General features: G+C 41.0%; 1 protein-coding gene across 1 annotated transcript; it reads right to left on the minus strand.

Annotated features, from left to right (window-relative positions):
* Nucleotides 1–25,115: 25,115 nt before the first annotated feature.
* Nucleotides 25,116–49,918, minus strand: P3H4 (prolyl 3-hydroxylase family member 4 (inactive)). Its single transcript, XM_083377203.1, has 8 exons — nucleotides 49,269–49,918; nucleotides 33,308–33,457; nucleotides 30,980–31,151; nucleotides 29,881–30,009; nucleotides 29,044–29,189; nucleotides 27,913–27,996; nucleotides 27,384–27,528; nucleotides 25,116–26,955 (listed from the first exon to the last, which is right to left on the minus strand). Exons 1-8 carry the CDS (start codon nucleotides 49,860–49,862, stop codon nucleotides 26,942–26,944), a joined length of 1,434 nt encoding a protein of 477 aa, XP_083233329.1. The 5' UTR covers nucleotides 49,863–49,918; the 3' UTR covers nucleotides 25,116–26,941.
* Nucleotides 49,919–71,153: the final 21,235 nt, after the last annotated feature.

The following is a 71,153-nucleotide window of genomic DNA, read 5'->3' on the forward strand; positions in this document are numbered from 1 at the left end:
CTAATCAAATGGATGAGATCTTTCCATGAGCAAATTAAGCTCATTGTGTGAATGCATTAATTTAGATCACCCAGGTAAAGACAACCTGCAACTTCTCTTCAAACAGAAGCCGGGAATCCAGTAACCCTTAAATCACAGCCTGGTTGCATCTGGAGTAATGCTACTCCATCCATAATTAACAATAGAAATCACCGGGTCCAGGAAGCCCTGACACCCAAAGCCACTCTTGTTTTGCTAGAGCTGACCCGAAACCTGCTTATCCCTGTCGAGATCCCTATGGTCTCCAGATGCTGAAATAGAATCTCCACAGCATCACTTGGCCAGCCAAGGGCAGGAGATATTCAACTGAGTGTTATCAGCCTGCAGATGGTGTCTCACCCCATGCCATTGAATGATTTCTCTCAGCAGCTTTATGTAGATGTGAGGGAGTGGGAGAAAGTTGAGTCCTGAGCTATCCCAGAGAGGTTATAGGGTAAAATTTCCCCTTCCCTTTAATACTGACTGGATCCAGCCCTGGATAAAAAAGGACAGCTAACATAATATTGTGCTCCCAACTCCCAAATCCCCCAAACCAATCCATGGTTGATGGTATTAAAAGCCACTGACAAATCAACCAAAGCAAGGATGAATGTACTTTCCCTACCCTGCTTCCTCCAGAAGTCATCCAAAAGTATAACCAATGCTGTTGGTTTAAAACCTAACTGGAAGTGTCCAGAAAATCCACTACATCCAAGGCTCTCTGAAGGCAACCATTTTTTCCAGTTACCTTCCCTAAAAAGGAGAGACTGGAAACAGGGGGGAAGTTGTCTAAAATGATCAGGCCCAGAGATGACTTCCTATGAAAGGGACACACACTGCCGCCTTCGTAAGAACTGCTAGAACTGCTCTGTCTCTCATCACCCTGATTCTAGTGTCAGAGAAGGCAGATCAAAGTCTTCTAACGCCTGTCTATGGAGATTCTCAGTCATGCAAAGGTGCTTTTTCAAGAAGCAAGTGGACTTTCTTGTTTTTCTTTGAAGATGCTTCGCTTCTCATCGAAGAAGCTTCTTCAGCTCTGACTGGATGGTGGGGCATGGAGGTCAGAGCTAAAGAAGCCTCTTGGATGAGAAGCGAAACGTCTTCAGAGTAAGACAGTAAAGTTCACTTGCCTGTTGAAAAAGCACCTTTGGGTCCTCTAAGACCATAAACATGAGGAACCCCTCTGCTAACCTGCCACAGGATCCAAGAGTTCGGTCTGGAAGTTCACAACATAGCAGGGAGGCTGGTTCAGAAGCAAAAAAGTCCCATCTGACCCCTAAAGGTCCCCTTTACACACAGGTCATCCTATCCAGTAATGGCCGCACCTATGAACACCACCAGAGTGCTGGATGACATGAGCCACTCGACTCCTCCTTGCCCTGGGATTAGAGATGATGCCAAATCCAAAATCCAGATAGTCGCGTCTCAGAGAGCAACCTCTCCCTCAGCACCCATCCTAGTCTAGGTAACTCCTGCCAGGTTTGCCCTCATGGAAGAGAGATGTTATTACAGGCAGGCTCTGACATTTAGTAGCAGCAGAGGAAAACACGGGCCTCCAAATAACGAGGCCTTGACCGAATGAACTTATATATTGCAACACGACAGACAGAATTAGCGTTAGAGTATCTATTACACGAAGATTGATTCTCGTGTTTCATCAATCTTATTCAAAATTTCTTCTGCAAAATATTTTTTCCTGCAGAAATATTATTCCTTGCAGGTCTGACACACTGCAGAACATGCTCTGGATGGAACATATCTCCAGGGCATGGGCTCTGTAGATGAAGGCACAGGTCAATCTTGCTGATAGGGATTGCATTATCCTCCCATTTCCCCACCCCACCCCCCTCATCCTGTACTAAAAGTACATCTGGGGCTGGCATCCAGGATCAGTATTACCAACCACTGCCACTCCCACTCCCTGAGGCTTTCTGCTTGATTGTTTCCGCCTGCTGTTGCTGTCTTTTCCGAAGAAGAGAATGTAGTGAGGAAGAGCTGTCTTCCTCCTCCTGTTCAGTGTTACAGTGATTACACTCAGAGATTCAGTCAGGTGAACAGGCAGCAACCACAAAATATGGAAGTGAGGGCAGTCTTAGCTGATGAGTTGTCCTACGGATAGCATCTTCCATGGCATCGGAAAGAATATTAAGCAAATCCTAGATATCCCTGTATGGGAAGACTAGTACTTTGGAGCAAGATGTGTTCAAGCTTGCCAAAGCTTGTCGCATGTGAAAAACATGGCAGATGGGCAGAATCTGTTGCTCATTCTATCTATCTCCATCTTGGGAATGCAGGTTGTAAAAGCAGCGTGCTGTTGGTGAACCTCCCATAAGAGCAGAAAGGCTGGACTTTAACGATTAACTTAGAAATCCCGATTCCCCAATTCTCTAGCAATATAAACCGGGCCAAAGTACAAGGAAAAAGCTGAGAGTACTGACAACGGGAGTGGGGGAAGCTAAATGATATATTTTAAAAACGTATTTTACAGTAAGATGGAGCGGCCACGATTTCAGCCCACCCTCTCAGCTTAGCTCTGAATAATCAAAGTGTCTGGTGTGGGAGGGACAGGAAGACACGCTTCTGCAGGGCTTGAATTCTTTTGATCAGATCCGGGAGCTGTGGCAGAAGAGTCGCCCAGCCTAATTATTACAATGCCTTCTCCCCAGCTAGCAGCGAGCGCCTTGAAGTTTCAAAGCGCTTTGAAGCTGTGCGAAACCCCCGTGCTCCCCGGAAGAAAGGGGAACGGCTCTCTGAAGATCCCACGCCGGGCAGCTTTTATCTTACAAAGGCGCGCACGGCCCAGCTGTCGCATCGGGCTCCTTGCTCGGTGCCATAATGAGCCGTGCTGCCATTATTTATGCATTTATTCCGAGCCCTTCTGCCATCGTCGGGAGAAGCGCTTTAGAAGAGTTCAAAGCCACGTGGGCAGGGCCGAGAAACCCGTCCGGAGCACCGCAATACATAGAGCATCCGGAGGGTGTGGAAGGCAGTTAGATGAGACGTTCGTGAAATATATTTGGAAGAACCTCCAAAAGAAGTATGCCGCTGGATCTCGGAGGGGGAGCTCGATATCATTTTGTTATGTCAGATGCTATTCAGGATGGGCCAGTCACAACCAAGCGCCTGATTCCTTTGGCATCAGAGAGGTGGCTGAGAAAACCAGGAATCCTTTGAATCAACAGAGGCCAAGTGCTGGGATGGCAAAATGGTTTTTATAGGCTTGCAATGATGGTCCTGTTTCGACATGCTCAAGAATTGAATTGAGACACTCTGCCCCTTTTCTCAGTTTGTTTTAGGAACCTGAAAGACCTGTAACAAAGCCTTGTGGCGAAATGGGTGGCAAACAACGATGATGCATACAAAGCCAGAATTGAGAAGACAGCAACAGACAGTAAATGCCGCCTATGCATAGAAGCTGAAGAAACAGTGGACCACCTGTAAGTTGCTGCAAGAAGGTCACACAAACTGACTACAAGCAATAGCGTGACAAAGTAGCAATAATGGTGCATTGGAAGATCTGCAAGAAATATCATTTGCCTGCAAGCAAGAACTGGTGGGACCATAAAATAGAAAAAGTCATAGAAAGCTTGTAAGCTTGTAAGCCGCCCTGAGTCTTCGGAGAAGGGCGGGATATAAATGGAATTTTTTTTAAAAATGAAAAAGTTAAAGTGCTCTGGGACTTTAGAATTCAAACAAACAAGCACCTGCCACATAACACCCTGGACTTAACTACCGTCGATAAGAAAGACAGAAGTTTGGATAGTGGACATGGCAGTGCCTGGAGACAGCAGGATAGAAGAGAAAGAACTGGATAAGATAACAAAATACAAAATACAAAGACCTACAAATAGAAATAGAACGACTATGGCAAAGGCGAGCAAGGGTAGCACCAATAGTAAAAGGTCCCTTGGGTGCAGTCCCAAAACAACAGGAGCACCACTTGAACATCATTGGCATTGGCAAATTTGCAGTCCCAAAACAACTGGAGCACCACTTGAACATCATTGGCATTGGCAAATTAATGAGAACAGCTTCCATCCTGCAACAATATCTCTAACTCCATCAAACATCCAGATTTACCTATCCCAGGTCCTTTGTAATGACTCGATAGGTAGACAAAAATGCCAAACCTAGTCTGAATATCTGGCTGACTGTACAATGATTAATGATAATAATACTAACAATAACAACTGTGGCAAAGGCAAGCAAAAGTAATACCAATAGTAATAGGTGCCAGGTGCAATCCCAAAACAACTAGAGCATCACTTGAACACCATTAAAGGTAAAGGTTCCCCCGTACATGCATGCTAGTTGTTTCCAACTCTAGGGGCCGGTGCTCATCTCCGTTTCAAAGCCAAAGAGCCAGCGCTTGTCCGAGGACGTCTCCATGGTCATGTGGCCGGCATGACTAGATGCCAAAGGCACACGGAATGCTGTTACCTTCCCACTGTAGTGGTCCCTATTTTTCTACTTGCATTTTTACATGTTTTCGAACTGCTAGGTTGTCAGAAGCTGGGACGAGTAACAGGCGCTCACTCTGTTACGCAGCACTCGGGATTCAACCCACCAAACTGCCGACCTTCTGATCGACAAGCTCAGCGTCCTAACCAACTGAGCCACCGCATCCCTGAACACCATTAGCATTGACAAATTCACCATCAGTCAATTGCAAAAGGTAGCTTTACTCAGAACAGCTTCCATCCTGAGATAATACCTGTAACACCATCAAGCATCCAGATCTGCCTATCCCAGGTCCTTACAACAAAATAATAACAATAATGCCACCAAAAACAGCTCATTTCTTTTTTGACTACCAAAAGATTTTGCCCTCCAGGAAGTGTTGCATACCAATCTCTTACATCCACTTTTTTTTGGTTACCAGATGGATTAAGATTACAAATATTGATCAATGGTTTGCAAATTACCTCTGCAAATTAATATACCCATACTATAAATATAAGGTTATGTTTCAATGGATTACAGCCCTGACAGGCAAAACCTTGCTGGAGAGGCCATGTTATAAAAATGGGTAGGGTCACAATGAGAAAAGTAAGTGTGGAAAGTGAAAAAAAAAGTATGGTACAGTATGGTACAAACTATTGTGCCAATAGTTTACAGCTCATAGGCTGTATTTTCCCATCTTTGGTGCCCACAAACCTAATCAGTTTTGCTACAGCTCTGCTGCAGGAGCTGAGTAGGTTCTCAATTTGTTTCCAAATAAAAACATTACATGGACCAAAAGCTTAAAAATGCAAAGAACAATAAAGAAAGCAGCTGAAAGAATGGTATGTTCATACTGAATGAAATAAGGATTGCCTGAATATTAAGGCTAAAGTTAGCTTGAGGAACAATGTCATCAGGAAATTGATAACCTACATGTGGGGAGCTCAACCATCTGCATTGTGCACATCAACCTTGGCCTTGAGCGCCTCTGCAACAGAGTATGCTGCTTCAGTGTGGGGCTCATCTGCACATGCAAAACAAGTTAATATTGCCGTCAATGAAGCAGTACGGTGACAGGATGTGCTAAACCAGTATACCAATTGAAAAAAATATGTCATCTTGCTGGCATTGCCTCATCTAAGATCAGGAGAGAAATAGCAGCAGATGCTGAGAGAACTAAGCAAGAGAATCATCCTCTACATCCTCTCAATGGACATAGGTCTCAAGCCCTCCGACTTAGATCTAGGAACATCTTAGTGGCAAGAACAAACATTCTTGAGGGTATACAAGACGAAAATTGAATTAAAAGATGGAGGAAGAAGACCTTCGAGTAAGGAATAACATTAAAGGAGGACATAACTAAAAATCGGACCTCTCTTATATTACATGGAGGACCTGAATAGTTGAGAGTTGGAGTGCCTAAATGTAAAACCAACGTGGAAGGTCTCAGTGGATAACAATACACTATATCAGGGGTTTCAAACTCAATTTACTTGAGGGCCGCATCAGCATTGCGGTTGCCCTCAGGGGGCCGGGTGGGTATGGCCAGGGTGGGTGTGGCCTACTGGGTGGGCGTGGCTAGAGTGCGTATGGCCTACTGGGTGGGCGTGGCCAGCTCTACATTGTTCGCATCAAGGGTACCTATGGGGGCCTGGGCAGGAGTGGGACAGATCTGAGGGTCTCTGGCAGAAGGAGGATCTCTGGGCCAGGGCCAAGGCAGTGGGGGCCGTTCCCTCACTGTTTTCAGGATGGCTTCGCGGGCCACATGAAACCACTTTGCGGGCCTGATCGGGCCCCCGGGCCTTGTGTTTTACATGTCTGCACTATATGAATGTGGAGAGACAGAGCCCAGCCTATCTGCTGGTATTTCAGCTACTACCAGAAAAATATACTAATAATGACTTATTTTTGGTGAATGACAAAGCCAAGAAGGTGGTTTTATTCTGGCAATTTCAAGTTTGATCTAGACATGGAGGAGGAGGAGGAGGAGGGGAAGGGGAAGGGGAAGGAGAAGAGTTGAGGGAAATAATTTTAAACATGGGTAAGCTGATAAAGGCAAAAGCTATTGAAATTCTTTCTAGCTTCACATTTTGGCTTTTGAGAAGAATACTGTCTGAAAATTTATATCCTTCTGATCAGAAAGCTGCAAATCAAAACATTCCAAATCAACAGCAGCTATCAGTTTGTCCTCAACAGCTATTATTTCCTTTATGATTAACTCTCATATTTTTGGGTTGACATTGAAAACTTGCAAACACGAGCTCTGACAAGCCGCCATGTGGATTCTTTTATGTCTGTCTTGAGTTAATATTGAAGAACTAAGGAAGAGAGCTTGGAGATGCCATGCTCCCTCCCTACCGTAGTAGAGCCCTGCCCCTCCCTGTTCCCATTCCTTAGTTTCAATGCTTGCAGCCAGAATACAAAAATGCCAGGTTCAGCAAAAGAAAAGTAAGGATAGGCAAGGGCGTTGGCCCTAGCAAGCCTGGGAGAGACCTGGCTTGGTTCTATATAGTATAGGCAGCAACTCAGGGGAAGCCCAAACAAGCTGGCACCGCCTTGCCCTAGAGCTTCTGGCACCAGAGTAGTTAGGCATCTTAAGCTTCCACCTTCAATTCCTTGATGTTCTGCTTGCCTGGTTCCCACCGGATTCCTTAGCCAGCTGGCTCTTGTGGCCATCTCACAAAATGCATTGCAGGACTTCCTTCTTGCGTGTATCAGAAAAGTGAGGACTACTAATACCGTACAATAGATCTTCCAATCTAACAGAGCCTGCTTTGCCATTTCAACTTCCTTTTTCAATATCTGATTAAAACACACATGCTGGGACTGTTTCACACACGGCAGGGTACAGGATTTCTGCTTTTCAGTGATTTGAGAGCTTTTCTTTTTTTACAAGCAGCCTGTATGGGGCATGCACTTTCGTTTTTATCTATTTCCTGTCATGAATTGGCAGGAAACCTTGTAGGTTTTTTTTCCCCCCAATTGCTACTGAGTGAAGGTTCAAAAAAGAAATGCTTCTGCTTCATGAACTTGTTCAGGGCTCAAGATGCCAATATCTTATTTAATAAGAAAGACAAGATAACATTTTATAGCAGAGATTGTATCCAGTTTTGGCTTGTTTCTGTGAGAAACTGGCAATCAGCAACCCATGTTCAGTGTTAGAATATATTAGTTACTCAACCTATTTTGGGCTTCTGAGCAGAAAACAATCTCTATATTGCTGGCAGATGACCTCATTAGACCCCCTTATAGTTATGATAAGGGCATGGGAATTTACAGAAGTGGAGTTCTTTCATCCCTAAAATGATAAACCTTGTCTGTCAAAACTCTCTCTGCTGTGCTGCTAAAGGTAATCAAAGCCTGCCCTTCCCTGCCTCTGTAGTTCCTTCCCAGCTGGCAAATTAATACACTGATTTATTGCTAATATCAGCCAGTTATTGTGGTCTTAGAAGGTCTGATGGGACTAGGAGTTCCATGAGGAGAATGGGGCAAGGAAAACTAACAGTGGAGGTACCCAGGCTGACTGGAGGAGCCCAACCAGGCCTGCTACTGTTCACCTATCTGATGACTGCATGTTATTTTGGACATTGGGAAGATACTAGGTATTGCACCAGTGCCCTAGTGTGGGCAAGGTGCCAGCAGTAATGACCCAGTTATTGTTGGTGAGATCCTGACCCCATGTTTGTTTGTATCCTAAAAGCAGAGGGGCTTAAGAAAGCATAGTCTAAAGCAGGGGTGTCAAACTCAATTTCATTGAGGGCCGCATCAGCATTGCGGTTGCCCTCAGGCGGCCGGGTGGGCATGGCCAGGGTGGGTGTGGCCTACTGGGTGCGCGTGGCTAGAGTGCGTATGGCCTACTGGGTGGGCGTGGCCAGCTCTACATCGTTCGCATCAAGGGTGCCTATGGGGTCCTGGGCAGGAGTGGGACAGATCTGAGGGTCTCTGGCAGGAGGGTCTCTGGGCCAGGGCCAAGACAGTGAGGGCCGTTCCCTCACTGTTTCCAGGATGGCTTCGCGGGCCACATGAAACCACTTTGCGGGCCGGATCGGGCCCCCGGGCCTTGTGTTTGACATGTCTGGTCTAAAGTGAGAGCATAAGTTGGAGTAGATGCCTTTCCTATAAGCAGTGTGAGGGGGTGGTTTCACTGAATGGTTGTCAGATTGTTTGCTGTGGGATTGGAAGGCATATGGGTGGTTTGTGTATGCACTGGAAGATTTAGGAAAAAGGAGGCCAACTAGTGGGTTGCCAGATTGTTGGCTTCCAGTTGATTGTTTGGCTGGAATTCTAAATAATTAATTTTTTAAAATGTATTTTGTTATTTGGGGTTATTACTTTTCAGTCTAATTCATTATATTTTTTGTCACTGTTATTGGTTATTCTGCTTCTCCCCATTGTAGGAGGTTAGACCATCGGGTTGGTGTGCATGCAGTTGGTGGGAGCTATATTGATGCTAGTTGTTATGGGCTCGATATGGCAGAGAGTACTTGGCAAGCTGTTTTAGGGGATGGAGGATTCACAAATTTGCTATTTGTTATATCACTACCTCTGGTTCAATTTCTTGTAACCTTGGGCCTCAAGCTTTTGATGGGAAATGCTGGCTTTATTTGTAACAAGGCTCTTCTCATCCATGATTTAGTGGCTGATGAGTAGAGAGACCTGACATGTATTATCAAAACTGCTTGAGTGGGTGCAATGATGTAATCCTTTTAAGACATTTGTCCATCTTGATTCTAAAGTCCTTTATCAGCCTTATTGGCAAGGTTGGAGTGCAGGATAGTGTTGCTCTATAATAATTTAATTTAATTTAATTTAATTTAATTTAATTTAATTTAATTTAATTTAATTTAATTTAATTTAATTTAATTTAATTTAATTTAATTTAATTTAATTTAATTTAATTATGGGACTTATATGCCGTCCTATCTCCCGAAGGACTCAGGGTGGCTAACAACAATAAAAACAATAATAAAAATAATGAATACAAATATTAAAAGAAATTAAATTTTACAAAGCCCCACTAAAACCTGTAAAAATTAAAACATGATTAAAACCCCAACATCAGTCCAGGTAGGCCAATTGGAAAAGGTATGTCTTTAGGTCGCGACAAAAGGACCGGAGATCTGGGGCCATCCGAAGTTCTTGGGGGAGCTGATTCCAAAGGGCAGCTGCCCCAACAAAGAAGGCCCTCCCCCTGGGGGTTGCCAGCCGACATTGTCTGGCCGACGGCACCCTGAGGAGACCCTCTCTGTGTGAGCACACAGGGCGATGGGAAGTCGTTCTTGGCAGCAGACGGTCCTGCAAATATCCCAGACATAAGCCATGTAGGGCTTTATAAGTAAGAACCAGCACCTTGAACCTCACCCGGAGGGCAACCAGCAACCAATGCAGCTCACGCAGGAGGGGTGTAATATGGGAGTATCGGGATGCTCCCATCACAACCCGCGCGGCTGCATTCTGCACCAGCTGAAGCCTCCAGGTGGCCTTCAAGGGCAGCCTCATGTAGAGCGTTGCAGTAATCTACATGGGAGGTAACGAGTGCATGAGTGACCGTACATAAGGCATCACAGTCCAGATAGGGGCACAACTGGCGCACTAGGCAAACCTGGGCAAATGCCCCCCTGGCCACGACCCCTATATGGTCTTCTAAATTGAGTCATGCATCCAGGAGGACGCCCAAGTTGTGCGCCCTATCAACGGGAGGCAACACCTCTCCCCCCATAACCAAAGATGGTAAATCTTGGACAACACGAGATGCCGATACGTAGAGCCACTCGGTCTTGGCCAGGTTGAGTTGGAGCCTGTTCTTCCCCATCCCGATCCGCACCGCTTCCAGGCAACAAGACATCACGTCGAGGGCATCACTGGGTTGGTTCAGAGTGGAGATGAAAATAATATTTTGCTTGTGACTTGAGATTCTTCTGCTGAGGTAGCATGGTGCAATTGTTTGTATATTAAGTTGGGCCATAGAGACAAGATTCAAGATTCTGCTGATATAACTGACCTACTGCTCAGTACAATCCCTAAGCTACTGGACCTGGTCTTGGGACTGGTATTGCTGTCTCTAGGCCATTGTCTTGGGCAATTGTAGGTTCCATCCCCTTGATCTAGGTGAGTTTAGTCTTTTATGGCATCCTTGGAAAAAAAGGGCTTTTCCCAGGTAAATTTGTGCCTAAATTATGCAGCTGGCCACCTGTTGGACCTCATTTTTAGCTCACAGGAGTTGTGCAATGATTTGGATATGGATGGTATAACACTTAGTCCTTTGTCATCATCAGATCACTGCTTTAGATAACCACGTGAATGACTGACAACTGAGACCTCTGTATTATTATTTGCCCTTAGGTATCTTATGGATCTGGATGGATTATCCGACAATAGAAAGCAACCCACGTTGATCAGATTGACCCTGAACAGTTTCCATCCCTGCTTCAGTCTTGGTTAGCCTCTTGGTTTATTTATTTATTTATTTATTTATTATTGCGACTTATATGCCACCCTATCTCCCGAAGGACTCAGGGCGGCTAACAACAATAACATACAATAAATACAGAAGTTAAGATAAAATTAAAATTAAAGGCCCCTGTACGATAAATTAAAATTAAAATAAATTAAAAAATTAGAGTTAAAAAATTAAAAACATAATTAAAATCCCTGTCAGTCCAGGTCAGCCAGGTGAAAAAGGAGTGTTTTGAGGCCGCGGCAAAAGGACTGGAGATCTTGGGCCATCCGAAGCTCAGGGGGGAGCTGGTTCCACAGGGCTGGCGCTCCCACAGAGAAGGCCCTCCCCCTGGGGGTCGCCAGCCAACATTGTCTAGCCGACGGTACCCTGAGGAGGCCTTCTCTGTGTGAGAGTACTGGGCGATGGGAATTCATTCCCGGCAGCAGATGGTCCTGCAAGTATCCCAGGCCTAAGCCATGTAGGCCTTTAAAGGTAAGTACCAGCACCTTAAATCTCACCCGGAGGGCAACCAGTAGCCAATGCAGCTCATGCAGGAGGGGTGTAATATGGGAGTATCGGGGTGCTCCCATCACTACCCGTGCAGCTGCACTCTGCACCAGCTGAAGCCTCCGGGTGGTCTTCAAGGGCAGCCCCATGTAGAGAGCATTGCAGTAATCTATACGGGAGGTAACGAGTGCGTGGGTGACTGTACGTAGGGCATCTCAGTCCAGAAAGGGGCGCAACTGGTGTACCAGGCAAATCTGGGCAAATGCCCCCCTAGCCACGACTCCAATATGATCTTCAAAACTGAATCGTGAATTCAGGAGGACACCTAGATTGCGTGCTCTATCAATGGGAGGTAAGATCTTTCCTCCTATAACCAAAGATGGAACCTCTTGGACTAAACGAGATGCTGGTACGTATAGCCACTCAGTCTTTGCCGGGTTGAGCCGGAGCCTGTTCTTTCCCATCCAAATCTGTACCGCTTCCAGGCAACGGGACATCACATCGAGGGCATCTCTGGGTTGGTTCAGGGTGGAGATGAAAAGCTGGGTATCATCAGCATATTGATGATACCTCACCCCGAAGCCACGGATGATCTCTCCCAGCGGCTTCATATAGATGTTGAACAGGAGAGGGGAGAGTACCAACCCCTGAGGCACCCCACAACTAAGGGGCCTAGGGGTTGACCTCTGCCCCCCTGCCAACACCGTCTGCGAACGGCCCGAGAGGTAGGAGAACCACCGCAGAACGGTGCCTCCCACTCCCAACCCCTCAAGACGACGCAGCAAGATACTGTGGTCGATGGTATCAAAAGCTGCTGAGAGATCTAAAAGGACCAGGACAGAGGAATAACCCCTATCTCGGGCCCGCCAGAGATCATTCACCAGCGCGACCAATGCCGTCTCCATGCTATACCCGGGCCTGAAACCCGATTGGTATGGATCCAGATACTCAGTTTCCTCCAGAACCAAAGGGAGCTGCCATGCCACCACGCTCTCAACGACCTTCGCAAGAAAGTGAAGGTTGGAGACAGGACAAAAGTTATTTAAAATAGCTGGATCCAATGCAGGTTTCTTAAGGAGGGGCCTTACCACCGCCTCTTTCAAGGCGGCAGGGAAGTACCCTTCACTCAGTGAGGCATTGATAACTGCTAGGAGCCAGCCTCGTGTAACCTCCCGAGACGCATAGACCAGCCAGGAGGGACACGGGTCCAACAAACACATGGCGGCACTTAATTTCCCCATGATCCTGTCCACTTCATCCGGAGTCACAGGATCAAACTCTTCCCAAATGTTCTCGGCCAAACTCGTTTTCTTCTCGTCAGATACTGCCCAGTCAGAGTCCAGACCAGCCCAAATCTGAGCAATTTTGTCCACCAGATATTTACTAAATTCCTCGGCCCATCCTTGTAAGGGGTCCTCTCCCGTCCCTTGATTTAAAAGGGAGCGGACCACCCTAAACAGGGCAGCCGGGCAGTTATCTGCGGACGCAATGAGGGTGGTGAAGTAAGCACGCTTTGCCACCTCCATTGCCACAAGATAAGATCTAGAAAAGGATCTTAAATGTGTTCGGTCAGACCGACTGGTTCTCCAAATGCTCTCTAGGCCCCTTCTCCGGCGTTTCATCTCCCGCAGGTCCTTGGAGAGCCAAGGAGCGAGCCGGGACCTGCGCCGGGTCAGAGATCGCAAAGGCACAACACGGTCGAGAGCCTCCGAAGCAGCCTGTTGCCAGGCATTAACTAAGGACTCGACTGGGCTGTGGGAGAGGGAGGTAGGAATCAATCCAAGCGCCGTCTGGAACCTATCTGGGTCCATCAGGTGCCTGGGGCAGAACCATCTGGTCAGTTCCGCCTCCTGACAGCGGGGGGTGACGTGATGGAGGCCCAACTGCAGGAGATAATGGTCTGTCCATGAAAGGGGTTGAGATGTTGGAGTAACACCCCCCCCAGACCATTAAGCCACTGCCCAGAGATAAAAATAAGATCAGGCGTGTTTCCCCCCTCGTGAGTCGGGTCCTGAATAATTTGGGTCAGGTCCATGGCCATCATGGAAGCCATGAACTCTCGGGCCACCTCCAACGCACCGCCCAGGGAAGGCAGATTAAAATCTCCCAGAACCATAAGTCTGGGAAATTCAACCGCCAATCCCGAGAGGGCGTCAAGTAGCCTGGGTAGAGCCGGAGCATCTCTGAAATTTAGAGGCAGGAACAATGGTTGAGGAAAACAAAAAGTGAACCTGGGTACAAACTTTGATTTAACTTCCATCATGGCAGGAAGGGGGAGATGAAATGGCCTTGTTTAAAATTACAAGTACCTTTTTAGGGCAGGTTGAACAGGTGGATTTCCTACCTGGCCACTGGAGTTATTTTACACAATATTTGACTGATACAGTCACTCATATTTGTCAAAATCCTGATTCCTTATGGGCTGGCTCCCATAAAGTGTCTTGCACGTTATTTGGTATTCTTTTGCTCCAGTGGACTCCAGTGAAGTAATGAGGGTACTTTTTAACACTGTTATCACATATGCCTTGGATTTCATACAACTTTGGCTCCTTTAGGAAACAACTAAAGGTTGGTTGGCTGCATCCAGAAGATTTGCCAATAGCTCTCTAGCTGGAGAGCATTCTGGCAGCATTCAGAGGGACTGTGACACACTCTCTCCTAAAGAGATACTTCCTAGAGTTAGCAATAATTATAATGTTGGCAAATGCCCTAAAGTAAATGATTACCCATTGTAGTCATTTCTGTTGGGATTCAAGGCTGGGCATCAGATAGAAGCGCCATTGATCATATTGGTAGATTATCTTTACAGGTTCTAGGTGGAAGTAGTGCAGTTATTTTGGTCCTGATTGACCTTTTAGCAGCCTTCAGTGTGATCAGCTATGGTGTCCTCCTGGATCCTCTGAATTAGTGGCAAGTGGCACTGCTTTATAGTGATTTTACTCTGCATAATTGAGGAGCAAAAGTTAGCTTCGTGTTCTTTGCATGTGAAGAATCTTAGAGATTAGTTTTATTTCAAATATTGTTAACTATCAACATGAAATCACTGAAGAAAGTCACCCATCACTTAGGAGTACAATATCACCAATATACTAATGATGTCAACCTTGTGACATTGCTAATGCCACAGAAGTCTTATCTCAGTGTCCAGAGCCTGGATGAAAAGAAAATGGCTTAAATGAAACACAAACAATATGATGTTGCTGCTTGTTCATAAAGAATCTTGTTCGGTTCCAATGTTAACTCTCAAAAGGGTGGCACTGCTCCTAGGGGAAAAGAACCATGATTCACGAATTCTCCTAAACCTGTTGCATGGGCAAGTAGAGATCATGGCCTAAAGGTTCCTTGCTCAATTTCAGCTGGTATGAAGGTTGCAGCCCTATCTAAACTGCAGGGATCTTGCAATAGTAACTGGTACCTTTAAGGACTAAACTGCTGGTATGTGTTCTACATGTCACAGGCTCAGAAGACCATACATACAGTAAGTTCTCGACTGATGCAAAATAAAATAGCCTGATTATTGGTGGATGATGCTTAACAAAAACATTATTACCTTTGCATTTTAGGCCCTGCATTGGTTGCCATTAGGTTTCTAGGTACATTTCAAAGCACTGCGGGTTTAACTTATAAAGTCTTATATGGCTTGACACAAGGTACCTGCAGGATAATTTTCACTTCTTGAATCAGCGTATCCAGGAGGATATTTTATTTATTCCCACCTCTGTCAGGTTATAGAGATTCCATTTCTCCATTTCTGCATCAGACTTACGGAAAATTCTCCTCATAAGGACCTGCACCCTTCCTCTCAATATTTAGGAAGCTGTTTAGGATGGAACTCTTCTAAAGAGCATCTGGTGACTAGTTGTGGGTTGTTGTTTTTTTGGTTTGCAGTATTTATATCATTGTATTTTCATTTTGCTTTGCATTTGTTTGTGTTATTTGTTGTTACTAGATACTGATTGCATTTTTTACTTTAATGATGCTTATCATGTATGCTTAACTTGCTCGTAGATTTTTGCTGGATTCTTATAAACTACTACAAGTCTTTATTGATTTGATGGTATAGAAATAGATCAAATAAATAAGAACAGAGGAAGTGGGACAGACAATAAACTTATAAAGATTTTTCAAGGAGTGCTCGCTGTTGAAGAAAAGAAGATACAGTAGATAGTAGGGTCTAATGGGACTTTTAAAAGTCTGTAAGATTCATCTTTTATTACCTCCTACTTTAGATGGTTGTAATGCTGGGAAAGGTGGGAGGAAAGAGAAGAAGAGGGTGATCAGCAGCAAGGTGGATGAACTCATTACAGTGATGGGAATGCACAGTTGCAAGATCTGAAATACCTAGTTAGCAATAGATCACAATCAAGAAGAAAATTTGCCTATTGTCCTTGGTTGCTAGAAGTCGAAAACAATTGCACAGCAAGAAATTGTGGCATATGTGTTTCGGGGGTAATCAGTACTGTAATAAATAATCAGTCCAGATGGCATTTTATAAATAGGGCAAAATCCATGGATGACTATTTTCCTTTAATAATAATTAACCTAGGACAGCGTATGCCCACAGAATTGAATCTAGAACGAGATCCCTGAAAACAAGAGAAAAGCATGAGCATGTTTAGAAGATTTATAAAAGTAAAATATTATCTCAAAATACAATCCAAGGAGTATGGAACATATTTAATTGGCACACAAGGTTGATGAGATGTATTGGATGAGTTGCCTATATCTTCAAATGTTGCTGAACAATGGATGCCAGAATTTCCCTCCATCGGCTATGCTGATGGGGATTGCTATTGTTGGAATTTCTCCATCTGACTATGCAGGTTCTAAGTAAGAGTAGTGCAGGCATACATAGAATTAGCTGGAAGCTTTAATACATCTCCTTCTGGGAGCTAAGGCTCACATTGCCACATTTTGATGCAGTTTTCCTGTGTCTATCAATAGTGTTTAGCCTTGATAATTATATGAAAGCAGAAATACCAGCCAACAAAGGGGACAACAAGGATTCTTAGCAGCATTCCTTCATTGAAAGCACTTGGGGACACTCAACATGCTATTAGAAAGCATGTCTAAAGGAAAACATTAGAAAAAAGGCAAAAACAATTTAAAATTCCTGGAAAGATTTATTGGTTTGCTTTTTGTAGCAATTCCTGGAAAAATTATGTTAATTTTTAATTAATTGCAAATGAGGTACAGCAACAGAGACCAACTTTTTTCCTTTCTTAATGAACTTCTAATTGTGAGAGCCTCCAATGATATTTTTTTTAAAATGCAGGAGCCACTTGATACATGGAATAAACGCTCCTTCAAGTGCTTGGGTTTTAGAGCAGTTAGAGGTTTAAAAAGCGGAATGCACCCATAAGAGGATATCTAGCCTTGTCAATAAAGTGCTTTTAAAATAGATATAGGAGCACAAACCCAGAAATATACCAGTTAAAAGCTTAGCTGCCATCTCGTGCAAAAAATAAACTTTCAAGTCATCTTCAAAGGCAATCTTGCATTATAGCACATGCCAGTAACCCACGTGGAATAACTGTGCCAAACACAAATAGCAATCTTCCCATTAAAGCACACAGGAACCTTATCCCTGTATTGAAGTTCCCAGATTCAATGGGATCATGCATACTGGTATTTCCAACCTCAACATACCTGAAAAGTGCTATTTTGGGGAGGGCAGCTAAATAAATACCACTTTAAGGTAAAGGTAAAGGTTCCCCCACACATACGTGCTAGTCGTTTCCGACTCTAGGGGCCGGTGCTCATCTCTGTTTCAAAGCCAAAGAGCCAGCGTTTGTCCGAGGACGTCTCCGTGGTCATGTGGCTGGCATGACTAGACGCCAAAGGCGCACGGAACGCTGTTGCCTTCCCACCGCAGTGGTCCCTATTTTTCTACTTGCATTTTTACGTGCTTTCAAACTGCTAGGTTGGCAGAAGCTGGGACGAGTAACAGGCGCTCACTCTGTTACGCGGCACTCGGGATTCGACCCGCCAAACTGCCGACCTTCTGATCGACAAGCTCAGCGTCCTAACCCACTGAGCCACCGCGTCCCTACCACTTTACAGAAGTTCTAAAACCATTAGAGCTGGCTCTGTTCTTTGAACTGCACAGAAGTTATTAAGTGTGGGTGCCAGTCTTCCAAACTTTCCCCTGTATTCCATTCTGCCCTGGCAGTTCTGGTTCCCAATAGTAGGTAGGTCTGGTAGCAAAGAATCCTAAATGATTCCATGATGAGGACTAGTTGAGATCACTACCCTTTTGGGAAGATTTACAATAAGAGAGATAAAGGTAAATTTCAGCACACCTGCCTAATCTCTGGAATGTTCATAAAATGGTTGCCAAGGTGTGGTACCTGGTTGCTAGGTGGTGCTGAGTACAGGTGGAGCCCAGTGAATCATGTGACAGATGGTGAATAAGCTCAAGTGCTGTGGAGCCAAAGGGTTTCGGGGAAAAGTGGGTGAGGCCCATGGGCGAAACTGGAAGAGTGGGAGAGAAAGCATCAGGCAGCAGCAACATGTGTGAGAAAGTGGGGAAGAAAGTGTTTTTCAGTGATTTTCCAGGAAGAGACCAGCTTAGAAAATAAAAGAATGTATCTATGCTGAGTATGAATTTAGTGACAAATATTGGTTTGCTTGCTTGTTATTTTGTTAGCTTGTTATTCCAAATCCTAATTGTAGCTGCCTGCAATTAGTGCAGGTTCGAGTCCCACCAGGCTCAAGGTTGACTCAGCCTTCCATCCTTCCGAGGTAGGTAAAATGAGGACCCAGATTGTTGAGGGCAATTAAGCTGACTTTGTAATAATGCCACTTGGGGGCCCCCAAAAGCCCTAATAAGCAGGCATATACATAGAATGAAGGTTACTGCTAAGCTTGTAAGCCGCCCTGAGTCTTCGGAGAAGGGTGGGATATAAATGGAATTAAAATAAATAAAAATAAAATAAAAATAATTCTACTGTATGTGCATGCTTATGTATACCTATTGGCCACTTGATTTTCTTATATTCCACTCTGTATTTCCACTGAAAAGAATTAATGTATTTGGCTGACCTGAAAATCTTTTCTGACCTGGCACTTCTCTTATGCCAATAAATGTTTGACGTTAGTGTCATTGGGAAATGATTAATCTCTTAGCAGCTTACTCAACCATGGCCATTTTAAGATAAGTGGCATGAGCGAGCCTCGGTGGGGTGTGTCATACTGAAGGCAGCTAATGGACCGAGAGAAGATTCTACCTCCTCTCCATGTGTGTACCTTGCTCTCTTCCTTGCCATATTTGTAAATTTTAATGTCAATATTTATTATCATAATATTTTAATATTTTAGTCTGGGTTCTTTGAACTTGTAATCTATCTAGAACTGCCTCTAGGCGAGGTGGGCAGCATATAAATGTAATAATAAATAAATAGAATTCATTTTATACAGAATTCCAGGAGTCCACCCATCTTAAAATGGCCTGAAGTTGAGAAACACTGACTTATTGTACGAACCAGCCTGTTTGCTAACAACATGCGTGTATACTACTATTATTCCTTTGAGCTTACTGATCTTTATTCAATTATGCAGGTGATCCCTTGCCTAACACCAATTGTTCAGCAACGTTAAAACTTGGGATGATGCTAATCCGAACTGGTCCTCATATTTATGTGGTCACAGCATCCCTCGTGATCGCAATTTTGGGATCTTTGCCAGTTTTCTGCAAATAGTCAGTGAGGAAGCTGACAGGAGGTCACAAAATGGTCACCGTGCAATGTCCTTGCTTAACACCCCTGGGCCGTTCACTTAACAACAGCAGTGGAAGGGCCAGAATTTCCGGCAGTAAGCAGCGTAGCCATGTGACTTTACGCTTTTTGACAACATTGTTGTTGTTAACAGGGGACTAGCTGTATTCATCTTGGATAATATGCATAATAAACTGTACCATTCTCATGTCCTGTTCCAGGAAAATGTTCAGGAAAGTTGGTAAGTTCTGAGAGCAGGAAGGAGTGTCAGTGATTCATATGTGGCATGACTGCTACAGAATTGCTGTTGGAAAGGGAAAGACAAAAGTCTTTCTGTGAACTTCCTTAAGTTAGCTTATCAACTGACATGGTTTCATCATTTTAACCTCTGGTATTCTGAGCATGCCAGAGTCTTTCTCTTTAGATGGAAATGCCAATGAGACAACTTTGCTGTGTTTGTGGTATGCCCTCCTCCTCCTCCTCCGGAAGACCATGCAACATGGATAGCTTCGAACAAATACTTCCTCCTTCCTAGCAGAGACCAGTCATTTTCACATCTCAGATCTGATGCAGATTGCTAGACAGGCATGTGGATTACAATGCCACAGGCATCTTTTGGAAAAAGAACCATCCCACCAATCTGAATCCAGTTTGCAGCCACATAAGGAACAAAAATAAGGCTGTGAAATTTTTTGCTCCCACCATGCCAGAAATTTAGTCTAGAAATATTTAGCTCTTGACAGTTACACACAACAGTAGCAGTAGTAGTAATAGTAGATACATATAATAGCTTTCATAACTGGCTTATGTAAAGCCCAAACCTGCCACCTACTGGAAAATTCAAAGACTACGTTGCATTAAAAAAACAGGAAGGCCACAGTTAGAAAATCAATGAAGAAAAAGTAATGGGGGCATCATGGCTAGGGTCACATGTGTACTGAACATACAAAATTGTCGTCTGTCTTTCATTTCTGAGTCAACCATAACAATTTATTTCTGAAGCTTCATTCCTCCTGCTGCAACTAGTTGCCTTACTCAAGCTAAAGCTCAGAATGTATGCAGATCACATACTACTAAAGCATCCTTCAACAGCCTTCCATAGTACTCGGGTACAATTCCTTGTCTGCTTACCAGGAATCCAAGAACATCTAGTGGATAATAGGATGGGAAGACCAATCAAATGAAATACAGTGTGGCTTTAGGTACAGATGCTCATACTGTATCTATGCTCTCTAAATAGGAAAGAGAACATGGAGCTCCTGATGTAAATGGCATCTGTCTGGTCTCAAAGCTCATGAATTCCAAACAGCTATTTATATTGACTATTGTGAATTTCTGTAATTCTTAAGCTGGTTCACAAATACATGCATCTTAATTGCTCCTTTTAGCACATGGCATTTTTCAGATAGCTGTAGAGCTTGGTCTGCAAGCAGATGTTTAAAAATCCATAAAACATCCCAAAGCAATTTAGAGCCATGATAAGAAACTAAACTGATGGGGCTTCTGGTTTGCATGTGCAACACCAGCGGACGTGCGGGAAGAGCCCTCTCCCCGCCGTCCGATCTTTCTTCCTTGGAGGACCCCGAAAAGGATCGAAAGTTGCCCTGGAGGGGCAACCACTGTGAGGAGGCCCTCCTTGTGATCATGGAAGGGCAGCAGCCCTCTGTTTGATCTGGAGCAGTTCCTGTGGCCCAAAGAGCAGTTCCTGTGGCCCAAAGAAGAAGAGATCGGCCATTAAGATGGCCAATCATTAAGCCGTTCCCTGCCAAAAGCCAAAAGCACCATCAAGCACAACGAAGCAATCTGGATGATCTGAGTGAGACCTTACCTATCTTATTCCCCTAACTACTTTCCTGTGGGACCTTTTTGAAAATCTCCTCCCTCTCTTTTGAAAGATCGGCGACTGCTTACTTGGGGAACAAAATTTTTAAAGCCTTAAAAGAAACCAAATGACTAAGCTAAAAAAATTAAGCAACCTTATTTGTACCTTTTTCTGCCAACCTAGCAGTTTGAAAGCACGTAAAAAATGCAAGTAGAAAAATAGGGACCACTACGGTGGGAAGGTAACAGCGTTCCGTGCACCTTTGGCGTCTAGTCATGCCGGCCACATGACCACAGAGACGTCCTTGGACAAGCGCTGGCTCTTCGGCTTTGAAACGGAGATGAGCACCGGCCCCTAGAGTCGGAAATGACTAGCACGCATGTGCGGGGGAACCTTTACCTTTACCTTATTTGTACCTTTGAAATTCCTGGGCTATTAAAAAGCTTTTATTTCTGTGGGGACCTACTACCCTATTTTTTGCTTAAGCTGTGAAAGAAGAGAAAAAGAAAAATACTGATTAATTGGATAAAAGCCTCATAAAATCTGGAAAAAGATTTTACACCTTATTTTATATGCTATTGATGACATCCTGTGGTAAAACCTGGTATAGCAAGTAAACCTTTATTGTGAGAGCTGGCTGAAACACAGATTTGTGCTTGACACTATTTTTAAAGATAAGAATTGGGAACACCTGGCACCAAAAACAATCTCTAGGAATAGTGGAGGTGGACACTCACTGACTCTTATTAAAATAGCCTCCACAAAAGACCTACCTGTAAACTTCAAAGAAATGGAGGATTATATCCCACCACTTAACTATAAACTGATACTTGAAACAATTCTGAGCAAACAAAAGCCAGACTGCAAGGTAAATCTGACAGGTTAAATCTACCAAATGAAACTTTGACTTTAAATGATGAATTGACAATCCAAAAACAAATAGAAGAGGAAATTAAGATCAAAATAGGAGACCCTAAAGAACAACAAATACAATCTATTGAGAACCTTGATGCCCAAATCTCGATTTTAACTATAAAACCTACAATTCAAAAAGCAATAGAAGCTGAAGAAAGCAACACTAAGACGGAAGATACCAAAGGCTTTCAAATACAGTATGTTGAGCACCTAGCCAACCAAATAATAACTATAACACCAGTCACCACCTCTTATCTAAGCCAGATGGAATTGGAAGAAGACCAGACTGAATTAATGACAACTATACCATACCAAACATCGAGAATTGATCTATTAAAGCAACATCTTAATGATTACAAAGGGAACACTTTCTTTGCAAAAGTGACAATTGGATAGTCTCCCTGGATTCAAACAATGTGTGTAGGAAGAAAGGGAGACACATTTGAGAATCTAAAGGCACCGATATGGAAACCTGATTGGCACAAAAAGAAGGCGAGAGTTAGCTTTAAAAAAACTGGATTTGTCTTTCTGTTGGGACTTGTAATGATAGAGCTTAAATTTTCTTTTAATGGGCTAAGGGGAATCTTTAAAAGATACAAACTGATTCTACACTTAGGTTTTAGATTTTTAAGGGAAAGCAAAATTAGCTATCAGAACATAACTTTGAATTATATTATAGAATTTGGAATGATATAATAAAAACATTATTTTAATAATTGATGAACTATTAAGATAATAAATAGAATATATTTGTTCTAATGATAGAGCTTAAAATTTCTCTTAATGGGCTAAGGGGAACTTTTAAAAGATATAAACTGATTTTATATTTAACTTCTAGACTTCTAAGGGAAAGGAAAGTTAGCTATTAGAATTGATTTATATTACAGAATCTGGCAGGATACAACAAAAGTTATTTTTTCAATAATTGGTGAACTATTAAGATGATAAACAGAACATATTTATATAAAATAAGAATGCACTGAAATGAACAATGTATATACTTTAGACAGGATAATATAATGAAATGGGGGACATGTGGGTTACCCGAAAATTAAGTTTTCTTTTATATATTATAGGCTACTTTGAAATATTCTATTGCAATTAGGTAAAATTCAAAAACAGGTCATGGATATATATAAATGAAAATATATTGAAAATTGTTCTGATTGATTGTGTCACAATTAGAAATGTATTAATTTGATTAATTTGACTATGTTATCATAACTAAGGGAATCGGAGAGGGAATTCTTGTTGATGTAACTTGACCTATCTATAAATGATTTTATTTGCTATTGTTTACTTTTAACTATCCAACCACCATATTGCTTCATCAATACCTGGATGTAAAATTTAAAAATTAATAAAACTTGTATTAAGAAAAAAAGAAGCAGCTAAACTGATGACTCCAAGCTGCCTGCTTCTACAACAGGATAAACTTACTGTGACTCAATAAAATTGGAGGGGAGCACCAGTGAGCTCATCAGATGTGGAACCATCTCTGCATCTTTCTATATCTATCACTCAGTGACCCAAGGGTGAATATAGACATTATTATTCAGAAATGCTATGTAGTAGGTAGAAAATTTGTGGCTGAATCCAGACTTGATCACAGAAAATGTTCAGTGAAACTAGAAAAGTTATTACTTAATGCCAAGTTTTATTGATTTCACTATCAATTCCAAATACAAAGCTGCATCCAATCAGCTAACTATAGCATTGGATATATAATTTACTACTTTTATGTATAGATCAGTTTCTCATGTTGAAATTATTTAAAGAACAATGGTGCTTTTCCCAAAAGGCAACTGGACTTTCTGAGATTTTTTTCTTCTTTGAAAATGTTTTGCTTCTATCCAAAAAGCTTTTTCCATTCTTTTTGAATGGGAAGTGAAATGTTTTCCTAGAAAAAATAAACCCAAGAAAATCCAATTGCCTTTTGGAAAAAGCACTTTTGGGAAAACCATGATCTGGATGACTGAGAATACTGTAGACATTAAAGAACAACTGTAACTGTGTTGATCATGAGTTTAAAACAATCCAATTCACAAACCCACAGGGATAAAACTTGGAGGGTGAAGGTTCATTCTCTCCAAACTCTCCTAAAGGTGTTACCTACCCTGGTAACAAAACTTTCAGAAACCATTTCACAAGCTTGGAGAACGAACCTTCACCCTCATCCTACATCCGAGCTACAGATATTCACCACTGTTAACACTTTTTATTATGGCACCCATAATTTTGTAATTGCAATCTTTCAAGCTTTTCTGAACATGTCTTCAAATAAAATGGTAAATACATAGAAAAAGAGAAGGAAAGATATTAAACTGGCATGAATACCAGTTGCCATTTTCTCTCTCCTTTTCTAGATTTTTGTCACTTTGCTTAAGGATGGGTTCTGAGATCACCTAAATTCTGCAGATAACTGACCAGTTAAGGCAGGGGTGTCAAACTGCCGGCCTGCGGACCGTACGCGTCACACGGAAGCCATGCCCACCCCATTGTTGGCAATGGCAAAACCGTCCCGATATGTTGTGCGACATCATGTGACATTGCGAGTTTGACATGTCTGAGTTAAGGCAATTCCATTTTTAACTTAGTAGATAGCCAAATGATTTTCTTCCAATGTAGTTTAAAATATACTTCGTCTGAGGTTTCCACATCCAATTAATTATTATGGTTCATCGCATAGTCAACCAGATGTTCAGACTGGATTTGGCATTTTTGTCCACATATTGAGTCCTTCCCAAGGAACTGGGATAAGCAGATATGGATGTTTGGTGGTGTTACAGATATTGTTGCAGGATGTAAGCTGTTTTGAATAAAGCTGCCTTCTGTAATTGACTGATGGTGAATTTGTCAATGCTGATGGTGTCTAAGTGATGCTCCAATTATTTTAGGATTGCACCCAACACACCTATTACTATTGGTAATGACCTTTGCTTTCTTTTGCCAGAGTCGTTCTATTTCTATCTGCAGGTCTTTGTATTTTGTTATCTTCTCCAATTCTTTCCCTTCTATTCTGCTGTCTCCAGGTATTAAATTTGCCATCTGTATCATGATGAATAATTGTCCATATGCAGACTGACATTCTCCAAATGTTACTAGACTAGCATCCAGAGTTTCCCAGCCAGAACTGTTCCTTTTTCAGGAATTACAAAGGAATTCTTTCTCAGTATCTCAAGGAAGAAAATATCACATATTTTGGATGACAGCAGCAAAAACCTACCCTGAAGACAGACAGATTAGGAGAGATTTTTATTAAAATATAGCTATAACTAATAAAAAAAATCTGTACAAAGTACAATGTTTAAATTAACTGAAAAACAAAGGCAGCTCTTTGAATGTAAAAAAGAAATCACTTGATGAAATTGCTTTAAAATGCCACTGCTTTCAGAAAAGTTAAAGAATAGCCCATTAACTGCAGTGCACAGGTGGGGAGAACATGAGCGTCTTGGGAGTCTGATTCTTGAAAAGCTCCAAGGCAAGGTTGAACACAAGGAGAGCCTGGGATACGTTAGAAGATTTGCAGCTGACCTACAAGCATTTTCACCCTCATAAAAAAATAGTAACAGTAGAAAGAACTATTGCCCAGTTTTGTGGGATGAGTGACATACATAAAGTTTTATGGGTAAGTGAAGTAAAAACTTGCACATGAATGACATTAAAGCAACTCTAGTCCTGAAAGCTAATTATTGAGCTGAATATGTCCCCAGTTCTAAAAGTGCAGAGCTCTCATCCTCAAGCTGTATTTCTGCATGCTCACTTTTCATGTTTCTTGTATAAGAAACTGACTCCTACTTTCAGAGGAAAGATCTGACTGTTTGAACTTTATTTACTTAAAAGGAAGTTAATCTTTAATTTAGAATGATTTACTTCCTGGACACAAAAGGGAAAGTAGTACACACACACACACACACACACACACACACACACACACACACAATTTTTGCAAAGGTCCCCTATTTGGCCAGTCTCCTATCCATCTGTACACCTACATGTGAAAGCATGCAACTGTGCTTGTGTGTATACACACAGATCAAAAGTTGCTCCAAAGAAATTTAGGGCTAGGACTACAAAATAAATTATCAGTTAAAACTGCTAAGTACTTTAGTCAAGTAAAATAATATATTATAACATTAATTCATTTCCCATATGCATATGATGACCACACCAACCACTCTCATATGCAGAACCACATAAACCACATTTACACCTCCCTTTTCCCAACAGTAACAGGAAAGACAGAAAATGATGGTAAGATGGGAAGGGAAAAGAGAGAAAAAGAGAAGATCAAAACTGCAGAGGGGAAAGATCCTGCCTTCCCAAAATGAGCCCTTCCAATAAGGCAGGAGAAGAGAAGACATGATAACACTGCCATTGCTTTTGTCTGAGAGCAATTATAGTGTGGATGTTTGTGTGTGTTGTCTAGGGACCTATGTTGTTGTTGGCTCTTTTGTGTTTGTAGCCCACTAAATTGGGTATAGTGAAAAGAATCCAGGACATTGCAGATAGATTATAACTTCTCTGCTATACACAGACTTAAAAGTTAATTATTGGGATTGTCCTCCCTTTGGGCAAAGAGGGCATTTAATCCCATGAAAATCTGGAATATGGAAAATCCAGTTATGCAAACACAACTTGTGAGTGCTTTCATATATGAGTAAGAACTTTGATTCCCAACATATACAAGGTCACAAAGCAGAATATATAAAACCAGAAATAAGTGCAGCACCGGCTTTTTCTTAGTCCTTTGTGTTGAGATTTTTTTTTATTCCAAGCCCATTCACAGTACTTTTTAGAAATGAGGTTCCACTGGGAAGCGGGAAGGTTTCCTGGACTGGATCAGAGCTATTCTTGTTTTACCAATCCACTTGCAGGAGAAGAAGTGGACCTAATTATTCTGCACAGAGGTTCTGCTGGTGGAACTTTCCCGGTCTTTGGAGATATTAAGGTATGTGAGGTTCAAAAGGCACAGAACATGTTGGAATCATATCAAAATGCATCTTGCCAGTTCCAAGTCTACTTTGGTATGTCCAAGAAATGCCTCCCCTTCATCTGCAGATATTATGGGAAGCATATTGCTCAATCAAGTCTCTCTGTGAACAAAGAACAAAGGAGATTAAAATACATTTCGGCAGCCGTTCTACAGGGACAGTGTGTGGATATCTTTTCCAGGCATTATCCACCACTACCAGTAGGAAAATCAATGAAAAAATTGCATTTGCTCATTGCTGCCTCCTGCAGGAACCATTTAGTATTCACAATAATAAATGGCAAATTACAGAACACTGAAAGAGGAAGAAGACAAGAAGAGAAACAGTTGTGCATACATGAAATTTGAAAAAAAGTTGAACTGAGCTCCTGCAGCCAAAAGGTCAGACAGATACACTTCAATATGAGCAAACTAAAAACAGACATGCAAGGGAAATGAGACAACAAACAGTGATGAAACACAGTGTAGGAGATACAGGCAAGAATGAGCAATGGAAGTGAACAATCAGTCCTTCAGTTTTGTGGTCAATACCTTCGTCACCTTTGTCTCCTTTTGATTTGGGCTCCTGCCACCATTCAGACAAAAAGCCCTCTTCATAGTCCCCAATGTCTTCAAACTCTGCATCAGATGGCAATGCAGGTTCTATTACCCCATTGACGCTTTCATCGACCTCTCCCTGAAGCAGGACAGAAGAACTAGTCAGAAGCAAAGCAATCAAGAATCTAGACTCTTCCATCTTCTGCAGATGGACTGTTTCAGATGGACTATTTGGTACAGAATCCAACATTAAAAAAACAAACAAACCATTAGCAAGTTTCTAGCCTTTATTCGTGAAAATAGTGGTATGGGTAATGCCAGGTAGAAGCTCAAAACCCCAATGGCAAGCCAAATCTTTTCTTTCCAGTTGAGAAAATCTGAAAATAAAATATTTCCCTTTTGTCTTGTAGACTTATCTAGTACTTGCCATCCTCAAAGTAAATTAGTGGGGCAAAGATGGACTAAAGGAGACAAAAGCTAGCTCTTAATTTATCACATTTTTACCTGTCTCCCAAGTTCTCACCTCATCATCTGGCTGGAGATATTGCCTGGCAAACTCCAAGAGTTTCTTCTGTGTGGATGTCCAGTTATGGTAATGCAAGGCCTCCTAAGAATATCAGAGAGAAAACAATCAGCCAGAACAGGTGAGAGAACAATAAACAATATTTGTACTTTATACAATTGGAGACAGTGTTGGTGCCAGCTACAATCTACCAAGTAGACTCAAGCATGCAAACATTTGTCTAGCCTCAAAGTTAGAACAGCTCTAGACATTACTGCAGCTGCAAATCCTGTGGTCTGAGGGCTTGGATACTTCCAGTTGTAAAGCTGCAGGAGCAATGAGGTCATTGCATGAGAAAAAGTAATTGAATAGTTAGAAATACATCTAACATGCACTCTCCTGACAAAGTTTCCATTTGATATAGCAGTATCAATATGGAATAAAAAAAATGAGAGGCCATGGCAGACCACGTTTGCTGGCAGTTACTGAAATTTCAGTATCATATTTTTCTGCTTATCTCAAATTTCACATTTCCCACAAACTATTAGTCTTCTTTCCTCTTGAGTGATAATCAATTAATCAAACTCTTTTCACTCACTTCCATCCTCTGGTACCCTTGCTTCTCTTTGTTCTGCTGTTGACTGCCATTCTAGCAGTTTTCAAAAGCTCTTTGTAACAGGGGCTTGTTTTATTACAACAAGAAAAATTATCCAAAATCCAAAGTGGTTACTCTTCTAAGCCATACTGGACAATCTACTTTGCTTTATCCCACTGAAGTACAAACTCATCAAGCCCCAATATCAGAAACCAGAAAATGAGACCAGCAACATTTATGCGGCCCTCCAACATTTCTGCAGACTCGCAATGCTTCAATCTCTCATCCTCCCCAGCTCCCATTGCATTCCTTTTATAGATTCTCAAATAACTAGATGTGAAGGCTAATTGTTACAAGTTCAGGAGAGAGGTGAGATTGATACTAGGTTTCCCGCCCCCCCTGAGTTTGGAGCTATGTCTTTGACAATCAAGGGGAAAAAACCTAGAAAATCACATTGTCCCTGGAATACTGTAAAAGGGCCCCCCAGTACTGCAGCCAAAATATATAGCCAAAACAATATAGTAATTTTTTAACCCAACCACCATTCCTGTTCGTACTGGTCGTGGGATGAAGTCATCCTCTTCCAGATGCCAACGTTCACGGTAGAAACGATAATAAACCAGGTTTTGCTGCATGACTTCATCTCCAGGATCAAAGAGCATGTAGCTAGCTACACTCTGTACTGCGTTCTTAATATCGTTCACTGTGCAGAGAATAATATACCAGATTAGTGGGAGAGACACATCTTAAGCACAACATGGGGAAAAAAGGAGGGAAGGAAAAAAAACCCCAGGAAAAATAGCCTTTCTCCCAAATAGTAAGTCTTTATAAATATAGCCTAAAAGTAATATTAACCTCTATTGGCCTTATCAAATTTTAATCACAATGTACTCAGAAAAATTGCTGCACTTTCTTGAAAGAGGAAGAATTTAGAGTTAATGCAAGTTTTCCCAGGTTAGGGGCTATGTGGCCATCCAGAACTTTTGAACGTGGAAAGGGGACTTTAGTTCAGTAAGATAATTTTTTTTCACAAGCTGAAAAAACAGGTCTTAGGTACAGCTAGAAAAACTTTGGAATGTCATTATCAGACAACATAGATGAGGCCAGATGGAAGAGCACTCTGACTTTTTGGTTTCCAAGCCTCAGGTTTTATGTTCTTGCTACAGACCACATTATGTTGTTCAATTTGTAAAACAAAAACAAAAAAACCCCAAACCTAGAAATTCTTCTACCGTAGTAGGGGATGGGAGGCAAAGGAAGAAATTGGAAAAATGTCTACTGTCCTATCCTCTCTCAAACTAGTATATTTAGACTCAGTGCTTCCACAAGATGGCACTGCTTGAAATCCTACCCTCTCCTTAAATCAAGCCTCCAAAATCAAATCAAGAACTCACATTTGTAGTATGCAAACTGAAGATAGTGATACATCGTAGCCACAAATTTCTCAACAAAATAGCCACCTACATTTGGGGTCAGGTCAACTTCACAGTCCACTTTACACTGCAGGACATAAACGAAATGATCTGGGAAGAAAGAAAGAAAGAAAGAAAGAAAGAAAGAAAGAAAGAAAGAAAGAAAGAAAGAAAGAAAGAAAGAAAGAAAGAAAGAAAGAAAGAAAGAAAGAAAGAAAGAAAGAAAGCCAGCCAAGTCACTAATCCATCACTTAGAGAAACAACTTTTGCATCCCAATTCCATTCATATTTATGTGGATTCAGTGATCAGCATATTCAATAGGGCTTCCATATAGAAGCAGCCATAATTTCTTGTTAGCTTCTCTAACAACTTTGATGTTCTCACTAAACTTACTTCCAGTGTTTCCAAATTTTTAATATATTTTTCATTTCATCTAGATGTCCTAAAAACCCCTTCGTTCTTTTTATACTTTATATATATATATATTAATATACTGACTCTTATAAGACAAGATTGCATTTGCACATGTTTAATATTATGAAGTTATCCCATTTTTTTTGTCAGTGAATGCAACTGACCATTCTCTTCTACACAGTTGATTAGGGCTCTTGTTTTGGAAGTGATAAACAAATACAAGGCTGTATTTATTTAGAGAAAGAGGTGCTAGGACTAGTAAGGGAGAATTAGTAATATTTCAGAAGTACCTCTCTGGAAAAACAACAGGTCAGGAAGCATAGGGTAGTACTGGAAATTTTGCAGATACGAAAATGATTGCCAAGGTCAAAACAAACAATGCAAATTTTTAAAATGTATATCACTGTGTGAGAACAGCTCTGTATGCAAATGAATTAAGAATGCTGTAGAAGTGGAAGTAATTCTGCAGTATCTTTTTGACTCTGTGCAATAACTCTATACTAAATCCTGCATCCGTGACAATCCTTGTCCCACCCAAAACCAATTAAAATTAGGAGAAATAATTTTATTCATTTGCATAATTGACATCTCAAACTGTATACCAGCAACAAAACGGACAGTGGATCAGCATATGTATGATAGCTGATCTGTCCCTGGTGCCCTTACCTGCTATGGCTGGATAGAAATCCTTAAATTCAGAGCGCTCATAGCTACCCTCGCAGCCAGCTAGACAATTTTCATACGCCTCGTAGTATTTGGACAGTGCATGCTCCATGTCAGCAATGCTACTCCTAAAATCTCCACTGTTGTAAAGCTTCACTGCTCTGACAAAAACCGTCTGCAAAGAATAAATTGAAAGTAACAGGTTGAGTATATAGATTTATGTTTTTATTTAACTGTTTAATCTTAAGTTTAAATTAATAATTTCCCCCTTTCTAGTTCCTGCATTTCTTAAACTGACAATTTGTTATTTTAAAAAATGCTGGCAAGCTACACAAGGTTGCTTCATGGGCCACATGGAAAACCAGCAGCCCTCAGAACAATTTGCAGGAAAACCAGTCATGGACATTATCTAATAATCCCTTCTACTGATCATCAGCACCATAAAATTGAATTGATTCATCCCTGAATATTTAGAGCAGCGTTCCCCAACTTGGTACCTTGTGCTTATGATGATTGCAACTTCCACAACAGGAACTGCAATTCCAGCTCTTTTGGAGGACATCAGGTTGAGGAAGGCTGATATAGAGTGGAAGACATCAATTTAGCAAGCAAAGATTACTAAAATGACTTTTTCATATAGTTCATGTGACAGGAAGACATACAAAAAAGAGCATTGAAGTGTAATCCTCCAACACCAGTCTGTTTCATGTTTAATACACATTAGGCTTATCTTTACCATGTTTTTGTTGATTTTGTTTGATGATTGCTGCAACCTTCTTTTTGGACTCTAAAAGAGTTTTGGCAACTTTATATGCTGAAGAAAGAGATTCTCGAGCCCCTAATCAGTTGGGGTTCAAAACTGGGCATGAGAAAGAATCTGTATTTGTGATGCTGGTTGATGGTGTTATTGGGATCTAGATATGGGGAGTAGGTTCCTATTAGACCTCTTGACTGCCTTTGATACTATCAACCATGAAATCCTTCTAAACTCTCTGTAAGGATTGGAGGCACTATGTTTGAGTAGTTTCACTCCTTCCTTTGTAGCCAGTTCTAGTTGATGGGTGCAGAGGAGAAGTTGGCCCCAGTGGCTTACATGTGGAATACATATAAGGCTTGATACTGTTGCCACCACTTTTTAATGTTTACACAAAGTACTTGGGATTAATTATCCATTAGTTCAGGTGAGGTATCATCACTCTGGGCCACTCTGACAATGCAGCTGAAATCTCATTCCAACATCAGAAAGTTCCAAGAGTGTGGATAGGTAGGAACCAGCTGAAGTGAAATTTAAGCAAGTGCAATTACTATTTGTTCCTTGAGGTTCTCTGCTAGCTCTGATAATGTTGCATGAAGGGATGGAATTACTCCTGGAGCATGTGCATGATTTGAGGGTCCTTCTCACAACTACTGCTAAATAGGTAGGTGGAGGCCATAACCAGAAGGCATTTTATTAACCTACCTGAAATAGCAGTGTCTCACAATTTTAACCTATTGCTACCTGGTTGGACTATTGAAATGTGCTTAGACAGGTTTGTCTTTGAAAATGACACAGAAACTATTACAAAATATAGTGATCTACATGCTACCTTACAGCTAGACTCTATAAGCATATTACAACTGAGCTCTGGGTCAGTAGCTTGCTTTGGTTTAAAGTAATGTTGCTATGGCTTAAAGTGCTGTTCTTAGATTATCAAGGCCTATATGGTTTCAGGGCCATCTCCTTCAACCAAAACAAACCCATTCAATACAAAACTGAGGAATTTTCTTTAGTATTTCTCCAGTATTGTGAAATTAGGTGGGCAGAAGCTAGAAGGAGATACATCTCTGTTATGGTTTCTATTTTGTAGTACAATCTTCCAATAGATATTACACCTTCTGATTTTCTGGTAGCAGGTTGAAAGAGAGTGCTTCTAGATACTGTTATATTAATTAATTAATTATTATCTATTTATTTATTTATTATTGATTGATTGATTGATTGATTGGTTTTATATACCGCCCTATTCCCGAAGGACTCAGGGCGGTTTACAGGGCAAAGTTAAAAAACAATATAAGTTAAAATAGAGTTAAAATAAAATTAAATAACAATTAGTAGCCCAAAAAGTTAAAAATTTAAAAATTTAAAGCCCCTCAGTCCAGGCCATATATCATGGGTATTTAATAATTTATTAATTAGTTGACTTTGGCAGTCTAAAACTAACTAACAAAATATTTACTACAAAGAGACCTGCAGACCCTATAGAGCTAATTGATCTAGCAACTCTTAAAGCTTCCAAATGTAGCCCCATCAGGGGGATACATTTTCCTCTCCATAATACTCCAAATAGGTACCTCATATGGTTGTGCTTCCAAGTCTACAAGGTACTCATCTACATCCACCATAGTCTTGTAATAATTGAGGTACTTTTGGGTCATCTCATGCTTGGGATTCTTCTGTAAGAATGTGTGAGCAGCTGATACAGCTTTCTCAACCTTATTTGCCTGGAAAAAAATATACATACATACACACACACATATATATATATATATATATAGAAAGCAGGACTAGACAGACTTTAGGCTTCTGGAACCCACTTTATTCTTTTGTTTTCACCAGAACTCAGTGGAGTCTATTGCAAAGGCATATGTTTAGAGTTAAAGAACTTTAATTGCAAGCGTTTTCTTCCGAGTTCCAAAAAGCTAATTGTTCAGCACAAATATCCACTACTGGTTGTCACAAGTATTTTAGCAGCAAGCCATTTCACAAATCAATCAAATGATCTAGGCCTAGGGTTAGTCCAGTACACACTTTGTCTGAATATCCCAATGAGAGTAGAGGAGCTGGCTTAAATAAAATGTATTTAAAACATAGATATTAAGTTGCTTTTAATAATTGCAACAGCTATGAAGATATGCTTGCCAGATAGTTAGTGTTGGACTGGTATCAAAGGTACTCACCTTTAATTTATTATTATTATTATTATTATTATTATTATTATTATTATTATTATTATTATGCTGCTGGAAGGGTCCCTTCCAGAATAATAAAATAAATAATAATAATAATAATAATAATAATAATAATAATAATAATAATAATAATAATGGTGAGTACCTTTGATACCAGTCCAACACTAACTATCTGGCAAGTGTATCTTCACAGCTGTAGCAATTATTAAAAGCAACTTAATATATCTGTTTTAAATACATTTTATTTAAGCCAGCTCCTCTACTCTCATTGGGATATTCAGGCAAAGTGTGTACTGGACTAACCCTAGGCCTAGCTTATACCATTTCAGACAATGATTGTCCAGTCTCTTAAAAACTTCCACGGTTGGAGTATTCACAACTTCTGGAGGCAAGTTGTTCCACTGATTAATTGTTCTAACTGTCAGGAAATTTATTCTTAGTTATAGATTGCTTCTCTCCTTGATTAGTTTCCATCCATTGTCCTGCCTTCGGGTGCTTTGGAGAATAGCTTGACTCCCTCTGCTTTGTGGCAACCCCTGAGATATTGGAATACTGCTATCATGTCACCCCTAGTCGTTTCTTTCAATAAACTAGACATACCCAGTTCCCGCAACCATTCTTTATATGTTTTAGTCTCCAGTCCCCTAACCCCCTAATTTCAGACATGAAACTTTACCTTCAGCCAGTTAACAGGATTATTGTGAGAGAAAATGGGAGAAGAGAGGACTAGTATGCTACCTTGAGCTGCTGGATAAAAAAAATGCATGGATAATATTTTATTTCACACCTCACAGTTTAATCACCGTCAATTGCCCATTCAAAGAGTGAAAAGTTGATCAGACTTGCATAAGGTATGATCCATTAAACTGAGCTCAGCCTATTAGCCATAGGCTTATATAAATAGGTCATTTTTGAGTGCTGTCTGCAACTGTCAAATGTTCATTTAATCAATGAATCTCTCACACTTTGTGCAATTATAGAGAAGGCCTTTTATATTCATCAAACTGACTTTCATCCCTCTTCCACCCTTATTCGCCTCTTCTCTGAAATTGAAAACAGAAAATAAAATTGGAGATATGTATGTATACTTATGTCAATTGCCTTGACCTTTTTGATTGTGGTGAGATAGACACGTAACACTTATAACTTATAAAGCTATAGTGGGATCAACAGCTGGTAGATGCTATGTTGCTCTGAATAAAATACTCAAAACAAGAGGTTATAAAAATATAAAAGGGCAATTCAGAATGATCAGGAGACTGAAATATTAATATTGAACTTAATTTTAATCCTGTTTGGATTCAAACAAGAAGGAGCTATTTAATTTCTCAGAACCATCTAGTCAGCAAGTGTTTAATCAGCCTATCTAACCTACAGTAATCTGGTTTTGCTCTGATCATATCAACACCCACTAAAATTTCAGCAGCAAGACAAGTAGATTTTAAAAGAGAAAAAGTCTTTGTTCTAATTTGGGGGATTTTCCTAGATAGTTCTCAAATATTATTTCTTTTTTTCAGGTGAGCATTGGTGTTACAGTAGTGGCCAAAATTGTGGAAACCTTTTGGGAAAAGTGTACTTTTGAGGTTTGATGGTTAACAACACCACTTTTTTGGGGGGAGTAGTACTATAAAATTATATATCAATGGAAAGATAATTTAACCAAGAATGTAATTCAACAAAGTTTGTTCAATTATCTGTACTGTATTCTATGAAAGGTTATAGCCAAATAACCAAAAAAAGGAAGAACAACTTGCTTAGGTTGATATCAGGTAGCTTTCCTTCATCTGACTGTAGCCAATGAGCATGAGTGTTTAGAGAGCCAATCAGGTTTCATCTTGTTTTGGCAATAAGCCAATCAGATCACAGTAAGATTCAGTTATTGATGTCATGTATTGAAGCTGAGAGGAGGACATTTGTCAGTGTGTTATGTGATCGCTATCAAGTTGGTGGGTTTTTTTTCTCCTTTCATTTGGTGAGCTTGTAAAACGTAATAAAATTAAAGTAATGGTGAAAAGAATTGACCGGTTGCCCAGAAAGCGATGTAAAATAGTATTATTAAGTGAACAAGGCTACAGTTATAAAGAAATTAGAAGAAAAATTGGTGGAAACTTAACCAAAGGTGGCATTTCTACTGTACACTTTTCCCAAAAGGTTTCCACAATTTTGGCCACTACTGTATGCTCTTTCTTTAAAGAGAAAGACTGCCAATCTTTGCAGGCACAAGAAACCTTTAAAGGATATTATAGGAGATTTCTCAAAAAAGATTGTTGTTGGAAAAAGGCAAGTAGGAAGATTCCAAAAAGATGACTTGGCTGCAGCCATCCACTATTCCTATTTTAAATAATATTTAGAGATTTGTTTGTTTATTTATATGTGATATTTCCCCCAAAATAAAAAAAACAGTGCAGGAATTTTGAGGTAAATGCCCATGGAAATCTAACTATAACTTATAATTATAAATAATTATATATTATAGTCCATAATCAAAGCTGAGCACACTTTTAACATAATTAGAATAAAATAAATTAAAACATTGAAAAAATAAGATACAATATTGAAATGAACTTCAAGAAACATTAATTTACAATAAATAAATGGATGAGTACTGTACTGCAAATTATTGAAAACAAACTTTGTAAAATATTTACATTTAATTTCATCCAATAACCAATGCTGAAGCACAATTCTAAAATAATTAGAATTAAATTACAGACACCTGAAAAGATTGAAGAGCATGAAATTAACAGACTAACACAACAAATCTAAATGTACAATAGAAGATAAAACTGAACAATACAAAAACTGAAACTGAACAAAGCTTTAGAACAGACATGTCAAACACAAGGCCCGGGGGCCAGATCCGGCCCGTGAAGTGGTTTCATGCGGCCCGCAAAGCCATCCTGGAAACAGTGAGGGAACGGCCCCCACTGCCTTGGCCCTGGCCCAGAGATCCACCTCCTGCCAGAGACCCTCAGATATGTCCCACTCCTGCCCAGGCCCCCATAGGCACCCTTGATGCGAACGATGTAGAGCTGGCCATGCCCACCCAGTAGGCCACACAGGCCACACCCACCCGGCCCCCTGAGGGCAACCGCAATGCTGATGCGGCCCTCAATGAAATTGAATTTGACATCCCTGCTTTAGAACCTGATGGCATCTCTACAATATACCACAAGAATTGCCAATACATTTTGATTAAACCAGTAACCCAGGCAATAAGTTAGATACAGCAACGTGATGAAGGAAAGAACATTCCATCCCTCTGAGATGGATGGAAAGAGGGGAACAACTCAATCCATCATATAGACTTATTTTCTTACTAAATGTAGTTTTTTTACAGTAATGCTTGCAGAGAAATAATGGTACTTAATTGAATTGGTACATCCTGATCAGACTGGAATTGTTCCAAAGAGATGCATGACATACTCCAGTAGAAATATCTTGAATGTTATTGACAAACAAGAAGGCAACAATAATGTTACTTAGTGTGGAGAAAATTTTTGGTAATTTGGAATTGGTCTTTCATTCTTACGATTCTGAAGAAAATGAATTGTAGTTAAAATTTCTTTCATATGGATACAGAGTATTTATGAAGGAAAAAAAACAAGATGATTGTAAATGTGCGGGAGGTGTACTACAAAAATATATCATAATGAAGAGGAGAAGTTTGTCCTCTGTCTCTTTCTATATTTTTATCAGTAATCATTGGCAAAGAAAATGTGTAAAGAAAACAAATTTCAGGAACTAAATTAGCAAATTTAGCAAAAAATCTGAATAATAAAGATTTATTCAAAGATTTTCTCTTCCAAATGATTCCAATTAAAATATAAAATATGTGACTGGCAGAAACAATTAACAGACTTTACGTGGTGCAGGTAGTAAAAGAACAAGGTGGCCTGGTAGTTCTGATTTTCAAATTATATTAATTAGTTAATCAAAATTACAAATTGGATTATATCATTTTATTATTAATTTATTTCTACTGAGAAAGCAGATCTCCCAAATGATTTGCACAAATAAATGAGGATTGATGCAGACAAAAACAAACAACTCATATGAGATTATACAATAAGCAGCCCGTTGATCATTTGGACTAAATATAGGAAAAAATTAGCAGAGACTTAAAACATCTAACTTCAGGACTAAGTATTTATTTTCATAAAGAGGAGAGCACAAAGAAATTCATTCACTGGAAAGATGGCAAAGATTGCAATATTTAATTGCTTACAAAATGAAGATGAAATTATTTTCTCTTCAGACTAGTCATAACTAACTGACTGATTTCAACACTTTCCAAAGAATTAATAAAAAAGGGGACCACTCACAGATTTGACTGAATCTGAAAAATCTTATAACACAAAATTTGGAGCATTTACTGAACCTAATAAATAGTAAAGAACTATTTAATATTAATATTTCCATCAAAATCTTTCTGCTTTTCTAGACCACATTTGGTAATTATTTTTGCCTTGTTTTGCCTTATTTTACTTTTATTTAAAATGTAGAATTTAAGCACAATAATTGATATACAATAGTGAGATTTTCAAAGGAAGAAAACATTAAATTTATACTAAATATTATACTTATATATTTAGTGTTGCTGATACATATTGCTGACATATGCTGATATATTTAGTATTGATCACTAAAATGAAAACTCCTGAAAACTAAACTATCAGGTTACATTGCTTTTTCATATGTTGTGGCAAATTTGAAAAGCTCAACAATTTTGGAAAATGACTTATAAACAAATAAAATCTAACAGCTGAATTTCCTTTCCAACTTAATTAAATATTGCTAAGCAAAATATAACATGTGTGCCAAATGCATTTTATATGTGGTTACTGCCACAAGTACATTTTATGCTTCTTATTTGAAAGTATGCATAATTCCTTTGCAGATGAATGGCTAATTAAGGTTATGAAAGTATGCCTTAATCCAGCAGTCCCCAACCTTTCTGGCTTTGCGGACTGGTGGGGGGGGGGAGAGAGGGGATAGTTCCACGCAAACAGTGGACGAGCGTACATAGTTCCATTTGTGCAAACAGTGTGTACATGTGCCCACCCCTTGCACAAATGGAGCTGTGCAAGTGCTCGCTTGCTTGCTACTTACAGAAGTGGAGCTGCTCATGCATGTTCATCCACCACTTTCGCAGCTCAGTTCCAAACATACCACAGCCCAAGGGTTGGGAACCCCTGCCTTGATCCAAAATAACTTTGTATTCAATCTGGCAGACTTTAATTCAATTTGAAAACCATTTTTGCATTATACCTCTATATATAGCCTTGTACCACACCCAAAATCTATGTTTCTCTTAACATAAAGTCTTAACATGCTAATGTTTCAATGATCTGTTAAATAACAATGGATCTTCAAGGGTTTGAACAGAAGGTAATTATAATTCCTTATTGTACTTGTATGATTTATACTAATGAAAAGTGTTGTATTTGCAGTTTTTCAAAATTTATATTCAGTCGCAAGGAATATTGGCTGGCAGGGACTAGAAGTGGCTTCTCTCTCGTAGCCCCTGTCCTGTGGACATTCTCCCTTCAGGACTGAAGATGACCTTGATCCAGTTGGCCTTTTGCAAGGTCTTATAGATCTGGTTTTGTGCTGGGTCCTGGGATCCCAAGTGTGTGAAGAGCCTGTTTCCTTAACTAGACAACTTTTGTTGGCTGCCATAAATATTTATTTTTGTACCATGTCACAATTGTTTCTACGATAATTGTTTTATGACTGTTCACTGCCTAGAGTCACTTGTTTGAGACAGGCAGCTATAGAGTTGAAAAATAAAATAAAAATAACTATTGAAGTATTGAAAATTCTTATGTAACAAATCTAATTCTGTATAATTTCATGTTTGCACATATTCACTTTGTATAAATTAAATTAAATAGTGACTAGGTTTCTAAGAATTCTAAGTGATGGCTGCTGGAAGATAAACAGCAATAATTAGCACAATATTTCTGTATAATCATCATTTTACAATTTTGTCTGCAGGGGCCAAAGGAGTTCTGTTGAAATGCAACAGCATATACACCACAGTAAATAGAAGGATAAGTAAACTAAAACGGGGAAAACTAGGCTACAGGTAGTCCTCAACGTATGACAATTGAACCCAAAATTTCTGTTGCTAAGTGAGATAGTTGTTAAATTTTGCCAAATTTTACAACCTTTCTTGCCACACTTGTTAAGTGAATCACTGCAGTTGTTAAGTTAGTCACATGGTTGTTAAATGAATCATGTTTCCCCTTTGGCTTTGCTTGTCAGAAAGTCACAAAGGGGGATCATTGTGACTCCAGGACACTGCAACAGTCCTAAATATGAGTCAGTTGCCAAGTGTCTGAATTTTGATCATGTGACCATGGGGATGCTGCAAAATCCTAAGTGTGAAAAACGGCCGTAAGTCACTTTTTTCAGTGCCACTGTAATTTCAAACACTTACTAAGTGAACTGCTGTAAGACGAGAACTGTAGACTGCTTTGTGGCATACAATTTTCCTGGAGATCATTCCTAAGAGGTCTGCTTAAGACCAGAAGAATAAGATTAGCATCTATTATGCACTGCCTAGTAATTAAATGGTGTGTAATTAAAACTTTGCACTAGCTTGAATGAACAAGGTAGTGAAGAAGGATGTGGACTATTAATTTAATTTTTTCCCCAGGGACACTGGAGTAAAGTGACCATAAGCAATATACTGCCTCCTTCGTTTGAAAAATAAATGGGGGCAAACACAGATTCTCAGAATGCAAAATTCCATATGTAATAGTAATACAGTGCAATAGATTCCAGGAACCATCCTGATACTCTGGCCTTTTCACCAGCTGATTTGTTTCTCCATTAACACTGAGAACCTCTGAGGCAGTATCATGAGTCAAAATATTTATGACTGAAGTCATTTGCCTGCTACCAAAATTTGCTTTGCAGTCTCTCCCAGACATGTTGGAGAAATATTTGCCTCCAATGAATTATCTCACCAGTAAAGCTTCTCCAGCCCCCACCAATGTCTGTTTCTGTCATCATCGTTTAGAATTTCAGGATGCCATGCTATTTGCGGAAAGGAAGGCTTGTGTCTGGAAGTCTCTCATCTGCTCCAGGCAAAGAAAGAAACCTCAGTAGAGCAGAACACAGAGGCAGCCTTCTATGTGCTGACCTGTTTTCCGTCAACCATGCAGGGAGGCTGCGAAGGGTTTTGTATATGCGGTATGTGCACATCAGTCCTTCCTTAGCTATCTCTTCAAGTCCTCGTCATACCAATATTCATGGATTTCTTGACAACAATTGATGTCAAAGATGATGGGACTAGAAATATATCTCAATCATTGAGACTTCCTTTAAGACCACTCTTTTGTAACCATGGCTTTGAATTTCTCATCTGAACATGGCTTCCTAAAACACTGTAGGACTGTCATGCAGCAATCTATCACGAGGCAAAGTTTGAGTAAAGGATACTAATTTCAGGGTATGGCTGAAATTACTACTTTTCTAAGATAAATCTGGGCATCAAGATCTTTAAAGGTAAAATGAGTCAGTTTTTTAAAAAAATTAAATATTTTAATTTATTTCCTTCTCTTCCCTCCGCGCATTTTAAAAATGTTCCTCTGTATTGTTTTAGGTGCTGTAAAATGCTTTCCAAACATTTTAAATACCTTCCTCTATCTTGTATTAGTCTGCTTGTTTTTCCCCAAATTCATTATTATGTTCATTCAACAGATTATGAACATGGCAAGAAAGCCAAATAAATTTACCTTTTATCAGAATGACTCAGTATTAAACCACAGCTTTGAAGAAAAAAAAGGAGACATTTCCCTCTTTGTATATTGCAAAATGTGCTCATATATTTATATGAGTGTATGGAAATTTTATCAAAAAAATGAAACAGAGTTTCTCTGTATGGTCATAAACTAGATCAGCATTGTTTAACATAGTGCTTCCAGATGTCTGATGCTTCAATGCATACTATTTTAGTAGACATGTTGGCTGAAATTCATGAAGTCCATAGAAATCTATTTTAAATTTTGAATGTGTATCAGCATGGTGCTTGTACTCTGGCTTGTAGGACATGTATGTTGGCTTGCAAGACAATTTCTAAATTAGAGATCCTGGCTTGCACAGAATAGCATGAGCATGCATTGGGTTTCGATAGCACTTATTACATACTGGCCAAAATATGCCCAAATGTATCAGCTTTGTCCTTACAACTAGTAAAGGTAAAGGTTCCCCCGCACGTGCGTGCTAGTCGTTTCCGACTCTAGGGGCCGGTGCTCATCTCCGTTTCAAAGCCGAAGAGCCAGCGCTTGTCCGAGGATGTCTCCGTGGTCATGTGGCCAGCATGACTAGACGCCAAAGGTGCACGGAACGCTGTTACCTACCCACCGTAGTGGTCCCTATTTTTCTAATTGCATTTTTACGTGCTTTTGAACTGCTAGGTTGACAGAAGCTGGGATGAGTAACAGGCACTCACTCTGTTATAGGGCACTTGGGATTCAACCCGCCAAACTGAAACACTATATGTGGCAGGTTACTATTAAGGCTGGTAACTTAATCTATTCATTCTATTTCCAAAAAATATTATGTGAAAGCACTGACTGACCAAGGCCGTGATGGGTGGCACATGACAAAGATACATCTGATGATGGCACACTAATATATACTTTTGGCAAATATCCGGCTAGACAGCTGCAATATGCTCTACTTGCGGCTGCACTTAAAAATTACTCAGAAAATATAATTGGTACAAAATACAGTGGCGTATGTATATTCTGGCTCCTAGCGTTGAGAGCAAATGACTAATTTATTGTGGCCAATGAATTTCTGGATACAAAATAAAGTGTTGGCTTTGACTGATATTATCCTTTATGATTTGCAGTTATATGCATGACCATCTATTCCAATTAACACTAGTGTGACTTTCATGTCAACAAGAGAAAATAGCAGCACCAATGCCATAGAACAGAAAGCTCTCAAGATTAAGGTAAACCCCTTCCTTTGCTGATGTTCTAAAAATGACTGAAGACATTTTTAAGAGTCTTTCCCCAATTTTAAAATGTCATTTTTAGTTTTCATTTTCATATTTTTCAGAATAGAATAGAATAGAATAGAATAGAATAGAATAGAATAGAATAGAATAGAATAGAATAACAGAGTTTAAAAGCATCTTCTAGTCCAAACCCCTGCTTAGGCAGGAAACCCTACCATTTCAGAGAAATGGTTGTCCATTCTTCTCTTAAAAATCTTCTGGAGGCAAGTTGTTCCACTGATTAATTGTTCTAAACATCAGAAAATTTCTTCTTAGTTCTAGGTTACGTCTCTCCTTGATTAGTTTCCATCCGTTGCTTCTTGTCCTGCCTTCAGGCATTTTGGAGAATAGCCTGACTCCCTCTTCTTTGTGGCAGCCCCTAAGATATTGGAACACTGCTATCATGTCACCCCTAGTCCTTCTCTTCATTAAACTAGGTAAAAGGTAAAGGTTCCCTCGCACATGCATGCTAGTCGTTTCCAACACTAGGGGCCGGTGCTCATCTCCGTTTCAAAGCCGAAGAGCCAGCGCTTGTCCGAGGACATCTCCGTGGTCGTGGCTGGCATAACTAGATGCCAAAGGCGCACAGAACGCTGTTACCTTCCCACCATAGTGGTCTCTATTTTTCTACTTGCCTTTTTACGTGCTTTCGAACTGCTAGGTTGGCAGAAGCTGGGACGAGTAACAGGTGCTCACTCTGTTACACAGCACTCGGGATTCAATCCGCCAAACTGCTGACCTTCTGATCGACAAGCTGAGTGTCCTAACCCACTGAGCCACCGCGTCCCTTATTAAACCAGACATACCCAATTCCAGCAACCGTTCTTTATATATTTTAGCCTCCAGTCCCCTAATCATCTTTGTTGGTTCTTCTCTGTACTCTTTCTAGAGTCTCAAGATCTTTTTTACATTGTGGGGACCAAAACTTTAGGCAGTATTCCAAGTGTGGCCTTACCAAGGCATTATAAAGTGGTATTAACACTTCACATGATCTTGACTCTATCCCTCCGTTAATGCAGCCTAGACCTGTGTTGGCTTTTTTGACAGCTGCAGCATACTGCTGGCTCATATTTAAGTGATTGTCAACTAGGACTCCGAGATCCCTCTCATAGTTACTACTATTGGGCAAGGTACCACCTATACTGTACCTGTGCATTTGGTTTTTCTTGCCTAAATGTAGCTTAATTTTTTCACCATTGAATTTCATTTTGTTAGATAGTGCTCAGTGTTCAGATCTGTCAAGATCATTCTGTATCTTAAGCCTATCTTCTGGAGTGTTGGCTATTCCTGCCAGCTTGGTGTCATCTGCAGACTTGATGACTTCTCCATCTATCCCCTCATCCAAATCACTGATGAAGATGTTGAAGAGCACTGGGCCCAGAACAGAGCCTGGGGCACCCCACTACACACTTCCCTCCATGTAGATGCAGTTCCATTGAGGACTGCACCACCAGCTGATGATGATGTTGTCTAACCCATATTTTTCTATCTTAGTAGGTTTTCTATCTAGTAGTAGGTTGTGGTCTACTTTATCAAATGCCTTACTGAAGTCTAAGTAAATTATATCCACAGCATTTCTCTGATCCACTAATTTGGTCATCTTGTCAAAGAATGCAATAAGATTTGTCTGGAATGATCTGTTTTTGACAAACCCATGTTGGCTTTTGGTTATGACTTTGTTTGCCTCTAGGTGTTCACTGATTCATTATTTATCTTTTCTAGAATCTTCCCAGGTATTGAGGTCAGGCTGATAGGTATGTAGTTTCTTGGATCTATTTTTCCCTTTTTTGAAGATGGGAACTACATCAGCTCTTTTCCAGTCCTTTGGTAGTTTCCCAGTGCTCCAGGATCTTTGAAAGATATAGTTCAGTGGTTCTGAAATCACATCTGCCAGTTCCTTCAGAACCTTGGGGTATAATCCATCTGGTTTGATGCTGTTCTTATTTTTATTTATGAAGCTCTTACATTGTTTGTATCCTTGTACTGTTTTATGAGACTTTCAATAAGATGACATGTGAGCACTATCTGATAATTTTAAACTTTATACCATAAACATTGAGTAGGAGCTTTTTTAAAAAATGATGTACTCAGCATTAATATCGGCTGTGACAAACTAAGTTATTGCAGAGGTGTGGTATATTGATAACAAAGAATGAAAATTAAGCATGGAACTCTCAGCATATTATTTTAGCTTTCCCAATCATAATATAGACAACCAGTTAGTAAAACTGAGAGTATTTACTGCAAAAAGATGGAAGAGTTATTAAGAATATAATGTGAAAGAATGCTTGTATTAGTATTTACATTCTCAAAATAGTCTTATATGAAGTGGTTATTGTTGACTGGACTAGGAGTAGCAGAAGAGAGGGGAACCCAACCCAAAATCACAAATTTCCCTCTTATCCTTACCTGAGAGTCTCTCCTCACTGAGATCTTCACCTAACTGAGAGCCAGTTTGGCCTAGAGATCAAGGCACTAGGCTAGATTGCAGGAAATTGTGGGTTCAAGTCCCACCTTAGCCATGAAACCCAGGTGGATGACTTTGGACTTTACATCCCAGGGTTGTTGTAAAGAAACAACATTTCATGCCTTTAATTTATTTTGCCTACTAATTCTTACTGTCTTGCTGTGATTTGAATGTTTACCCCAAAAGGAAACAATAGTGTCTGTCTCTTTCTTTCACTCTGTGTGTGTGTTTTACACAGAGGAAGAAGGCAGACTGTATCACAGATTCCAGAACTCTTTAAATATATAGTTTATATTAATATCCTGTAAACATATAAACTCTTTGTATATTCAACTTATGACTGGGAGGCATAGCAATTCAAGTAAAAACGATGGAGGGGGGGGGAATGCTTCATTTTCTTTTAAAGTGAGAATTTTCCCTGGTTTAGAGATGAGTCTTCCTCACCTGAAAATCTGACATTTCAAATTCATTTAAACCTCAATAACTTTTTTCTATGGATATTAATCAATGCCCACTGACACGTAAAATATTAAGAATGCCTCCCAAAAATTGTGTAAGTTTAAAACTTTTAGAGCTAGGGGATATTTGTATTGTTGTGGCTAGGCCCTACCAAAAGTGGCCCTCTAGGTCTCACATGGCCAGCAAGCTGGGCTTTTTACCCATTTAAAGTCTAAGAATAGATTGACATAATTTCCGCTCCAAAAACTCTAACCTTGTTCGACTGGATAAAACTGCAGAGGCCTTATGCCCACAAGTGCCAGCTATCCTGAGAGAAACTTTGGAGTTATTGGTACTAGATGGTTTGACTAGTCTGTCATCCTATACCCACATCGGATGGCTGATTTGCATATAAGGCCTGCTGTAGACTTTCACCAGAGTTTCCTCTAGCGTTGTCTGCCCTCACATAGTTCACCATCTTTCAGGTCCCTTCACACATACTCATGCTCCATCTCCCAGACAGGACAGGTGAGATGGGACGGTGATGTGCCCTCTTCACTAGACCAAACTAGAGTCAGTTTGATCTAGTGGTTATGGCCTGAGGCTAGAAAGCAAAGACTGTGAATTCAAGTATTATGTTAGCCATGAAAACCAGCTGGATGACTTTGGGCCTGTCATTCTCTTTCAGCCCAACTGACCTCACAGGGTTGATATTGTGGAGGAAATAGGAGGAAGATATGTTGGATATGTTCACTGCCTTGAGTTATTTGTAAAAATAATGAAGGTGGTGTACAAACAAATAATAATGGCACAAACTTGTAAACCATACACAAGTGATGATGAAATAGCCACAGCTCACCGTGTGCATCTAGGTGCAAAACAAAATTTACAGATCAGAGAATCTGATTCATATGTATACAGAAATTACTATCCATAATAGAACAAAAACAATAAACATTTGAAAGTAAGATGGATTTCCCTGTAACCGTAACCCCATAATAATTCTCCAAGAGCCATGATGGCACAGTGGTTAGATTGCAGGCTAATTCTGCTGACTGACTCTTCTGAGGATCCAAATTGTTGGGGGCAATATGCTGACTCTGTAAACCGCTTAGAGAGGGCTGCAAAGCACTGTGAAGCGGTATATAAGTCTAAGTGTTATTGCTATAACACCACATATCAATATGAATAAGAATAAAGAACTTGGGTGGGAAAGACTAAGAAACAAGCAGTCCAACATGCACAAAACGACTGATGTTCATTGCGTTGTGCACAAAAGCAATTTTCATTTGACAGTTTCTTCCTTGGGGAAACCTCCTACCTCATGTGCATTTAACACCAGTTCCCATAACTGTCATATGACTTTCTGCTAAGAAAGAGTAAATGGCTTCTGAATTCAACAAAAATCAATTAACTTTACAGAGAGGGAGGGAGGGGTCATATGAGTACGGAAACTCATTTGTTCATGCTCTCTCACTATGGTATGTCCATTTGAGAAAGTCAGGGATCTGTATACCAGAGAGACGTGGCATTAAATGCTTTTGGTATATAGAAGAACTCCTGCATCGAGAAAGGAGGGAGGGAGGGAAGGAAGGAGGAGGGAGGGGGAGAGGGAGAGAGGGAAGAAGGGAGAAGGAATCTGAAAAGACTAGTAGCTTCTGGTTCCTCCACATTTAAAGAGCCAGAGCTCTTCAAAATCACTTGAACTCAGAAGGTACCATGATGGAAAAGAGAAAGGGGGGGAAAGAAGAAAGCACCTATTTTGACTGGCAAATGAAGCTACACAAGAAGCTAGAAAGAGATAAGAAGAAAATGACTGCTTCACAGAGCCAAAGGAAAGGGCTTCAAACCCAACAAGGAAAATAGCCTGGGCTGACATAAGCATGATACCTCTGCTCCCCACCCCCATGTAGATCCTCAATTCCAGAGAAGTTTTTAGTTTCATTTGGAAAGCATGCTATCAAAGGAAAGGCTGTTCAGTATGGAAGAGGTACATAATTCATGATCATGCCTCCATAAAACATGTATTTTGGAAGGGTCACGGAGTTTGAAGAGATTTAAGTGATGAAAAATGTATTATGTATGCTAAGAGCAAGCTCAAACTCTGGCTTCTCTAATGGCTGCCTCACAGGAAGATTAATATGGAATAATGTACTATATTCTTATGCAGACTTTTGTGCACTGACAACAGAGCACTGTTAAGTCAGAATAACCCTGAGCCCCCTGGAGTTCATTTTTTTTCTTTCTTTTTTAAAATATTATTTATTATTTTATCATAAAAAATAAAATACGAGACAGTAAAACAAACAAGATAAAACAAAACGAAAGCATACATTCAATCCTAATAACAACAAAAAAAAATAGGAAGAAAAATTGATCACTTTTTCTTTTCTTTCAGCACCCAGCCAGGGTGGATCCTACATGTTAAATGGAGTTCACGTTTGCCCAAATCAGAATTATTGCATCATTTTGAATTACTGCATTATTTTTTAAAAGAGATAAGAACTGGTTTAACACATCAGCTTTATTTTTCAGTTACAACATTTGCAGCATCTCCATAATCATGTGATCAAAATTCAGATGCTTGGAAATTGGTTCAAATATATGACTGTTTCTGTTTCCCAAGGTCATGTGATCCCCTTTTTACAACCTTCTGACTGTTAATGGGGAAGCCAGGTTCATTTAACAACCATTTTACTAACTTACCAACTGCAGTGATTCACTTAACAGTGTGGCAAAATGGAGTAAAACTCATTTAACAACCATCCCACTTAACAACAGAAATTTTGGGTGCAACTGTGGCCGTAAGTCGATTATCTGTGGTCACCCTAATAAGATAGAAAATGGAGAACTTCAGGAGTACTTCTGTCTATTCTTAAATGACCCTAGTACAGCAATCCTCACTTAACAAGTGCCTCTCTTACCAATTATTTGAATTAAGATGATGTTGAAAAAGTAACATTATGACTGGCCTTCACATTTATGACTCCCTTAGTATTCCCACAGTCACATGGTGGAGATTTGGGAGCTTTGCAACCAGAAAACATTTTCAGTCATGGCAGCTTTCTGCAGTCCCATCACTGCCACTTGCACACCTTAAAGCCAACTGGAGTCAATGGAGAAGCCGGCAGTAAAATTGCAAGTCGGCATCATCAGATGTCATGCTTAAGGACGACAAGGTAAACCCATGACGGCCACGTGGTGTCTTAAAGATTACGTTGCTTAGTTATGAAGTTGCCTGTTCCAATTACCGTCGTTAACCTAGAGCTGCTTGCACTGAAACTAAATGCCAAAGCATGTATTAAGCTTCCGGTATCATCAAGAACTAAGCAAATGCCTCATTGGAACCGTCCATACTTACTACAATGCTTCTGCATGCGCGTGCCGGAGCGCGCGAACCTACCTAATCCCACGCTCACCTTGAAAAGCGCGTAGTGAAGGTACTGGTAAGGAGTGCGCCGCTGAAAGTCTCGCAAAGTCTCGGTCGGCGGGTAGGTGAGCTGAAAGACAGGAAGATAGCCCTTGCATCTCCGCAGGCATGAGGCGCGCTGGAGGACGAGCCCGAAGAATTCCATCTCCTGGTCCTGGAGCCACTCGCCGGGCTTTCCCCCTGAAGTATTTAAGCCGCATCCCGCGCTGTCTTCAAGCTCTGGAAGTGAACCGCCTTTCAGAAGCTCCGAAGGTGACGGGCTGTTCCACGCGCCCTTTGCAAGCTCTGCAAAAAGTGGGCCGGCGTCTAAGTTTTCGCTCCCCGCGCATTCCTTATGGCAGTGCGCCTCGCTGTCTTGGAGCAAGCGGTGAAGGCGCAAACTCGCCTCCAAGTAGCGGATGCTCTCCCTCCAGTTCTCCCCCTCGTACTGCTCTAAAGCATAGGCGTATGCGCTCTGCAGAGGCATCAGCTCAGCTTCTGGAAACCCGCGGAAGCTATATTTTTCGTATTGCGCGCCGACTGTAGACGCCGACGCTATTAAGAGTAGGAGAGGCAGTAGGAAACCCCCTCGTCTCCGCTCCATGCCGTCCCTGCGGCCGGCGACTCTGTTCCTCTAACCAGACCAGCTATTTGGAGGCCCATCAGGAGTCTCTGGGAAGCAGGGGGAAGGCAGACGGGACAAACCCATTTGGATTCCGCAGGGTCTTAAGCGCGCTCTCATATAGCTCCTACTACACTAAACGAGAGGGCCACTTCCAGTATGTTTTTTTTTCCTTTTAAAGGTGAAAAACGTCTGGTGTGTTTTGTTTTTAATTCCATGAGTAAAACGAAGCAGGGAAAATGTGGTGATTGTTTGGCTTCATTATGAGCCAAATCGTAGTGCACTTTAGTCCCAAATGCACTAAACAAAACAACTTTCTTCAGGCTTCAGGGAAGACACACAAAATGTGTGAAATATCTATCACTTTTTCTTAAAAAAAATCAAAATAAGATTGAACAGTTAAAATAAATATAAAACTGAAGCAAGCCACTTGTAAGAGAAACAATGACAGAAAACAAGATGAAAGTCAATATTCTCAGAAGTCTGAAGATGTAGAACCATCTTTAAGTGTGTTAGATTATAATGTCATTTGGCAATGCAGATTGGGAATGATAGGAGATTCTAGGTTGATACATGATTAATCAGACAAGTCACTCTTTTTCAGCTTCTCTTTTTTTCTGAATGGGCATCCAACCATGTTACGTTTTTTGAGAATTCAAGATGGACTTGCCAGAAGCAAAATATATTTTTAATACAACACAAATCGAAGAGCCACAGGAGAACATAAGAAACAAGACAATTTTAAATCATTCTTGGATGCTTCATAAACTTTACAATGTAACTTTTGAAATAAATTGTCATATATATTTTTGCAAATATATTAAATTACAAATTGTAAATCAGCATACATAATATTTTCAAGTGGTATTCTCTCATTGTGGAGCTAATTTAGCATAACTATCCTGCCATAAAACAAAAAAATTCCAGATGTAAAGACCAAAGTTTCAGTAGTTAGATGCATAGCCAACTTCTCTTATTTAAAGCAATGCAAATTCTATTGTTTCACTTTGACTTAAAAGTAATAAACAGTTTCTGGTATTACTAAAACAACACAAGTAAAATCAAAACATGTGGGTGAGAGTGGATATATTGGATAACTGCAACATATGCCTTCTATAAGCTATTAAAATTGGCCTAAAAAAATCTATCTTAACCATATAATGGCATACCCAAAGTAAAACAGGTTCATACCGTTCAGACCAACCTTTAGGGCATTTGGTTTTGTTGCAAGCGGTAGCATTCGGAATACTGGTTTGAATTATGCTTTTCTTGGCTGCCCCTTATTTTAAATCTGCTCCATTGTTTGCAACATTCCTTTAAAATAAAAATGTCATAAATTTGTGGATATTTCAGCAATCCCTTATTCAAGTGTATGATCCAACAATCATAAGGTTTCTTGCAACTGCAGTTTTTATGAAAGGCAAAGCAGAAATCCTTTAGAAGACTTTTGTGATAGAATTTTGCAATCAGGAAATTCTGTCTTAGTTCAAGTTTGGATTTCTTACTATAAAGCTTCTACCCATTGGTTTTTATCTAACTGTTGAGTGCTTGGGAGCAATGGTCCCCAGCCTTTCTGGCTTTGAGAACTGACAATGGCAGCGGTGGAGGTGGGGAAGGAGAGGGGATGGTTCTGCAAAAGTGGGGCTGTGTGCTTGCGCACACCTGCTTCTTGCAGAAATGAGCATCACACACTTGCTCACTTGCCTGTTTCAAACCTATACCATTTTTGTTTCTCTTCTCTGCATGCTTTCCAGGTCCTCAACATCCTTTTTGTATTGTGGTGTTTGGAATTCAACACAACTAAATACTAAACTGAATACAGTTTGGAACTGTAATCCAAGTGTGGTCTGATTAGTGCAACATAGAGCAGTACTATCACTTTCTGTGATCTTGATCCTATACCTCTACTGGTGCAGGCCACAATGACATTGGTTCTTTGGGCAGCTGCAGCACATTGCTGGTTTATGCTAAATCCGTGACCTACTAGGTGGGATATCCAGATCCTTCTTGCAAATGCTTCTAAGGCAGGTAACCAACTACATGTACTTGCACACCTGCTTTTTCCTTGCTAAGTGCAAGATGTTACACTTTTCATCATTGAGTAGGAGTTGTTGGATGGGCCCAATGTTCAAGTCTATCAAGATCCTTCTGGATCTTGAGCCTGTCTTCTAGGATGTTAGTAGTCCCCCCTGCCAGTTTTATGTCATCTGTAAGTTGTATGAGTATCCTTTCTGTTCCCTTATCTAAGCCATATATGACTAGGGTGAGACCTAGGACAGAACCTGATTTGTGTAACTCCTTGTATGCAGACATAGACCCACTAAGGACTACATGTTGGCCTCAGTTCTCAGCAACTGAGATCCATCCAGTAGAGAGGCCATCCATCCCACATTGTTCTAGTTTATCAGCAAGATGTCTAGTCAAATGCTTAATAAAGTCTAAATACATAACATCCACAGCATTCCCTTGCTCCAACATCTAGTCACATGTCAAAGCTTTAAGACTTGTTCTGGCATGACCTCTTTGTAACAAATACATGTGAATCGCCTAGTTTGTATCTTGTGTGCAAACAAATCCTTTTTAAGGATTTTATTAGTTATTAATATCAAGTTGATATTTCTGTAGTTTTCTGGGTTTACTTCCTTCCCTGGTTTAAAATAATGAAACAACATTGGCTTTTCTCAAGTCTTCTGGCGATTCCTCTATGCTCCAGGCCTTCTCAAAACTTTCAATCAGTGGATCTCAAATGACATCTGCCAGTTCCTATAGAATAATGGGATGTAATCCATTTAGACAAGAATTCAGTACACCTGAAAATTTGGCCTTTGCCACTGATATACAACATTTTTGTCTTGATTTGATTGTGCATTTGGAGTCAAATTAAGGGGAAATAGTAGAGGCTTGATTGTTTTCTTGCAGATGTTTCATTACCCAAACTAGGTAACATCATCAATGCTAGCAAGAAAAGAAATGTCTGCAAGAAAACAACCAAGCTCAGAGAACACCAAAGACCCTTAATTTTCCCTGCAAAAAAATCCCCAAAAACATACTGAAAAGTTTTAGCTCCAGTGCACTATCATGCACAATTGAACAAAACATTTGACAGACTGTTTAAAGATCTGTATGTGCCCCTATATCTGATAGATTCACTTAAGTCCAAAACTAGTTTATAGATAAATAATTTTAAAAGAAGTGTTAAAGGTCATTTACAATTATACTTGGACAACAGACAGTGGAGGTAACATGCATTTAAATACACGCTCAAATATATAAAATAACATATGTAAATATCAACAAATTTTATATTTCTTTTCTAATTATTCTTTTCTCTTTTTAAATAATGCATAAGAACAGGGGTTCAAAAAAGCAAGCATTGGCTTAAAAAAGAAAAACAGAAGTTATTTGGTTGTATGAATAATGTGTGTGGGTTTTGCCATGAAAGCATAAATAATATATGTAAGAAAAAGGGGTATAATAGCCTTCTCATGAGACTATTATAACGGAGAATTTATATATTACTGAAACTTGCACTTCAAGGGCAGGTAGTAAAATGAGACCAATTGCTCAATAATTATGTAAGTCAGCTAAAAGTTGGCCAACATTCATTTTGACAGGATTCACAATTTACACTAAACCAGGAATGTCAAACTGCCGGCCTGTGGGCTGAATGCATCATGACGAAACCGCGCCCTCCCCATTGCCGGCAATGGGGAAAAAGTCGTGATACGTCGCACAACATCATGTGACATCGCGAGTTTGACGTGATTGCACTAAACAGTAGGGTTTTTTTAAGCTGTGACAATCATAACAAATGGGTTCATACAAATATATGTAGATTGTTAGTTAGATGTCATTGTAATGGGCTCAGTTGTTGCTGCAGGAACATGATCCTTGGTGGAGCAGTGGGCTAATGCCTCCTTAAGTAACACCAGCTGCCTGCAATTAGTGCAGGTTCGAGTCCCACCAGGCTCAAGGTTGACTCAGCCTTCCATCCTTCCGAGGTAGGTAAAATGAGGACCCAGATTGTTGGGGGCAATAAGCTGACTTTGTAAAAATGTTGCTGGGGTGGGGGGCGAAAACCCTAATAAGCAGGCATATGCATAGAATGAAGGCTATTGCTAAGCACATTGATTTGTGCTTCTTAGATTGTAAGCCGCCCTGAGTCTTTGGAGAAGGGCGGGATATAAATGGGATTAAAAAAAATGTTTCCTCTCTTGATCTATCTTCTATAATACTTGGCAGTTTCTCCAAGATCAGTCCTGTATTATCTGTGTACCCAGTGCTTTTTTTTGTAAAAGAAAAAGGTGCCGGAACTCACGCATGTCATACAACCCGCCTTGCCTACCCTACAAGGTTCCATCCAAAAGAGGTGCCGGAACTCCGTTCTGAGCGTCCTATGAGAAAAAAAGCCCTGTGTGTACCTACTTTCTTCCCTTTATCTGTCCACTGTCTTCCATTTCTCCCACTTTCCACAACTATGCCAAATGTAGCAGTTGTTTTCTAGGCCGCCATCTGTTTGAACCAGATGCACAAAGCATGTGGATCTTTACCTGCTGCCCCATTGGTTCAAAATTGATTTATAAATGGGACTGGGAGTCTATAGTACTCTTAGTCCCCATGTTCAGATTCATAATTTCAATCATTGTGAATGAAAAAGCAGACTGAGATACTGGTGAAGTGGGTGCAGCAGCGCCTGCACTTTCTGCATCACATGAGAAAAGCACATCTTCCTTCCTCTGTCCTTACCACTTTCTACAGAGGGATGCTCAAGAGCAGGGGTGTCAAACTCAATTTCATTGAGGGCCGCATCAGCATTGCGGTTGCCCTCAGGGGGCCGGGTGGGTGTGGCCTGGGTGGGTGTGGCCTACTGGGTGGGTGTGGCTAGAGTGCATATGGCCTACTGGGTGGGCATGGCCAGCTCTACATCGTTTGCATCAAGGGTGCCTATGGGGGCCTGGGCAAGAGTGGGACAGATCTGAGGGTCTCTGGCAGGAGGAGGGTCTCTGGGCCAGGGCCAAGGCAGTGGGGGCCGTTCCCTCACTGTTTCTAGGATGGCTTTGCGGGCCACATGAAACCACTTTGCGGGCCGGATCTGGCCCCCGGGCCTTGTGTTTGATATGTCTGCTCAAGAGCATCCTGTCATACAGCATAACAGTCTGGTTTGGAAGCATCACTGCTTCAGACAGGAACGCAGTGCAGAGAGTGGTGAGGATGGCTGAAAAGATTATTGGCAGTTCCCTCCCTTCCATCCAGTTCCCTCACTGTTTCCAGGATGGCTTCGTGGGCCACATGAAACCACTTCGCGGGCTGGATCCGGCCCCCGGTCCTTGTGTTTGACATGTCTGGTCTATTCTAATGAAAAGAAGGACCAGGTGTGACATTGAAGTAGCCGAAGGACCACTCAGGACGACAGGCTAGTTAACAACAGGTTTATTAAAAACAAAAGGCAAACATAGAATAACTTGTCCGGCTTTTATAGCCGGCAGCTGGTAGCGAGGACCAATCAGAGGTGTTTCTTTTGGCGCCGTGTCAGGCAGGGACCAATCCGCGTTGTCTTCTGTTGACAGCTCCGGCTTCCGCGTGGCGAGCTGTCAGAGGTTGCGCCTGCGCTGTGCGGTGGACGCTTGACAGCTCAGGCTTCCTCATGGTCCGGAGTTTGACAGCCGCGAGCTGTCAGTGGTGGCGCCTGCGCTGTGCGGGGAACTTTGACAGCTGTCAAAGTTCCCGCGTGTTTTCCTGTCAGCTGGCTTTATGTTATACACTTTGATGATGCAGTATTATTTGTATTGTTAACATATATACACATTAATTAAAGGATTGTTTACATATATAACACACCCCTTACCCCTCCCCTGGTGCATTTCTTCCCTCTTGGATGTTTGAACCTGCCCACTGATAGTCTTTTAGGTAGGTGGGTGGTTTTCGATTTCTGGTTGAGCGGCGAAGGGGTGGAGGGTGGTCTGGTTCTGGTTCTTCATTTTGGTGTTCCTCTTCCTGGTTTGGGATAGGTATCATTTCCGGTGGGGGTTGTATGTCGGCACTGGTTGGTCGCTCAGAATTGTATGGTGGTTGTCTGGGTCTGAGCTGGTCAATATGGCGGCGGATGTTGCCCTGTGCCTGCGTAGCTATAAGGTATGAGATGGGCCCTGTTTGTTTTATTACTGTCCCTTGGACCCACTTGGTTTTATCTGTGTATGATCGTGCCCAAATCAATTGACCTGGGTTAAGTGTGCGGGCGGGGTGGGGGTGCTGTTTTTCTTCTGGGTATGTGTCAGGGTGCAGTCTGTCGAGACGTGTTATTAGCCTCCTCCCCCATCTTAATTCCGCTGGGGATTTGCCGGTTGTAGCGCATGGAGTTGTGTGTTGTGATAAGAGGAACTGGCTGAGTCGCCTCTGCCAATTTCCTTTAACGAATTTTTTCAACGCTTCTTTTGTGGATCGTACCATAATTTCAGCCATTCCGTTCGACGATGGGTGGAACGGCGCCGACGTGACCAGCCTAATACAATTCTTCATAGCGAAGATCTGAAATTCACGAGAGGTGAATTGAGGTCCGTTGTCGGAAACTATGGTGTCAGGTAGGCCATGTGTCGCGAATATTTTTCGTAAGGCTTGAATAGTGGCTTCGGATGTTGTTTTTCTAAGGGGTGTGACTTCCAGCCATTTTGAATAGCTGTCCACTACAATTAAGAAACTTTGGCCCTGGGTAGGTCCTGCAAAATCTATATGTATACGTGACCAAGGGTTCCTTGTAGTCTCCCATTTATGGATTGGTGCTTGGGGTGGTTCATTTCTGGTCTCTTGACAGGTATAACACCCACCCACATACTTTTCTATTTGTTTATCTATGCCTGGCCACCACACATAACTTCTAGCCATCGCCTTCATTTTTACAATTCCCGGGTGTCCTTCATGTAAAATGTGTAATGTTTGGTCTATGTTTTTCTCTGGTATGATGACCCTATTTCCCCACAGCAGGCATCCTCTATGTGTTGAGATCTCATTTTTTCTGTTATAATAAGGTTGGAATTGGGGTTGTGGGTTTTGAGCTGGCCACCCTGTTGTGGCCCACTTGAGGACTCTGGCGAGTATCTTATCTTTGGCTGAATTATTAGCTATAATGTTTGCAGTCAGGGGGCATTCTGGTAGTTGGGAGATTGCTAAAATCTGGCTGGCTGGGGCTGGGTCTGAGTCCCTGGTTTGTATGGGCAGTCTGCTGAGGCAGTCAGCATGTCCCAATTCCTTACCTGGTTTATGTATTAGCTGATAGGAATAGGCTGCTAAGAATGTTGACCATCTTAAAATTCTCGGTGAGAGAATTTGTGGAGTAGTTTTATTCCAAGTGAATATGCCTAGCAGGGGTTTGTGATCCGTAAATATAGTAAATGGTCTTCCATACAGGTAATCGTGAAATTTTTTGACCCCTGCTACTATCGCTAGGGCTTCCCTGTCAATTTGTGCATAGTTTCTTTCAGCTTTGGTCAGAGTGCGTGAATAGAAGGCTATGGGTCTTTGTGTACCGTCCTTGAATAGGTGACTTAAGACAGCCCCGATTCCATAGGGCGAGGCATCGCAAGCGATGCATATTGGGGTGTCCTCTCTGAAAAGGGTGATAGTTGAACTGTGGCAGATAATCTTTTTTAACGATTGGAAGCTATTCTCATGTTCTTTGGTCCAGGACCAAGTTGTACCCTTGTCTAGGAGCCTGTGCAGAGGCTCCGCAATAGTGGCTTTATGGGGGATGAAGGCGTGGTAAAAGTTTAACAGTCCTAGAAAGGATTGAAGCTCTTGCTTATTTCTAGGGCTGGGTGCGGTCTGGATAGCCTGAAGTTTTTCAGAGGTGGGGTGGATGCCCTGGCTGTCTATTTTGTACCCTAGGAATTCAGTGGATGTGACTCCAATAGAGCACTTTTCCCGTAGTTGTGGCATTTCGCGTTCCTAAAACGGCAGCTTCCTCGGGCATGGTTGCCCCCACAGCTGGCACAGGCGGCTCGTTGCTCGTAACGCGGTGGTGGTGGTGGGGGGTTCCTGGACCCACGGCGGTCCGACGTGTTGCCTCTCCTTGGCTGCCGGTGCTCCATTCTGCGCTGTAGGGCTTCTCCATCGGTGAAGTCCACCGACTCTCCGCTGTCGCTGAAGGTCGCGCTTTCTTGGTAGACGGTCGCAGGGGTCTCTGGGGTCGTGTTCGTCGGCTTCTTCTTGTGGCTGTGTTCGTATGCCATGATCTCTCTGGTCAGCTCTGCCAGGTTCATGTCGGGTTTGGACGTTAGTTTCTTCTGTAGCCTCTCGTCCCTCAGACCGATCACCACCTGGTCTCTGATGCGGTCTTCCAGGTCAGGAAAACAGCAGTTCCGTGCGGCGTGTCTGACCCCAGCGATGAACTCGTTGGCGGGCTCGTCCTGCCGTTGTTTCTTTTGTGCGAATTGCACCCGCCAGTACAGTTCTGAACGAGCCGGCATGTAGTACTTGTTCAGCTGGTCCACTAGGTCCGCGTAGGAGACTTCAGTGATGGGCACCGGGCTGAACAAACCGACGGCTGCATCATACACCGGGGGTCCGCTGATGTACAGCAGAGCTGCGGCCTTTGCTCGGTCGTCAGTGATTTTACTGACGAGGAGGAATCCCTCGACTTGGCCGAGGTGGGATTGCCATCTCTCGGGATGGCGGGTATCAAACTCCCTCACACGGCCGAAGTAAGCCATGTCATCCGGTCCTGGGTTGCTCCGCTGGAAGTGAAAACTTCCGTGACAGCTCTTGCCGGGAACTCTCTTCCACGGCCGTGACTTCAGCTCCGGAGCGATCCCACCTTCGTCGCCAGTGAAGTAGCCGAAGGACCACTCGGGACGACAGGCTAGTTAACAACAGGTTTATTAAAAACAAAAGGCAAACATAGAATAACTTGTCCGGCTTTTATAGCCGGCAGCTGGTAGCGAGGACCAATCAGAGGTGTTTCTTTTGGCGCCGTGTCAGGCAGGGACCAATCCGCGTTGTCTTCTGTTGACAGCTCCGGCTTCCGCGTGGCGAGCTGTCAGAGGTTGCGCCTGCGCTGTGCGGTGGACGCTTGACAGCTCAGGCTTCCTCATGGTCCGGAGTTTGACAGCCGCGAGCTGTCAGTGGTGGCGCCTGCGCTGTGCGGGGAACTTTGACAGCTGTCAAAGTTCCCGCGTGTTTTCCTGTCAGCTGGCTTTATGTTATACACTTTGATGATGCAGTATTATTTGTATTGTTAACATATATACACATTAATTAAAGGATTGTTTACATATATAACACAGACATGATAGCAGTCTTCCAATATTTGAGGGACTGCCTCAAGGAAGAGAGGGCCCATCTATTCTCCAAACCATCTGAAGGCAGGGCAAGAAGCAATGGATGGAAACTAATCAAAGACAAAAGCAACCTAGAACTAAGGAGAAATTTCCTGACAGTTAGAACGATCAAGACTTGCCTCAGGAAGTTGTAGAGGTTTTTAAATAGAGACTGGTCAACCATTTGTCTGAAATAGTGTAGGGTTTCCTGCTGGAGCAGGGGGTTGGGCTAGAAGACCTCCAAGGTTCTTTGCAACTCTGTTATTCTATGTTCTATGTCCTTAGCCTTTATTTTGTTTGTTCTGTGCTTGCTGTGATTGTTTTATAATCATTTCCAATTTTGGTTCTAGGTTTGGGCAGAAATTATTGAAAAAGGATTAGAGAGTCAGTCTCAGTAGGACGTTGATGTGCACAATGCAGGCGATGAATGTGACTAATTATGTACCTTTTAACATCTGGAAAAATTAAGTGTTTTTCTGAAAAGATATAATGAAAATAATAGGTAAACCACAACTAGGCTAATCATATTATGGTTTAGTGTTTCGCAGATCTAGAAACCACCCTAGAGTTGATGGAAATTGAGCAGTGTATAAATTTAATATTATTGTGGGTTACACAGTCAACCAAACATTTATATTTGATCTTACAGTTTTGTCCACTTATTGAGTCTTTCCTAAGGTCCTGGGATAGGCAGATGTTGTTGTTTAATAATATTAAAGCAGATGCTTGTCTGTTTGAATTCTAAAATCCCAAAGCACTTTAGTTCTTCATTTTCTATTACGTTGTTATTTTATGTTCCCACCAGTTCTTGCCTGTAGGCAAGTGCAATTTCTTGCAGATATCCCAATGCACCTTTTTTGCTACTCTGTCCTGCCATTGTTTGTAATCAATCTATTCAGGGGTGTCAAACTCAATTTCATTGAGGGCCGCATCAGCACTGCGGTTGCCCTCAGGAGGCCGGGTGGGTATGGCCAGGGTGGGCGTGGCCTACTGGGTGGGCATGGCTAGAGTGCGTATGGCCTACTGGGTGGGCGTGGCCAGCTCTACATCGTTCGCATCAAGGGCGCCTATGGGGGCCTGGGCAGGAGTGGGACAGATCTGAGGGTCTCTGGCAGGAGGAGGGTCTCTGGGCCAGGGCCAAGGCAGTGGGGGCCGTTCCCTCACTGTTTCTAGGATGGCTTTGCGGGCCACATGAAACCACTTCGCGGGCCGGATCTGGCCCCCGGGCCTTGTGTTTGACATGTCTGCTCAAGAGCATCCTGTCATACAGCATAACAGTCTGGTTTGGAAGCATCACTGCTTCAGACAGGAAGGCAGTGCAGAGAGTGGTGAGGATGGCTGAAAAGATTATTGGCAGTTCCCTCCCTTCCATCCAGGACATAGCACTTAAGCATTGCTTGAGCAGGGTCCGCAAGATTGTCTTGGACACTACACCTCCTCTTCATCACCTGTTTTCCTTGTTACCTTCTGGGAGGAGGCTCTGTGGTATCTGAAGCAGAACATCCAGATTCAGTCACAGCTTTGTCCATACAGTATTAACCTTGTGAACTCTAAAGCTTCCTCCTTTCGTTATGTATTCAAGATGGACAGTGATTAATAGTTATATGTTACTTATATGTAAAGAGTGTAGGTATATATATTTGTTGTATATAGCATGTTAAATGTGTGTTATCTATGTGTACACTTTTGAGAACAAGCAACAAAATTTCATTTTTAATGTGTGCCATTGTGCCCACAAGAAAAAAATGATAATAAAGGTTATCTAAAAATAAAATCTAATCTAATCTAATAATAACCTAAGGCTTTTTGTGAAGAAGGTACAAATTCAGAGAAGGAAAGACCTATTGGTGGGAAAGTTAAGAAGAAAATCAAGTGAGAAAGCTGAGTTGGCACTGGAAGCCTGTACCTTTTGTTAATTTTATTTCTGCAACAATCTTTAAACTGGAGGTACTTGAGACAAAAAAGAATAGAGATCCCCTGTGCAATTTTTCACTTTTAATGACTGTCTTTTATAACTGAACTATTTCAAATGTATAAATACTGGAGTGGAACTGAGAAGAAACCTCCATCTGTTAGATTTCCTCTCTTTATTCCCAATTCTGCATATTAAAAATATGTATATTAATTGCCAAGGCAGAATCCTAAACTCTTCCTTCCCACACTCATGGATGCACGCAAACTACTTTATTTGTGTATAAAGCAAACCAGAATTTTTTATCCCACAACAAGAGGTCTGGCATGATTCACATTTAATATAAAGGTAGCATGTTGGATTTAGTGTGCTCTATGATTAAGGGACGCAGTGGCTCAGTGGATTAGGATGCTGAGCTTGTCGATCAGAAGGTCGGCAGTTTGGTGGGTCGAATTCCGAGTGCCGTGTAACAGAGTGAGCGCCTGTTACTTGTCCCAGCTTCTGCCAACCTAGCAGTTCGAAAGCACGTAAAAATGCAAGTAGAAAAATAGGGACCACGACGGTGGGAAGATAACAGCTTTCCGTGTGCCTTTGGTGTCTAGTCATGCCGGCCACATGACCACGGAGACATCCTCAGACAAGTGCTGGCTCTTCAGCTTTGAAACGGAGATGAGCACCGGCCCCTAGAGTCGGAAACGACTAGCACGCATGTGCTTTATGATTAAGGCTGCTGTTCTTTTCATGTCTTCAGGTGAATGAAACTAGAGTTTAAAAATCCAAAAACTCTCCCATCTTTTCCCATCCATAAACCATACCAATGCAGTTATCAGTAGCAGTAGAATCATTTTTTATTAGCACAAGTAGGCATAAAAATCTTATACGAAAATGGACAAAATGATTATCAAATAACTGTTTAGAATTTGTGTTTCTGCCTTTGTCCATCAGGCACTTCCCTGGAGCTTAAGCTGCACCTGACCCAGGATAACCTAGACATCTCCATCCTGATCTTCAGAGCTCCGTCGTCCAAAATCCATCCAGTTTGGAAAATGCGTATCGTCCTCATTCAGATTATTCCCCATAGCAGCAAGTTCAGCTATTGGACAGTAGACAGATGTTAATGGAAGGTGAAATGGTTCTAATTGCTCTGAATCTTTGGAATGATTAATTTGATTCTCCACATCCTCAAAGAAATACTACTATGGACTCCTTGTGCTCTCTCAATTTGGCTGCTTGCTTGGTTGTGTGGTAAAATTGTTAGGGCACTGATGGTATTACCTAGTTAGGTAATGAAACGTCTGCAAGCAAACAGCCAAGCTCAGAGGGCACCAAGGATTCTGCACTTCAGTCCTGAGCTACATATATTTTCTTCTGTTGGAGTAATACTGTCATTAAAAGCTTTAGTTTCTGAAGTAAATTTTTGGAATAGAAGGAGAATTTTCACAAAGAAAGATTAAATTACCCTTATCACATCCAGTGGTAATCAGTTGCTATTAAAACTTAGTTTCTGCAATGATTATATTCTGAATTTTATCCTCAATCTGCTGTTCATAAGGCTACTTAACTAAAGAAACAAAAGTAATGTTGGGATTTTGAAAATTAAAACTAATAGAGATGTTGTTGCCCACCAAGGTAATAGTGGGGCAAAAATTACTTCTCTCAAAAATAACTCAGGCAAGTTCATTAATATGCTAAGAAAGTGCATTAAAAAGCAACTGATGAGTGCATTCAAAATGTACTGTTGCAGTGAGAAATACAAAAAACTGGTTATTTGTCAACTCTATATGAGATCAACCTCCTGTGCAGGACATTTACACCTTAGCAAGAATCCCCCCCTTTTAAAACAAGAGCCCAATAAATTATTAAATGCATGGAAGTACAGTACAAATAAAGACTAAGCACGATAGCAGGGAAATGGCTGAAAGCTGAGCAAGAATTTGATTTATTGCTACTCTCTGGTCATCGTTTCATCTGTAAAAACAGATTTTATTCCCTGGCTTGAAAGAATCACATTCACAATTCAGGTGTTGCTAATCCAATTTTTTTTTAAAAAAAACACTTATCTTCATTCTTACTGAGCATCCTTGGTAGGAATGCCCCACCCCACTATTAAGAACTTCCAAGAAAGTGGAAAAGGGTAACTTATCTTACAGGCATAGAGGTGAGGCAAGAACTGGGAGATTAAATGCTTCTGGTCCTGAGACAGCTGCATTGGCCAGTCCCGCCTGACAAGTCCCACACCTCTTTGCATCCTGTCCAGTCCTGGAACAACCATTGCTTGAGATTCAGATCTTAAGAAGCTGATGCTGAGAAGAATGGTCAGTAACAGGCCAGCAAGCATCTTGGCATGCATATCTAGGAAAAAATAAAAATGCTGTTTGTTGAACAACCCATCCCCTCCAGGCTTTTTCCTCACATCCCAAAATGACTCTTCAGTCAACTCTCCAGAATGATAATTTGCCAAGATTTCTAAATTATTTTCTGTGCCCTGGAAAAATGCATTTTTTTGTTTTCATTCTATATAAATTCATATAATGAATTTTTAAAAGTTATGGCTCTCCTTAAAAGTTATGTAGCCCCTTCTATCGTATCACCAAGCTTGAATTTGAAGTGTGTCTGCAAATCCTTCTTCCACTGCATAAAACGTCTGGCTGAGTATTTTCTAGTTAGTCATTCTGCTAATGCAAAAATTAAAATGAGGGAAGAAGAACATAAAGAAATGTTAATAAGAATGGACTAATGATCATCTATTCCAGAAGGAAGGTGTCTATTTTAACAGCATGGTAGCACTTACTTGAGCTTGGCTGATTTGGGGGAGATGGAATTCAAAAGATTCAAAAGAAAGTGATAGCAAACCATATTATTGCCCATAAACATGTAAAATGCATGAATTGTTTTGTGCACTAAATCAGAGGTCCCCAACCTTTTGGGCACCAGGGACCGGTTCCATGGAGAGAGGTTTTTCCCAGGACCAGAGGGTGTGTGATATGTGTGCTGCTTGCATCTCGCAGATAGGGCTTTGCTTCTTTGTGCGGCCTGGTTGGTAGCATGCTGTGGCCCGGTACTGGTCCACGGACTGGGGGTTGGGGCCCCCTGCACTAAATAGTTACTGTCCTGTACCAGCCTGCTACCAGCCCTGCAGAAAAGGCAGGGACAACCCCTTTTACAAGAAGTCAAGAGGCTGGAATTACGCCTGCCAAATTTATTGCTACAAAAACAAATAGAACAAGACACGAACCAAGAAACAGGAGCTTTTCAAGCGGTTGCCTTCAGCAAACCAGCCCTCCCACGCATTCCCCCTTAAATACAGTTCAGGGCGTGGCTTCTCTCTGCCTCCTTCCAAGGAGCCCCATTGCCTTCCTCTGTTTACTCCTGATTGACTGCCTCCTGCGTCGGGCATCCTTGAACAGGGCCAGCTGTGGGTCATCTTCATCCACGCTGTCAGGCTCACACAGCTGGGTCTGCATCGTGACCAGGTGAGAGGGGCCTAGCTGAGGGCTCTCATCAAGCTGTCCAACCCCCTCAGCAAGCTCTTCAACACCCCCCCTCCTCCTCCTCCTCTGAGTAGTCCGACCCAACTGCCGAACCCACAGGCTGACCCTGAATCACAACAGTTACCTTAAGGTGGCCTTCTTTGAAAGCCTAATTTGCTTTGATTTGTATATACGTAGATCAAATAGGTTGTCTTGTTCCAACAACAGTTGGAAATGTAATTGTTCTGATTAGGTTTAGGGAGATAAAAAAGTAAAAATAGCCAAAGCTGAAGAAGGGGCTTTGGGTGATGCTAGGCATGGAAATCAGAAGTAACAGCAATTTTGAATCAAGGGACCTAGAGGGAGGAAACTGGAGAGATTGAGGGCAGATGAGTTAGTGGAATATGTTATACTGAAGCATCAGTAGTGGTGAGTGAAGAAAAGGCGGGAGAGCTAAATTGGATTTAATCTATTTCAGAAAAGTTTCAGGTTGAAAACTGCTACCTTAAAGAAGATCATGGTTCAGTCCAGCTTTTCCTAGATAATGGGTCCCATTGGAACCAGTGGTATTTGTTTTGATTATTTAAGTCTATTTGTTTTGAATATTAATGGTAGGGCTGCATTCAACAGTAAAGCACCAGCCTTACAGGCCTAGTTCCTGCTTCATTCCTAGCATCTAGCAGTCAAATAGGAAATATGTCCAACTGAAATCTGCAGAACTACTGCCACTCAACATATGGATTATACTGGGCTAAAAAAGATGAATGGTGGCTTCCTAAATTCCTACTAAGCATTACTGCAGGCCAGACATGTCAAACAAAAGGCCCGGATGCGGCCCGTGAAGTGGTTTCATGTGGCCCGCGAAGCCATCCTGGAAACAGTGAGGGAACGCCCCCCCTGCCTTGGCCCTGGCCCAGAGACCCTCCTTCTGCCAGAGACCCTCAGATCTGTCCCACTCCTGCCCGGGCCCCCATAGGCACCCTTGATGCGAACGATGTAGAGCTGGCCACGCCCACCCAGTAGGCCATACGCACTCTACCACACCCACCCAGTAGGCCACACCTACACTGGCCATACCCACCCGGCCCCCTGAGGGCAACCGCAATGCTGATGCAGCCCTCAATGAAATTGAGTTTGACACCCCTGCTGTAGGCTATTTAATTTTTCTGTTTTTGATGGATTTTTGGGTAAGAAAGAAAATGGGCAAAGAACTGGTGAGAAGGCATAGGAGAATGAGAAACAAGACAACATCTTAAGTCCTCATCAACTTTCTGTAAATGAGACAGTAGATTAGTAATCCTCCATTATTAAATTAGAGCTACCATATTATACTGGAATATTTCTGATTTATCTTAATATTCTGAAGGGGAAAATGCAAAGGAAAGAGTGGAATATAATTTATGCAGATATATCAACAATATTCCTCAACATTTTTTCCTACTTGTTGCTTGTGAATATTTTCTTCTTCGAGAGCTATAGTTCTTTGAATCGTGCTTGCCCAATCTGATATGCGCTGGATATGTGTGAGACAACAATTCCCATTTTTATTACTCAGCATAACCAATTTTATGATGTTGGATTAGCAGGGAAGAGTAAAGTTGCATTTAATCATTACTCTAATTGTCTTGGGAATATAGAATGATAAAGATTTAAAACTGATTTGTATTTTTCATCTTATTTTGCTTTTTAAAAATCAATTACTCTTTTACAGTTTTCTATTCGGAGAACATACACATTTGTGTGCTGGTACAGTGGGTGGCTCAGTGGGTTAGGACGCTGAGCTTGCCGATCAGAAGGTCGGCAGTTTGGCGGGTTGAATCCCAAGTGCCGTGTGACAGAGTGAGCGCCTGTTACTCGTCCCAGCTTCTGCCAACCTAGCAGTTCGAAAGCACATAAAAAGGCAAGTAGAAAAATAGGGACCACTACGGTGGGAAGGTAACAGCGTTCCGTGCGCCTTTGACGTCTATTCATGCCGACCACATGACCATGGAGACGTCCTCGGACAAGTGCTGGCTCTTCGGCTTTGAAACGGAGATGAGCACTGGCCCCTAGAGTCGGAAACGACTAGCATGCATGTGCAGGGGAACCTTTACCTTTACCTTTACAGTTTAACGAATCAGCCTAAGCTTTAAAAGGTAGAAAAGAACCTCATGAACATAGCTAATAAGCCAAAAGAATGAATCTTCTAAATTAAATTAGAATTTCTATGGGGAAATAAGACAGAAACCCTGACATTGCAAGAGAAAGTATGATATCACTTATGATTTTAGACTGGCAATTTGCCTAACCCAGATATTCCATCATCTTACCTATAGGAGAGTTCGGTCCTGGCTGTGCTTCACGTGCAAGAGGAATTCTGCTTCTTCCAACACTGCAAACTGCTCCTTTTAAAGAGCAGGGGAGTTGGGATGGCCCTACCCATTCAAGAAGAACCTCCCATGGTTCTTCAGCAACACCCTCTAATGTCAATGTTGTGTACTCAGATCCAGCCCTGAAAGCCTTCCCACCCACTCCTTCTCAATGGTTTAATGGTTATAGAATATGAATGTTGTTTTCTGGATAGCTGGATTATTTTAATTAAAATTACGTTTCTTGAATCCAGTAGATCTGCAACTCCTTTTTTGATACAAAAAATATTTTACTGATAGAATAGGAGGACAGATGGAGGCCCACTTCCTGACCAGGTTTCTATTTGAAATGGAATTGAATGGAACAGAATAGCATGCCAACATTGTACTTAAAAAGCTAGCTAATAGGACCAGGATAAATGTGATCTGATTTAAAGTTAAATTTAATCAATATAATTATTCTCCAGTCATTCAATTCCTCTGACATAAAACATTATAACCTAGTAGCAATGTTTGGATATCTTTGGGTTTTTTATGTGGACCTAGGTGTTTGGTTTTTGCATATCTTTAATAAGCCATGATTTCTTTTAACAAACTAGAAATCTTCGCATAATATACTATGCCATAAACATTGGATTAACCCCCCCCACACACACACACCATTGCCAATTTTATTATGTAAGTCAAAATTAATCAACTTATAGGGCGACAGTGCACTACTCTGGTGCGTGTGTTCAAACAAAAGCTAGATGGACATTTTTTGGACATTCTGTGGTTTCCTCCACTAGATTGGACTCGGCCTAAATGACTCAATGATTTTATGGCAACTTAAATCTGGATTCATAAATCCTGCTAAATAATGGTTTCTTGAAAACCCACAGCAGCAGATTCACAATGATGAACTAATTTAGGCTATAAGGCAAAAATAAATGAATCCCACATGGTATGAGAACCTACTCACGTGACTGGTCGGCAGGCCGAGCCAAACAATTTCCACTGCTTCTTCTCCATTTCTCAGTGCTCTGCTTTTCATGCATCTTCCACACCGCCTGCAATAACAGAATTGTCTCAAAAGTCAAAAACGTCAGACATTAACATTTAGATGCAATGGTAACAACACATATTACTAGTGGAAATCACAATCAAACGAAAACCCCTTTGAACATAAAAATAGTATGAAAAGACTTCAGCAGCAAACATTTTCTGTTTTAAGACAATATTCAGTATTCAAATATAATCTTATGATTATCTCTGCTTCACTTTCATCACTATAATTTTCCAGTTTTCTCTGATTATTTCACTGATATCTAAATAGATCATTTAGAAAAATTTTTTTTACATTGTTATGTTCTAGGTTCTGATAAACTAAGCAATCCTAATTTTTTATCAGACTGCTGCCATGGAACTATTAGAGCTGTAAGGCACTATATTTATCCCTGCCAGTTGAATGCTGAGGTCCAAAAGATTCCAGAAAGCAGAAGCAGCAAATGAAGAATGTAGCATTGTATTAACTCAAGTTCCTTTTGTATATGCACTGTGTTTATTGTGCATGTATATAAAAGAGAATTTGTGTTGTGATGGTGCAATCTTGCCTTCATCTTGTTAATGAAAATGTTGGATGCTATGGATATATCTAATGCAGACACAAGATTTGTTTTATACACCACCACCCTGAGTTAAAAGAGACATTATTATAGGAACCTTGTCCCAGGCTGAATTGCCAGTTTCATTTCAACTGATCTGAAGTGCCATACAGGGGCGCAGTTTTGGAGAGTAGACATTCTCACAATCGCAGTGAGCTTTTTCACAAGAGACTTTTATGCAATCTTTTCTTGATCCTGATGATCTATAATGGCTTTGACCTTCTACATTTTTTCACTTCTGGTCCTTTGCATGGCATACCAAATTTCAATCCAGATTTTTCTAGTCCTTTGTTCCTGAAGTATTCAGTGTGCTTGGAGCATTAAACTAGAAGGGTTGCAACAAAAATAGTAAACAACACTCTGACTTTTTGAGCACAAAAGCTATAGTTTCTCCATTTTGTCACTTTTGGGAATTTTGTGTAATGGGTTTGATGGAAATGTCCGTTTCCACTGTCTATTGGGAACATGAAGATATTCATTTGTCGTAGTCCATGTAGTATAAGGAAGTTATACATGAATCCACCATCCTGGATCATCTGAGCTTAAGGAACTAAGCTCAGCATCAGCTGTTTCCTGACCCTCAAGCATATTCTTCCCTGACTGACATACTTTTCTGGGAATGAGCCTAGTTATGTTTATTTGACTGGGTGGCTTACAACATTCAGACAAAGGAATTGCAGTAAAATTAATAAAACATTCAAAGATAAAAGATGGCAAATGTGATGAAGTGAAGGATCTTATTTTCCCTTGGGATGCTGATAAATGGTGTTCCTCAACTTTGGCAACTTTAAGATGCCTGGCTTCAGTTCTTAGAATTCTCCAGCCACCAGATTTTCCCCTAAATGTTTAACTATATCATTAATTATAGTAAAAGCATCAAATTTTCTGTCAGGATCATTTTTCAATGTTTCCAAAGAGAAAATAAAATGTGAACACATTTCTACCTATTGTTTCAGTACACAAAGAGTAGGTGCATTTGCAAACCAAATACAGCACTATGATGCCAGTGACTGATTTTATCTACCTTCTCTCCTGGTAGATAAAATTACTTGGAAATACTTGGAAAAAAAATCAGATCTGGACTGGGTTTTGTTCCCCCTTTATGGTTTTCATCTGAAGTGACTGCACTGGGCTCAGAATCATATACAATTGTATATGTTGTTGCATTTTGGACCAGCTATGGAAACCAAGGCCTTAGCTCAACTGTCCATCAGATCCTTAGACTTGTTTTAATTTTGTTTCTTTCATCATAATTGATCTCTCTTTTCATTGGTTTTTCTGAGAATAGCAACCACCAGGGATGTCTACAAGTTAAAAAAAAAAGTCAAGAGGGTAATTGCAACTACAGTTGAAACTCCTCCTTACAACACATGCAAACATAAGTTGAACTTTGATTGCATCACAACTGCCATTTTGATGTCAACTCTACAAATGAGCATGGCTGTAGCCATTTTTCCTATTCATTTTTGGTTGCCACATAGAATGGAGGAAGGGAGGTTGCCAGATGCTTTGTTAGTCAAAATAATCTTTTGTCTCGTGGGAACTAACTGCCAATGAGAAGATAGTGAAAGGTACAGATAGTCTCACTTAATGACCATTAAAAGTTACAATAGCCGCCCCTCCCCAAGTACTTACAATCCAGTTCCAGAATTCCGATGGTGGCAACCACTTGCAGTCACACAACTGCATTTCAGGGCCATAAAAGCAAGCCAGTTGCAGTGATTCACTGTTGAGTGATGTGAATTATGATTTTTTTTTGCCAGAAATCAGTCTTCTAAGCCAATTTCTGGTAAAAATGCCCATAACAGTTGACTTGCTTAACTACCATGGTATTTATTTATTGACCGCCATAAAAAGGTCATAAAATTGAGTCAGTCTCCTGGGTGCCTCAATTTACGACTGTCATGACTTATGATGAAATGACACCACTATGATTATTAAGTTGAGGACTACCTATGGCAAGTTAACTTCCTTCTCCATTCCCCATAACTACAGATATTGTTCTGTAAACATGTACAATCACACAGGTTAGTATTTTTCATTTTCCCCACCCTAAGTATGATTAGGACTTCTTCCTTCTACCGTCTTGTGTAGCACACGTCAGCACACAATGCTATCCTTTCATACTTGGAAATAATTAGAATTTAATATTAAAGGAAAAGGGCAAGTAGATGGAAAAATGGCCATTTCATACTTATCAGAGATTGTTCAGTTCTCGCAGGATGAACACAAACAATTTATTCTGCCATTACCAAATGATCAGGATGTGCAGAATTTCTTACTAAAAACACACATCTATTTATGTTCAATTTATCATTTTCCACCTGGATGCCCTTTTTGGTCTAAACAGTTTCTGGAGTAGAGATAAAACTGCCACCTTTTCTCTCTGACTGAAAGCACAACAAGCAGATAATCAATTCCTACACCATTTCATTAATGCATTCTATCCTAATAGAACATTAGAAATATTTTCCCTTCAGAATAAAATTAGCATCAATTTGTAGGAGATAATGGTAGGGAAAACAACCTTTAAAATGTGTCAGTTTAATTTCTGGTAATTTCTATGTGTCGTGCAAAATGCTATTAAAAACA

This window comes from Vipera ursinii (assembly GCF_947247035.1).
Source record: "Vipera ursinii genome assembly, chromosome: Z".
In the NCBI taxonomy this organism is placed as follows: Eukaryota; Metazoa; Chordata; class Lepidosauria; order Squamata; family Viperidae; genus Vipera; species Vipera ursinii.

Excerpts from the sequence above, each read along its gene's own strand:
- P3H4 (XM_083377203.1), bottom strand. The coding sequence starts at position 49,862 with ATGGAGCGGAGACGAGGGGGTTTCCTACTGCCTCTCCTACTCTTAATA. Across the intron at positions 33,458-49,268 it reads TTCACTACGCGCTTTTCAAG|GCAAATAAGGTTGAGAAAGC; the intron begins GTGAGCGTGGGA and ends ATTTTTTTCCAG. Across the intron at positions 29,190-29,880 it reads TCAGTTTGCATACTACAAAT|TGAACGATATTAAGAACGCA; the intron begins GTGAGTTCTTGA and ends TTCTCTGCACAG.